At 42.5% G+C, this 70766-nt stretch overlaps 4 protein-coding genes across 4 annotated transcripts; 2 read left to right on the top strand and 2 right to left on the bottom strand.

The window, feature by feature from the left end:
* Positions 1–16299: 16299 nt before the first annotated feature.
* Positions 16300–42653, top strand: rftn2 (raftlin family member 2). Its single transcript, XM_085383617.1, has 9 exons — positions 16300–16737; positions 30931–31111; positions 33250–33358; positions 33588–33762; positions 33958–34176; positions 37173–37279; positions 38481–38584; positions 38672–38753; positions 39661–42653. Exons 1-9 carry the CDS (start codon positions 16599–16601, stop codon positions 39844–39846), a joined length of 1302 nt encoding a protein of 433 aa, XP_085239743.1. The 5' UTR covers positions 16300–16598; the 3' UTR covers positions 39847–42653.
* A 67-nt stretch (positions 42654–42720) lies between these two features.
* mob4 (MOB family member 4, phocein) lies at positions 42721–51231 on the bottom strand. The gene is made up of 8 exons (XM_085383618.1): positions 51097–51231; positions 50361–50423; positions 48607–48707; positions 48109–48151; positions 47725–47811; positions 47549–47628; positions 46768–46879; positions 42721–44512 (listed from the first exon to the last, which is right to left on the bottom strand). Exons 1-8 carry the CDS (start codon positions 51154–51156, stop codon positions 44378–44380), a joined length of 681 nt encoding a protein of 226 aa, XP_085239744.1. The 5' UTR covers positions 51157–51231; the 3' UTR covers positions 42721–44377.
* A 1292-nt stretch (positions 51232–52523) lies between these two features.
* Positions 52524–56258, bottom strand: hspe1 (heat shock 10 protein 1). The gene is made up of 4 exons (XM_085383669.1): positions 56104–56258; positions 54049–54204; positions 52802–52891; positions 52524–52720 (listed from the first exon to the last, which is right to left on the bottom strand). The coding sequence occupies exons 1-4, from the start codon at positions 56221–56223 to the stop codon at positions 52670–52672; spliced, it is 417 nt and encodes a 138-aa protein (XP_085239795.1). The 5' UTR covers positions 56224–56258; the 3' UTR covers positions 52524–52669.
* Positions 56259–56652: 394 nt separating this feature from the next.
* On the top strand, positions 56653–65635 carry hspd1 (heat shock 60 protein 1). Its single transcript, XM_085383668.1, has 11 exons — positions 56653–56794; positions 58441–58616; positions 60335–60670; positions 60750–60845; positions 60957–61050; positions 62859–63027; positions 63150–63249; positions 63336–63581; positions 63660–63834; positions 63927–64105; positions 64225–65635. The coding sequence occupies exons 2-11, from the start codon at positions 58443–58445 to the stop codon at positions 64381–64383; spliced, it is 1728 nt and encodes a 575-aa protein (XP_085239794.1). The 5' UTR covers positions 56653–56794; positions 58441–58442; the 3' UTR covers positions 64384–65635.
* The last annotated feature ends 5131 nt before the right edge of the window (positions 65636–70766 follow it).

Here is a 70766-nt window from a genome sequence, read left to right as displayed (position 1 = left end):
CACTGAAACAGGAGAAACCATCGACCGTGAGAGAGGTGAGAAAGTTGATGGGTTTCCTCAGCTACTACAGACCCTACATACAGGACTTCTCAAGGACAGCCAAACCCCTCTATGAACTCTTAGCAAAGCCTAAGTCTGAACACAAGCAGCGTGGGAAGAGTAAGGAGTGCCACCGCAAATCTGCCCAGCTGCCACCATCCCATCCAATCCAGTGGATGACAGTTCACCAAGAGACATTGGACAAAATGGTAAACCAGCTGACAAACCCACCAATCATGGCATATCCAGATCTAGAGAAGCCATTTGTTCTTCATGTAGATGCCTCTGAGGATGGTTTGGGTGCAGTCTTGTACCAGCGTCAAGGGACTGCCCTGAGAGTCATAGGCTATGGATCACGGACACTGACAGCTGCAGAAAAAAACTACAAGCTACATTCAGGCAAGCTGGAATTCCTGGCACTGAAATGGGCCATAACAGAACGCTTTCGTGATTATCTGTTTCATGCGCCTCATTTTACTGTGTACAGTGACAATAACCCGCTGACATACGTCATGAGGTCAGCGAAACTGAATGAAGCTGGACACCGCTGGGTGGCGGAGTTGGCAGATTATCAGTTCACTCCTAAGTACAGGCCAGGGGCAGCGAATCGAGATGCAGATTTCTTATCAAGAAGAGGAAAGCCCATTGAAGATATCATGCAGGAATGCACAGAGGAGTGTCAGCAAGATGACATTGAATGTGTTGGGAAAGCCCTAGAGAGAGAGAAAACAGGGGAAGTGAACTGGATCTCAGCTGTCACCTGTAATGTCAACGCGCTGCCAGAGGGATGCATCGTCTCAGAACCAATTCAGCCGTTTGCAGTTGACGACATCAGGGACGCCCAGGATGCAGACATAACCATAAACAGAGTTTTGTCCCTGAAAAGAACACACACCTACCTGAAGCATAAAGAAAAGATGGCGGAGAGTGAGGCAGTTAGGTACCTTCTTCGGCAGTGGCCCCATTTGCAGATCGATGGAGATGGCATTCTGAGGCGTGAGACCACCAGGAGAAAACAGTTTGTTGTTCCTGACTCATTAAAGCCCATGGTCTATAAACATCTACATGAGGAGATGGGACATTTAGGAGCAGACAGGATGGTTGCTCTCGCCAGGGAGCGCTTCTTCTGGCCTAAAATGAGGCAGGAAATGGAGCACTATGTCACTCAGGTGTGTCGCTGTATAAAGAAGAAGAAGCCTAACAGAATAACCAGAACACCAATTCAGAGCATTGAAACCTCTGCGCCGTTTGAGATGATATCCATTGACTATCTGCATTTGGACAAGTGCACAGGAGGTGAAGAATACATACTCGTAGTTGTGGATCATTTCACCAAATGTGCCCAGGCATATGCGACAAGGGACAAGTCTGGGAAGACTGCGGCAAGAAAGCTCTTTGATGACTTTATCATGCGCTTCGGTTTCCCATCCAAAATACACCATGACCAGGGGAAAGAATTTGAGAACAGCCTTTTCCGCAAGCTTCAAGGCTACTGCGGTATCAGCCATTCTCGTACCTCCCCGTACCACCCACAGGCCAATCCTGCAGAGCGCTTCAATAGGACACTCCTAGGTATGCTCCGGACACTTGAGGAATCTCAGAAGTCAAGATGGAAAGACTATCTGAACAAAGTAGTTCACGCCTACAACTCGACTGTGCACGAAGCAACAGGATTTTCTCCATTCTTCCTTCTCTTTGGCCGTGAACCAACATTGCCTATCGACCTGCTCTTCCCAAAAAGAGAAGAAGAGAAGAGTCAGTCACACAGTGGCTATGCAGAGAAATGGAGAGGAGTTATGCAAGAGGCATATACAATTGCGAGGCAGAACATGAGAAAGAGTGCAAGAAGGGGACAGAAAAACTACAATCGACGTGCATGGAGCTCTGTGCTTCAGCCAGGTGACCATGTCTTGGTGAGAAATCTCACACCCAGAGGAGGTCCTGGGAAACTGCGCAGCTATTGGGAGGATATGATTCATGTCATCACCGAGAGGAAAGGTCCTGATAGTCCAGTGTATGTGGTTGAGCCATTGCAGGGAACAGGAAGAAGACGAGTGTTACACTGTAACCTACTGTTGCCGTGTCCTTACCTGGTTGAAGAGTCTGGGGTGTGTGAAAGCAGCCTGAAAGAGAAAAGCCGTGGAAACAAACAGAGACAGTCAGCAAGAAGACATCAGACCAAGCCCGATACTGACCAAACAGACACAGGCAGTTCTAGTGAAGACGACTGTCACATGTGGACAGCACTCAGATATGCTGATCCACCCCTCAATCCAGAAACAGAGGATTTCTGCCCCCGGAGTGACGCACTCGGAGAGAAGTCTGAGCCTGCTTTCAGAGCAGAGGGGCATCCTGAAGAGGAACAGGTGGAGGAGAGACACAGTTTGGAGGAGGAGGTTGAAGTTCCAGCTGTCGGACCCGAGAGTGAGCAGAGCGATGCTGAGACATGGAGGCACAAGCCAAAGAGAATGAGACAGCCCCGGCGTGTCTACACATATGAAAAACTAGGCCAGCCAACCATCCAGCAATGGAGCACATGCCCTGTCAGTGTGAACAGCCCTTCAAGTGGCATCCATCATTCCTCTGTCCCACCATCATTCATGTATCCTTCACAGTATGAATAGATATAACAGAAAAACACAGAGTCAACTTCACAAGAGAGTTTAATCTAAGCGTAACATTACAGTTGTAGTTCATGTTGATGTGGTATTGACACATGTTACAGTTAAAAGAGAAACAGGTACTCTGAGCATTATTACTATAATAAATAGAGGGAAGGTTTATCATTCTAGCGTCAGAGAGTTAAGACAGTGGTAAGTGCAATATGGGTTTAATGAACTCATGGTTTTGAAGTGTGTAATCACATGATGTTGGGGTGTAAATGGTATTTTCCTTGTCCCACTGCGAAGATTTGGCGGGCCCACCAATGCTTCGAGGGACAACCCACCCTTCAGTACAAAAGGACTATGAACATTTAGTTTTGTATCGTGACCATGAGAGACTTGTCCTGAGATACTAAGAGATGGTATAGCCTCTCACCCAGTAATGTGTAATATGTGGGGAAATACTTGTTTGCTCACTCATCTTTGGTTAAATGTTCTATTTTTGGTAAATTGTCAGAGATTAGAAAGAAAATGTGTGGCAACATTTTTTTTTGTGGGGGAGGGTGTTGCGCTCTAAAAGTAGTTATAAAACTTAAATTTTTCTGAACTGTTGGGAAAATCTTTAAAGACTATTCTTATTTAATTGTGTTTTGTTTTTGGACACATTTCTAGTTATTTTTTGTAGTTTACTGGCTCCAGGAGGTCAGAGGTCAGATGTGTGATGTCATCAGTGAGCGCAGAAAAAAAGTAAACAGTGTCTGAGACGTGAGGGAGCGATGTTTTGCTGATGATACGCTCTCCTGCCTGTAAACTCCAAACCTGAACTGAGGGGAATAAAGTTGCAAGAAAAAGGAGAATTGAGTCATGTCTCTCTGAGGGTGCAACAAGTGCAGTGGTGTTTTTAACCCAGTCCAGTTTATTATCTACATATAATCCGAGGTATTTATGGTCCTCCACAAAATCCACATTGACCCCCTGGGTTGAAACAGGGGTCAAAGTTTTCCTGGTGTTCCTAAAGTCCACAATCCAAACTTTGTTCTGTGCCACGTTGAGCTTCAGATGATTCTGCTCGCACTACATGATTTTCAGACTTTAAATAAGTTTGTTTTGCAGCAGGTTTCATGATATGAAAAAAAAAACATAATGTCACGTGTACAGACCTGATATCTGGTTTCAAACATGAGGACTTACATGTAAGCTTTAAATATACAGTTTATCAAACCCCACTGAGCGGTCCTTTAAATCTAACCTCTCTTCTTCCTCTCCTGTCCTGTCTTTCTTATCTTTCTCCATGTCACGGCTGCCGAGGCGAGCCGTGTGGATTTAGAAGGAGGACCCAAGATGCAGGCAGTGGATGAGATACCGGTGGTTTTATTTACAGAGGTGTAGTGGCAAACAAACAGTGGGGCATAACAAACAACTAAAGAAACCTAAACTGGGAGAACTAAAAATAACAGACCTGGGAGCATATGACAACGGATGATGAATAGCAGAGAGACGCAGACGAGGAACACAGGGTAACAGACTGACACGGAGGAACACAGACTGACACGGAGTTACACAGACGAACCGGCAACAGGCAGGAGAACACACAGGGCTTAAATACACACACCAGTAATCAGGGGATGAGAGACAGGAGGGCAACACAGCTGGGAGGAATCTGGGCTGACGGGACAGGGGAAACGTAAACTGATCACACTCACATATGACACGGACCTTCACAATAAAACAGGAAACTCAGATACATGGAACCAGACAAGACATTGAACTAAACAGACAGATTCACAAACAGATGGGGAGACACCATAGACAGACAGATACAGACGCAGACTCAGAGGCAGATCGAAAATAACACAGAACTTAAACAATCATCTAGAAAATGATAACAAACTAAAAGCGCTGGGTCACCGACCCAGGACCATGACACTCCATCTCTGAGTGAAGTTAGCTCTCTGAACCTTGAGCTAGCAACACACTCTGCAACAAACTGAACACAAACAGTTTGTGTGTTGCTGATGTTTGTTGAACTCATAGAAATGCTGCATTTGAAATGACCTGAAACAACATGTTATTCCCTTTAACATGTTGTTTCAGGTCACTTCAAAGCATAAATGCTCACTCGTCTTCTGTACAGCTAGCTAGATGCTGAAGTAGCCTAACCATACATACCTGCAGTCGTTCCAGTGTTGCAGAGACGAGGAATAATAGCTCCCACTTAAACCAAAAGTAATTAAAGTAAGTAAGTAAAAGAAAATTTAAGGAGTAGAAAGTTCAGATACTTGTTTGAAATGTAGGAACTAAAAGTAAAAAGTAGTCAGAAAAAAACTACTCAAGTAAATTAGTGTTTGTACTTTGTTACTTCCCACCTCTGCTGATTAAACAGCTTTGTTAGTGGTAGCACTGATAGTTCCTTTCTTTATTTTAGTTCATGTTTTCTCTTTTGTCACAGCTCTGAAACACCGATGGAAGCCATCACTGTCTGCCTGTTCCATCATCAGCCCAGCTGCCCTTGCTCTGTGAGCCCCATCACCAAACCCTTCACACTTTCTGTAGATAAACCTGTTAAACGTGTCCCAACTCCAAGTTCACTTCTGAGTCAACCAAACTTCTTCTGATCATGGCAATTATTTCTCAGAATGTTAAGGTGATAGTAGGCTAAATGTCAGTCTTTCTGTGACTGGTAAAATTCAGGTTTTCACCCACGTCTACAAGATTTCTGGCTCGGTTAGTGGTCATTCATTTTAGAGTAAACCTGGGAACTGAACTTTAAGCATTCTCTCTGATTCTCAAAAATAACTACCGTAATTGTCGGGCTATAAGCCGCTACTTTTTGCACCAGCTTTGAACCCTGCGGCTTTTAGTCAGGTGCGGCTTTTCTATGGGTTGTCCATGATTGTTGTCATATCGTAAGAGGATTTGTTTTGTTTGTTCTGCTGTTGTACGGCACTACGTTGCCTGGCGGAAGGATCGGGGTTCAAGAGTGGTATGTTGGTCACGTGTCCGTCCGCCAGGCAACGTAGTGCCGTACGAAGTAGCGCGAAAAACAAACTTCAAAGTAGCGCTACGCGTTCAGCGGGAGGCGTGGATGATGAGCGGCGATAAACTTGCGAAAAGCAAGTTATGCCCAACTCCACCGGTGGATTCTGACAGCGTGGAAAAGTGTGAAAACATCCACGATCACCAACGGATTTCTAAGGGCTGGACTGCTGCATGATGGAGAGGAGGACACCGCCACGGCCCTTCTGAGGGTGTTCGACTCTGACAACGAGGATTTCTTTGGTTTTGAAAGTGACAACGAAGGAGAGAAGCGGAGAGTGGATGACGAAGCCATCCTGAGTCCAAAAAGACCCAGATGGTCAAGTTCAGGAGGCCGACCATGCGAATGGCAACGGGGTAGGTCCGGATGCCGGCCACGCAGTAGGCAGTGGCGTGGAAACAGTTCTGGGGGCCGACCGTGCGGACGGCAACGGCGGCGTGGAAACAGTTCTGGGGGCCGACCGTGCGGACGGCAACGGTGGCGTGGAAACAAGTCCGGAGGCCGGCCACGCGGAAGGCAGTGGCGGCGTTCAGGAGGGCGTCCACGGTGGCGGAGATGCCCAACAAGCGGCCTGGCAGATGACCGACGATGTGGAGGTGGTAGTAGGGGACCTGAAGGCTGCGTGGCCCCTGCAACCCCAGGCGAAGCGGAGGCTGGACCAGACGGGGCGGAAGCGGAGGCTGGACCAGACGGGGCGGAAGCGGAGGCTGGACCAGACGAAGCTGATGAGGACGCTGAAGCGGAAGCTGGACCAGGCGACGCTGATGAGGATGAAGACAAGGAGGCTTGACCAGACGAGGCTGAAGCAGAAGGGGAGGCCGGACCAGGCGAAGCGGCTGATGAGGAAGCTGAAGCGGAGGCCGGACCAGGCGAAGCGGCTGAGGATGCTGGAGCCGGACCAGGCGATGCTGAAGCAGGAACCGGACCAGGCGAGGCCGAAGACTCTGAGGCCGCAGCAAGCGAGGATGATGAAGCTGCAGCAGGCGAGGATAATGAAGCGACTGCAGCAGGCGAGGGTGAAGAGACTGCAGCAGGCGAGGGTGAAGAGACTGCAGCAGGCGAGGGCGAAGAGACTGCAGCAGGCGAGGGCGAAGAGACTGCAGCAGGCGAGGGCGAAGAGACTGCAGCAGGCGAGGGCGAAGAGACTGCAGCAGGCGAGGGCGAAGAGACTGCAGCAGGCGAGGGCGAAGAGACTGCAGCAGGCGAGGGCGAAGAGACTGCAGCAGGCGAGGGCGAAGAGACTGCAGCAGGCGATGAGACTGCAGCTGGCGATGAGACTGCAGCTGGCGATGAGACTGCAGCTGGCGATGAGACTGCAGCTGATGGCTGGACGGGCTCCTCGGGCCCCCCAGCTGACGAGGCAGATGGCTGGACGGGCTCCTCGGGCCCCCCAGCAAAAACAGTCTCAGAACCAGTGGGCACTGGAGCCCCTGGCACACACAGAACAGAACCAGCAGGTGCGGAGACCTCTGGCAGGAACGCAACAGAACCAGCAGGCACACGGGCCTCTGGCAGGAACGCAACAGAACCAGCAGGCACACGGGCCTCTGGCAAACACATAGCGGCCTGCAGCTGCGCAGAGCATTGACCCTGCTCAGGCAGCGACAGCTGGGTGCAGTCCTCAGCTGGCTTCTTAAACTCCAGGGGTCCAGAGTCTGATGGGGGCTGAAACCCAGCCTCTGGGGAGGCCCTGGAGTGCATCTCAGTCTCAGAACTGGCCAGCCTTTGAGGAATGTCGACATTGTTCTTGGGTTTGTCTCTCTGCTTAGAGTACGGAGTTGTTGAACTGTCCGTTATGGGTTGGACTGACATGGCTTGCTGTACAGGAGGAGTAGGTGAAGGTGATGGCTGAACAGATGGTGGAGCAACTGACACAGGATGCAGGGCTGGTGACTGCTGAACAGGAGGCTGAACTGAGGATAAAGCTAATGATTCTTCTGCTAACCGGGCTACTGACTGGGCCATGGATTGTAACAGGGTTTGTAATAAGTCTGGCTGTGACTAATCGAGCTATGGATTGTGAGGCTGAATGTGGCGGAGGTGGCGACTGGGCTTCTGGCCGGGCGGCTAACTGAGCTTCTGGCCGGGCGGCTAACTGAGCTTCTGGCCGGGCGGCTAACTGAGCTTCTGGCGATAAACAGTTTTTGTCCTGTGCCGTACAGAACATCACCCCTGAGTAAACGGTCCCACAGTTCAGACCAATAATACTGTCCTGTCCACTCACCACAGCTGGCTGCTCAGAAATCCCCAGGTCCGACTGTGGCGAGGAGCGTCGGCAGCGTGAGCGCCGTTTCCCCCTCGAAGGCTGGGTTGATGGGCCGGGCAGAACATCCTCTGTCGGACTGGGCAGTGAAGCATGAGCTGCAGGGTGGGTGGTAGCAGCCGGGGGGTGAAGACGGAGTCCATTCAGAATGAAATTCTGTGCGAGCGGGTGAAGTGAGCTGAGCAGCCAGGGGAGACCAGAAACCAAGCGCTGTAGCCGATTAGCCACGGCTTGGCGAAATTCTCTCCCCTCGTGCTCCAGCCACGCGTTGATTAATTTGTCCACGGAGTAAACAATGTCTTCCCGGAGCTCCTTGGGCGGGTTGAATGCTGCTGGGTCCATAGTGGCCGGTTCGTACTGTCACGGCTGCCGAGGCGAGCCGTGTGGATTTAGAAGGAGGACCCAAGATGCAGGCAGTGGATGAGATACCGGTGGTTTTATTTACAGAGGTGTAGTGGCAAACAAACAGTGGGGCATAACAAACAACTAAAGAAACCTAAACTGGGAGAACTAAAAATAACAGACCTGGGAGCATATGACAACGGATGATGAATAGCAGAGAGACGCAGACGAGGAACACAGGGTAACAGACTGACACGGAGGAACACAGACGAACCGGCAACAGGCAGGAGAACACACAGGGCTTAAATACACACACCAGTAATCAGGGGATGAGAGACAGGAGGGCAACACAGCTGGGAGGAATCTGGGCTGACGGGACAGGGGAAACGTAAACTGATCACACTCACATATGACACGGACCTTCACAATAAAACAGGAAACTCAGATACATGGAACCAGACAAGACATTGAACTAAACAGACAGATTCACAAACAGATGGGGAGACACCATAGACAGACAGATACAGACGCAGACTCAGAGGCAGATCGAAAATAACACAGAACTTAAACAATCATCTAGAAAATGATAACAAACTAAAAGCGCTGGGTCACCGACCCAGGACCATGACACTCCATCTCTGAGTGAAGTTAGCTCTCTGAACCTTGAGCTAGCAACACACTCTGCAACAAACTGAACACAAACAGTTTGTGTGTTGCTGATGTTTGTTGAACTCATAGAAATGCTGCATTTGAAATGACCTGAAACAACATGTTATTCCCTTTAACATGTTGTTTCAGGTCACTTCAAAGCATAAATGCTCACTCGTCTTCTGTACAGCTAGCTAGATGCTGAAGTAGCCTAACCATACATACCTGCAGTCGTTCCAGTGTTGCAGAGACGAGGAATAATAGCTCCCACTTAAACCAAAAGTAATTAAAGTAAGTAAGTAAAAGAAAATTTAAGGAGTAGAAAGTTCAGATACTTGTTTGAAATGTAGGAACTAAAAGTAAAAAGTAGTCAGAAAAAAACTACTCAAGTAAATTAGTGTTTGTACTTTGTTACTTCCCACCTCTGCTGATTAAACAGCTTTGTTAGTGGTAGCACTGATAGTTCCTTTCTTTATTTTAGTTCATGTTTTCTCTTTTGTCACAGCTCTGAAACACCGATGGAAGCCATCACTGTCTGCCTGTTCCATCATCAGCCCAGCTGCCCTTGCTCTGTGAGCCCCATCACCAAACCCTTCACACTTTCTGTAGATAAACCTGTTAAACGTGTCCCAACTCCAAGTTCACTTCTGAGTCAACCAAACTTCTTCTGATCATGGCAATTATTTCTCAGAATGTTAAGGTGATAGTAGGCTAAATGTCAGTCTTTCTGTGACTGGTAAAATTCAGGTTTTCACCCACGTCTACAAGATTTCTGGCTCGGTTAGTGGTCATTCATTTTAGAGTAAACCTGGGAACTGAACTTTAAGCATTCTCTCTGATTCTCAAAAATAACTACCGTAATTGTCGGGCTATAAGCCGCTACTTTTTGCACCAGCTTTGAACCCTGCGGCTTTTAGTCAGGTGCGGCTTTTCTATGGGTTGTCCATGATTGTTGTCATATCGTAAGAGGATTTGTTTTGTTTGTTCTGCTGTTGTACGGCACTACGTTGCCTGGCGGAAGGATCGGGGTTCAAGAGTGGTATGTTGGTCACGTGTCCGTCCGCCAGGCAACGTAGTGCCGTACGAAGTAGCGCGAAAAACAAACTTCAAAGTAGCGCTACGCGTTCAGCGGGAGGCGTGGATGATGAGCGGCGATAAACTTGCGAAAAGCAAGTTATGCCCAACTCCACCGGTGGATTCTGACAGCGTGGAAAAGTGTGAAAACATCCACGATCACCAACGGATTTCTAAGGGCTGGACTGCTGCATGATGGAGAGGAGGACACCGCCACGGCCCTTCTGAGGGTGTTCGACTCTGACAACGAGGATTTCTTTGGTTTTGAAAGTGACAACGAAGGAGAGAAGCGGAGAGTGGATGACGAAGCCATCCTGAGCCTGTTCGTATCCGACACTGGAGAAGAGGACTTTGGTGGTTTTAGTGGGCAGGAAGAAGAGAAAGATGGTGAATGACTGACTTTTCTTCTTGTTAAAGCTGTGTCACTGCACCTGAGCCTAAAAGGTAGGCTGAATCTATTGTTCTGGTGTGCTGTAGGTTACTGTTATGTACTACATGTGCAAATATGTACCCATAACTTGTTTTTCAAAATATTAATAAAAGGGGTGTGTCTCCAAACAGCCATCTCTTTCCTGACAATTCCCTTTGTGCATATTCTCTTACATATGATGAGTCAACATTGAAACACCTGCGGCCTTTAGTCAGGTGCGGCTAATGTATGTACAAAACAGGATTTTCCCCTGATTTTAGCTTGTGCGGCTAATATTCAGGTGCGCTTTGTAGTCCGGGAAATACGGTACTTCAGTTTTATTTAGTAGGAAAAACAGGCCAAAATACAAGGTACACAAAATAGCAGACAAAAGTTAATGACATGCAATAGTGACATGTAAATTCACAAGTTAAAGAAGACTCCAGCAGCTTGACCTTATAGCAGGATAACCACAAGGTTCAGGGTCACCTGATCCAGCCCTAACTATAAAGTTTACTGCCTATTCTTAAAAGTAAAGACAGTGTCTGTCTCCCGAAACCAGGGTGGATCTAGATGAGAGGGGTCTAAAACTTGAAGGCACTGCCTCCCATTATAATGCTAAATACTACAGGAAACACAAGTAAGCTGGCAGTGTGATGGCGAAGCTCTCTACTGGGACTAACGACAAGGTCTTTTAGATCATTTGGGATTAAATTCACTGTTGGATTTAAGAGGGCAGCTAATATGAAGAGAAGCTGAAGGCTTTCATGGGCCTTTTAGAACAACTTGGTAATATCCAGTCTAGACATAACAAATGTATGAACTCATTTTTCAGCATCACGCTGAGACCGAATGTTTTTCTTTAAACAATAATGCACAGACAACAGGAAGCTGTCCTGGACGTCTGCTCATTGTGCAGCCTGTCAGAAGTTAGTAAGGTAATACTTTACACCACCACCAACTGCTTTTATTTACACAAACAGCACTTCCATTCTGAGCATCCCTGTCCATCTGAGGAGATGTTGCTGCACACCTTACACACACAATTTTCCTTGCTCTGCGTTGTGTTGTACCCTCATACTTGGCTGTGTGTTCTGTCTGCCTGTTAAGCCTTGTCATGATTCCCAGTCTAGTTAGTTTTCTGTTCTTTTTGGCGTCCACCAAATAAAGCTGTTCTGAGTTTAGTTTTGCCATCTTGAGTCCTGCACTTGGGTCCTCCGTTCCTGCCTGCTGCACACAGACCATGACAATATATGATGCATGATGTCTTATGATCTGTCACTTTGTGTTTGATGGCAGGAGTTAGGGCAGGGATTACAAAGGAATAAAAAAGTAGTGTGAAACTAAAGAAATAAAATAAAGAAAACATTTTCTTAAATGATGGTGAGAAGTAAAGTTTATCAAGAATACAGAGAGGCTGTACACCTGCCTCTTCTTCTTCTTCTGAAAAGTTAGGAAGTAAAATAATCAGATAAATATGTAAATAAACAAATAAATATAGCTGAAAAAGCCCACAGAAATACAGAAGTCCACTGGTCTCTAAAATAAGCTAAAGCAACACATGATCAGCAGTTTAAAATGCATATGTGTGTGTTTTTAACACTAGATGGCGCCATCAACCCAACCATCAGCTCTGAGCGACTCAGCCTCTTCATCTTTAGGGCAATGATACAAAATTCAATTATTTGTACCTTGACAGTATACTTTGTGGCATCTGTTGCTTTACTGTAAATCTCAAGAAACCCTGTTTAAAAAAAAAGATTGCAATGAGTTATACGCTAAATATATTTTCATTTTAAGTCTGATAGAATTAAAAAATTTCAAATTAAATGTTTAAAAAAGGCAGAGAAAAGAATTAAAGATACATAGATATGGGGCAGGGGATGCCTCTGAATCTGGAACTGAGTACTTTTACATTAGTACTTTAAGTGCATTTTGATGCTATACCTGTACTGTATCACTGAAGTAAAGAAGCCCGTTTCATAAAATTGTTATTCTATACAAAACCATATTACTAATAAGCCACATAGCATTCATTTGTGTGCTGTTTTTTCACTACATAAAAATAATGTCTGTAGTAATTATGGGATTATTAGGAGGAAGACATTAATGCCATAAACGTTTAATGTACTGCCGTATAAACTGTCTCCTTCCTTCCTGTATTCCAGTCTGTGTTTAGTGGAGGAGGCCCCGGGTTTCCTTCTCAGCACATCCTGACTGGGTGGAGCTCCTGGATGACAGTGGTTTTCCTGCTTGAGGCTCAGACAGGCCTAAACTATTCAGAGTTATTTTAGAAGTTTCATCCCAAATCCCTGTGGGTTTGGTCATCATGTGTCTGGCAGGGTTTTTTCTGTGCTCACATTATTTTCATGTCATTCTGGTACATTTCCCTTTAACGGAGAGGCTGAGGTGGTAGTCATTTGCAAGCTGTTTGTTTTAATTTTGAACATAAAGCCAGGTAACACTGAACTTGACCCCTAATTGAGTCAAGCATTCTAATTAATCAGTATTATGCAGCTCTATGTATGCAGTGCATTGGGTAAAAATGAAAAAAAAAAAAAACCCCACATGGAGCAAGCGTGACCCAAAAATAAGATCACACAGACAGTTGGAGGACAATTATAACAAACATATTTTTACACACAGTTTATAAATGTCAAATATCTGTGTATATTTGTGATTTCTGCAGCTGTCTTCCTTTCCTCTCATAATGCCCTTCATCCATCAAGCTGCTTCCTTCCTTTGTCTCCTTCCTTTCGTTCCTTCAGACCAAACAATAGTTAACATGAGTGAAAACATCATTAACGAAGCAAAAACAGGCACGATATCAATTCAACCTCCTAGGACCCTGTGTCCACATATGTGGACATCACATTTTGGGTTATTTAGACTAAAATACTCAATTTTGCTCTACATGGGCCTGATATCCACTTACGAGGACATTATACTGCTACTGTTCTATGAAAATTTTAATATCCTCATATGTGGCTCTTATTTTTCTTAAAAACAAAAATATGGTAAAAAAAAAAATCTGGTAATTCTTTGTTTTTACATTCATCAGGCCCCAATATGCCCAAATATCAAAGAGAAATTAAAAATGCATGCTGTGGAAGAGTTCGGGGCTTAGTAGGTTAAATTACACCATAATTATTTTATATATTAATAGGTGCCTGCTAATATAATCTTACTGTGGTCTGTAGTCACTTTAATAAACATTTTATAGAAAACTAAGATTTCCAAATTATGTCAGTTTGTATTATGGCTGTCTCAAAAAAAAGCATCTCCTACACTGCACAGCCTTTCCACAGTGTCTACTCTTTCATATACATATGGTGAAAACTCTCTTCTAGAGTCCTCTGCATTGATTGTTGCCAATGATACACTTAAGGAGGTACCCGAAATGTAAAACACCTACTTGAGACACAGATAAAAAAATAACACTTTATTCATGTGTTAGAAGATCATATTGCATGGGGTGGTGGGGGTTGGAGAGTTAACTTAGGAACAGAGTTGGGGTCCCAGACTCAGGAGATATAAGTTGGGGTTTTTCTTACAGCTGCGCCAGAGCTCTGAGGAAGTGGCACTAATATGAAAACTATTACCAAGCTTTTAACACAGACTAAAAGGCCAGCTGTCTCACAGTCTGTCTGGCAACAGTTTAGGGTTTCAGTGCACCAAACTCTCAATAATCAGTCAACATTAACAGAGGAAACATCGAGTGAGGGAAATACTCCACATCACCTGCTCTTCACTAATGTATCCAAGACACTGTGTAGTTCCCAGAGCCACACGCACAATCACTGAACAGTTTGTCGCACCTCCGCCTCCCTGTCCCGCTGTCAGCCATCTGCCCATCTGCTTTCACTGACATAGCTGCCAGTGCGTAATTTAATCAGAGCCCTTTTTACCAGCATGCTCGTGTCACACTGTATGGATTCACACTCTTTAAGCTATCTGGAACTGAGAGGCTGACTGCTGTCGCTTCATCTTTGGGTGCTAATTAAAAACATCTGGAGCAGAGCTGGAGGGCAGCAGAACATGTGGCATCAAACTGCAAGACTGAGCCAGTGACCCCTGCACACACCTTCACAATGCTGACCTTAGACCTCTGTCACTCTGTGATTTCCACTGAAGACTATTAGGAGTCAGAACAGCAGGCTGATGCACAGGAGGCGCCCTCATTAGTGACGGAACGACACACATGACATTTTTCCAAAGAACTGCTCCTTAATAATGTGTTCGACAGTTTAAGCTGGGTCACACGTCTCCAACACCTGAATTTCTCTCTGGTTTCCGCTCTACTTGTTATTATTTTTATGACGACAAAAACTTCTAACTCAGACTCTCTTTAGTTATTTTGCTGTCGTTTCATTATTTAGAAAGGATGAGTGTCTTTGAGTACTAAAAGTTACCCAACAATTCTTTTTTTAAGTATCTTTAGTCAATATCTCCGAGTCAGAATAACTATCATAAGGGGCTCAAAATGCTGTAAACATGCTTTCATCGTTATGGCCAAAGGAGGGAGGAAAAACATGTTTCAGTGTAACATTTGTCACTGCAGTGCAACAAGTTATTGTACTGAAGTCAGTAATCACTTTATGGTTACAATTATCTTGTTGCTTGCATCACAAAGGTTGTTGAGTTGTCTACACACCAGCATCGAATGTGTCCTTTTCTTCCTGCTCAGTTATGCTACAGTCAGCTGATTGTGGTTTGTGTGCAGTGAGGAGGACAGTGGTGGAGCGGTATCTAACTTTTGAGAAGCAGAGATTTGCAGATTTTTATATCAGCAAAGGACAAAATGCAACGGTAAAGTGCAAAATGCATCAAAGTATTATACTGCTAACACAACATCGACTGTTTGCAAACATCTGCTGAGGGACGAGGAGTCAGGCTTGTAGCATTGTAGACTTCATTTCTACCTTTACATGTCTCTACGGTGGAATCACCGTGGGGACACTGAAGTCTCTTTGGACTGGCTTTAAACCACTTTTTGCTTTATGTTAGCAGCATTGTGTTCAAACTTAAACAATAAAAGAAAGAGTGTATGCGTTGGCGTGGAAGACTGTAATGGTATGTGACTGCACACTTCAGGTTATGTTAGTGAGTAAAACAATCGTGACGTAATGAGTAGTGTAATAAATTACTTTCTTCGGAGAGTAAGAAAGTAATGCATTGCGTGACTTTTAAGAAAAGTAAAGTGTAATGCTTTATATTTTCGACTACGGACCCCAACAGTGAAAACGACAACAAACAGAAAGAAAACCTTCAATAAAAACGTGCAGAACAACACAGAGAGACACATAATGGCCTCCATGAAGCAAACAGACCAAAGTAAACTAAAAAGAGGCTTTAACACCCGCACAGTCTTTGAAAGCAACACAACAGCAAAACAGAAAACACAAGAAAGCAGGAAACATACCCTTTTAGTCATGGTCGTCGGTTCTTGGGTGCTTGGGTCTAGGTTTTTGTTCTGTTTGGTTCTGAGAAGTAATTGGTTCATTTAGTTTTCTTATAATAGTATAGCATATAATAGTAATATTTTGCATTTCCTTGTGCTTTTAAGTTTTGATATTTACTAATGTTATGATCTCAGACGACACATGAGCAACAAGTATAAGTTTTTATGGCAGCTTTTATATTGATACTTTTTATAATTTAAATATTTTATTGTTTTTTTTATTCACCAAAAATGGCGACGGTATGAAAGTGAACCACTTAATAAAGCAAAGCAGTAGTGTTTGTAGAATCCTCAAACCCCAGCGTGCATTCAAATGTAATTGAAATGAGCCGTTTCCTGTTTTTCTTATTTTATTTTGAAATCTTAGCGGAAGTTGTGTTCTTGGTGCCTTTTTGCTAACTTGTTTGTAGAGGGAAACTTTTCTCCAAGGTTCGCGCTCCTCCTCTTCACGCTCCTGACGTGCAGCCACTTCAGCGGCGTACTCTTTAAGCATTAGCCGCTTTACGAAGTCATCTCTCGGGCTTTTTTCACTTCTTTTCTTAAAACCACCGAGCAAAAGCCTTTCCTGCTATTTTTCAGTGGAAATTCAAAATAAATTCCAAGGAATCAACAACGTGGACCGAGGCGGGATGGGGCGGTCCAGTTGAAGTTGCGAGCTAAAGACAGGCTGAGTCTCCTCCGGTGCTCCCACCACAGTAACGCCAGTCCCCGCCTTGGAGGCCATGGGCTGCGGCTTGCGAAAACTAGAAGACCCGGAGGATAGCAGCCCCGGGAAAATCTACTCCACCTTGAAGAGACCGCAGGTGGAGACCAAAACAGACACCGTGTACGAGTATGTACTGCTAGACTTCAGCTTGGAAGGTAGGCGTGTGGCATATTTAATCCATCAATCGATTAGCTGACAGAAAATGTCTTGTTTGAAGATGTCCCATCAGTGTTTTAGAGCTGCACATATTTCTTATAACGATGATATTCATCCTCTGTTGCTTCACACTCTGAATACAAACTACAGCAAAGATAAACGGACTGACAGAAAATGACCCACTAACAGTTTCTGATAGTCCGTCGCTTTTTGTGTTGCAACATCATATTCATGAGCACATAGCAGGTTTTCTTTGTCTTATCAGAAATCTATTTGCGTAATCTTATTGTTTATACTGATATTGGAACATGTTTACTGTTTTATACAGCAAATGATTCATGAGAAAAATTTTACATTTAACTTTTAACATTTTCCAAGTGCTTCAAAGTTAAAACGATTAGTTGATTAATCAATTGATTGACAGCAAATGGATGGCAACAGTTTTGGTGGATTCTTAACCTGATGCTCAGAACAAATGAAGCAACTTAAAAACAAACAAAAATATAATTGTATTATTATTGTTTTTTATTATTATTATTATTATTATTATTATTATTAGTAGTAGTAGTAGTATTAGTGTCTGCTCGGTGATTGACTTTTCCTCCTGTCACCATGTCACAGGCTGGACAGGGCAGAGTCATGTGACAAGATACAATGGGGAAGTATTAACAGAATTTAAAACCAATAACAGCAATCAACACGGGCAGATTATATCGGTTAGAGGATCTGAAGAGGTTAATTTTTAGCTAATCTCCCAGCCTTACAATCAAGTATGCTGTGAGATGTTCTGAGGCAGTGATTTGATTATTCAAAATGTTGATTGAACATTTTTGGTCAGCTGTTGTAGCTGTAGGCTTGTTGTCAGTTTTTCAAATTAAAAGGACTAAACATTTGGCTGTTTTTTGTATTCTCCTCTGTTTTATAAATGTATAAAGTGCATATTTTTGGGGCTGTTGCTTAGATAAGACAAGTGCACCTAATTCAGTTGCAGTTGCATCTCTAGTTTACTTCTGGTACCTCTTACACTGGCCTCAAAGTAAACCATTGTTGCTAATTTTAATGGACCCTTCAGCTGAACAAATAGTTCAGGTTCTTTCCCGTTTCCTCTTAACAAAAGCCTGAAAGTGTTCCTTTTTCTAATTCAAGCATTCCTCTTGTTTATTTGGCCCTAAAATAACCATAAATAGCAAACGTTATGATACTGTAGTTTGTTATTCCCCGGGGAAAAGTGTAATAAAAGCACCTTACAGCCAGACAGGAAGCATCTGATGTCCAGATCACTGTTTTAGAAAAAAAGGAAATGACCTGTTAGTTTACTTTCAAGTGTTTAGCATACATGTAATGAGTTAGCATCTAACTCTTGGTTTCTCCTGGTAACAGGGCTGTTTGCCTTGCCTATCATGAAATAGGTCACCAAAGGTTTTTTGTTTTTGTGCCCTCCTCCCTGCCTTTGCTAGTCACTTGTTACCTCAGCAAACACACGGACACACAGATTGACGTACCTTCTTATGCAGTTAAATGCAGCATCCTTCCAGAGTAAACAACACCACCTGCTCTGATGTGGAGTTTCATTTGAACATATGCGAAGGTTGCTGTTTTTCAAGGCTAATCCCTTCATCTGGTCTCCCGACTGGCTGTTTTCACTGTGACCTATTTGGAAGGAAATGGTGATTAAGTTCTGAATGGGAGCTGAGCACGTTAACGTCAGGCCAGCACAATGATGAATTGGGGGAGAAGTACTGCGGCCAAAGTTAGAGGAGGTCAGGGGAGCAAAGTGCTCCTGTTGTGCTGTCTGCAAGAAGGTAGCAGTAGAAGCTACCATTGTCTGAGCTGTCATTATTGACTGATAAAGCTGCAGATTTCTCTGCACTATTATAGTTACTATTATAATCTTTGTTATTTTTGTAGTAGTAGTAACAGTAGTAGTTTTGGTGAAATGTATTATAAAATTAGTGGCTAAGTATAGGATTTTTTTTGTTTTGTTTTTTGCTAATATGCCACCTTAATGTTTCATTAAGATTTTAACTCCTGCCTTAGATAGTGACAGTTAACCATAATATCTGAACACAGCCTTAAACATCTGCAGCAGTAATATTGATCCGTATAACACTGATTGAACATTTGTTCATCAGAATCATTACTTTTACTTTAACCCTTTAAGACCTACCATAGAACCAAGTCTGCCAGAGCTTATATTATATTTTTACATGCTGTGGAGCCATTTTTGGGATCATTTCAAGTTGCTATACATCAATACAACCATTATAGCCCGAATTTTAATAATATGCATGCATTAAGTGCATAGTAATCACATAAATTGCAAAAAAGTGCAATAAACTACAAAAAAATGTAAAATCGTTTTTGTTTTTTTAACATATATTTCTAGTTAGAGAAATTTAAGAGGCTTATCCCTCAAAACTGTAAATACAAAAAAGTTGCACAAACTAGTTTCCCACCACAGGAAATTTATTTTAAGTGTCTTCATAGTTTTATTTTTGAAATATACCAATTTTCATATACTGCAGGAAAAACGAAAATAAATATTATACTGCAAATTTGCAAAATAACAGCATATGCATCAAAATAAACTATTTCCAGCTGTGCAATATGAGTCCTAAGCATCCCAGAAACGACACAGAAAGTCATAAAGTCAAACATAACTCTTAAAAACACAAGTATAGGCTCATGAGGCCCCGATGGTAAAAAAAAACTACCGTACATTTCCGCAAAATGACATCACTTCCGGTTTCGGGCAGGTAATGGCGGACATGCGATAGTTCACGCTGATGGACGTAGGAAGTGTTATGAACAGCTGATCGGATCGGCAAAGCGTGTTTCTGGAATATTATGTTTTTGTTGCTGCAAGTGCTTTTTATGCAGTTTTTGCAAAGCTATATGTGGAAGGAAACTGTGACCTAGGACAAGCTGATGGCATAAGATGTAAGTACAACTCCTCCGGTTTCATATGCAAAAAAAATTATTGCGCTAGCTTACGTGGCTGCAGTACTACCGGGATTTAAAAATAGTTACGCAAAATGGAGCGTGTCCGCTCTGACCGGCTTTAAAGGGTTAACTGCACTTTACTAATAATACACAGTCTGACTTGTAGTGAGGTGTTTTCGTAGCATGTTATTGGTACTTGTATTTAAGGAACGGTTCTAAAAAGTAGTTCAGATGGTGATTAACTTTATTAGTATACTTTAGATACTACATAACATATGGGTGAATAAAAGTAACAGGTTCGTTGGATTGTTCTATATGTTCTGTGGAATCTTTAATGTTGCCATGGGAATTTTTCTTGTTGACAGCTCTGTGTATGACCCACCAGCAGTGGGTTCATGACCCACTGTGGAAAATTATTTTAAATCTTCTGGTTCTCTGAGCCAGTCATGAGCGGGCAGTCATGGGTTTTGCCCTCAGACACACTTATAAATACAGTATTTTAGACAGAGTGTGTGTGAGTCATAGATCTACTTTAGACAAACTCTGGTTCACACGAGTTACAACAATAATGAGCTTTGTGAGGAGTCCTTGCTTCACAGCGGATTCATTTCTGTAACACAAAATTAATTTGTGCTCAGCAGCAAAGTGATGGATCACACCAGGGCTAGTGGGCTTAAATGACAATAAGAGTATTAATAAACAATCTGAAGTTATCCTGTAAATCTCGGTCACTTATATCTCTATCAAACCTCGACACGAGGCTCAGAAGCGCTGCATGTTTATGACTGTTTGTCTGAAGGGGGCTTCTTTTCTTTTGTGAGTTAAGTGTGAGAATAGCACATTAATGTTCAGGCTTCCTGTATTCTTGGATCCGTGTCATGGAATCTCACTTGAAATGTGCAAATATCTCTTGCTGAGTGTGAAGCTCCATAATTGGCACAGCTAAAGATAAACTGGAATGATTCCAGTCTGTGAAGGTCTAGTACAGACTGTTAATCTCCCCATTTTATGATTTTGTGTATTAAAAAAAGGGGGGGGGGGGTGTGGGGGGTCTGTAGTGGTTTAGTCAGTTGGATTTTTTCTTGCCAAATGAGCCACGAAAATGATCCTCAAAAAGCCAATCTGTGCCACCAAATGTGCACCACATTTACTGGCTGGTGATCAGATTTCAGTTGGATTGTTTTTAAGGACAGATTTTATGTAGGTTTAATGTTTGAGAGCATGACTAACATTCCTGATGAGCACCTGGCCTGCAGATGTCTTACAGCCACCAGAGGTCAGGTTGAACTGTATGCCTGTGCATATTTATTTATGAAACACATCAAATCAAATCACTTCTATTGTCACAAGAATTTCACTCACATGTGCTGTCCCAGTGTACCAGCACATGTGAGTGAAATTCTTGTGTGCAAGCTTCACAAGCAACAGAGGTGTGCAAAATACAATAAGAATCTGAGAATTATGAGGATAAATATATGTACAAATATAAGAATGTATGCGCTTTACTGAATATGTATACCAAATATGTGTGTATATATATACGTGTGTGTGTGTGTGTGTGTGTGTGTGTGTGTGTGTGTGTGTGTGTGTGTGTGTGTGTGTGTGTGTGTGTGTGTGTGTGCATATATATAAAATAAAATACACAATATACAGAGGTAAGCAGTTGAATCGCTGGGTATCTTTATGTTTGTTTAATATTTAGGTAGATTTTTGTTAGTACCTCTAAAAATTGTGTTGTTTGTCCAGTATTATGCCAAATGTTGGGAAATGTAATATGCAAACATAGGAAACATCCCACAGTGAAGTGCACTAGTGAGATTGTGGGGCAGTGAGCAAGTCGGCTCTCATCCAGTTATAAAAATATTTAAATGTAACATTTCTCATTTTGCCCAGAATACTGTTTATTCATTTAATTAGTTTGTCAGTAATTTGGCTCATCCTGAATAAGGATGAGTTACACTGGACATTGGTGTCTCACTGGCAAACAGGAAGTGACACATTACAAAGCTGTATGGTGGAGGCGGGTAGTTGGGTCCTTACTATGTAAAATCACCTTGACACAGCTGTTGTCCTGAACTGGTGCTATATAAGTAAAACTGAACTGACTCAACAGTACTCTGAACAACCCAAATGTCACATTTTGGGTTTAAGAGCTTTGCTCGTTGTTGTTAGCTCAGCCTCACTGCTTTCTCACTGAACAGAGCAGAGAGGGTGAGTGTGGTGCCTGTGCTGGGAAAACAAGACCTCATTGTTAAAGGGTCCTGTCCTTAGCTCAGAGGGCCTTTTTGAGGGAAACAAAATCCACTAAATATGTATGAAAATCTTTAGATTATTATTTTTTTAAGTAGGATCACAACTGGATTTCATAAATTCAATTCAATTTTATTTATATAGCGCCAAATCACAACAAAAGTCGCCTCAAGGCGCTTCATAGATACAGAGAAAAACCCAACAATCATATGACCCCCTATGAGCAAGCACTTTGGCGACAGTGGGAAGGAAAAACTCCCTTTTAACAGGAAGAAACCTCCGGCAGAACCAGGCTCAGGGAGGGGCGGGGCCATCTGCTGCGACCGGTTGGGGTGAGAGAAGGAAGACAGGATAAAAGACATGCTGTGGACGAGAGACAGAGGTTAATAACAGATATGATTCAATGCAGAGAGGTCTATTAATACATAGTGAGTGAGAAAGGTGACTGGAAAGGAAAAACTCAATGCATCATGGGAATCCCCCGGCAGCCTACGTCTATTGCAGCATAACTAAGGGAGGATTCAGGGTCACCTGGTCCAGCCCTAACTATATGCTTTAGCAAAAAGGAAAGTTTTAAGCCTAATCTTAAAAGTAGAGATAGTGTCTGTCTCCTGAATCCAAACTGGAAGCTGGTTCCACAGAAGAGGGGCCTGAAAACTGAAGGCTCTCCCTCCCATTCTACTTTTAAATACTCTAGGAACAACAAGTAAGCCTGCAGTGTGAGAGCGAAGTGCTCTAATAGGGTGATATGGTACTACAAGGTCATTAAGATAAGATGGGGCCTGATTATTTAAGACCTTGTATGTGAGGAGCAGGATTTTGAATTCAATTCTGGATTTAACAGGAAGCCAATGAAGGGAAGCCAAAACAGGAGAAATCTGCTCTCTCTTTCTAGTCCCTGTCAGCACTCTTGCTGCAGCATTTTGGATTAGCTGAAGGCTTTTCAGTGAGTTTTTTGGACATCCTGATAATAATGAATTACAGTAGTCCAGCCTGGAAGTAATAAATGCATGAACTAGTTTTTCAGCGTCACTCTGAGACAGGATATTTCTAATTTTAGAGATGTTGCGCAAATGGAAGAAAGCAGTCTTACATATTTGTTTAATATGTGCGTTGAAGGACATGTCCTGGTCAAAAATGACTCCAAGGTTCCTCACAGCGTTACTGGAGGCCAAGGTAATGCCATCCAGATTAAGAATCTGCTTAGATACCATATTTCTAAGATTTTCAGGGCCGAGTACAATAACCTCAGTTTTATCTGAATTAAGAAGCAGAAAGTTAGCGGCCATCCAGGTCTTTATGTCTTTAAGACATTCCTGCACTTTAACTAATTGGTGTGTGTTAAATAAATAAATGAAATTCTACCCCTTGTTCAAGGACATCATCACCTCTCCTTGAAGCAGTGAAGCATTTCTGGGACACGTAGTGGCGATCACACACTCACACACCCATCATGTATCTCCCAGTGCTCCCAGTCAGCTTGGCCTGATTCCACTTTGAGAGGAGACTGGACTTGGGGCCTGGAGCCCGAGGCAGTACATCAAAGTGCCTAATGGCTAATGCTTCCTGAGGTTATCACTAGCGGAGGGATATATATATATATATATCTCATATATGGTATGCATATTCTGTTTCTGTAGGGGAAAGAAAGCATGTCGAGCTGAGTCTTTGTAGTTATTGATCTTTTCATAGCAAACTGCTCACAGTGCATCTTACATCCGGACAGCGCTGAGCATCCCGATCATGTTATGCCAACAAACTTGCAGCATCTCCCGTCTGTTTTTGGTAGCTTTCACACTAAAATGCAGAATTTCCATCTGTAAATGAAACTTTCTAAAAACGTTTTAAATGATGGCTAAATCATCTCTAAATGATTCCTCTTTGTTTAGGCATGTGTTTACACTTTGTCCATGGGTCATCTTTCCTTTGCACTGTTTACCTCAGCTGTAGAGATTCTGCGAATCAAGAAGGTGCACAGAAAAATAATAATAATTAAAAATAATAATAATTACAAAAATTATATATAGCTCTTTATTTTAAAAAAATCAACATATTCTTAAGACCTGAGAGCTTGTTTACGACTTCCTGAATAAAGAGAAAATTATTAGTCTTCCAGAAACAGAGCGTCATTAAGCTTAACTCAGCCTGTCACATAAAGTGATGGATGATGTAGCCTGTTGTAATAGTGGACTTAAATGGGCTCATATCAGCTACACGGTAAACGTCCCAACAGATTGCTGGTGTTACCTTCGCTTTTTGAAGCAGTTTTCCGCGCAGTTTGTTTTCTTATGTTTGTTTGTCTCATATAAAAATGCCAGGTAGCTTTATAGGTTCCTGTGTAGCATGCTCCTTCAAACTCCTGTTTGTTCTTGTAACAAGTGAGTTACTCCTGTACAGGCTAGAAGCAGTGTTGACAGAAGAATAGCCTTGTCCTGTATTTCCCTGCTCATGGACTAGCTTTGTGCAACAACTGAACAGGACTGAGGGAAATCAGGGAGTAGATGGTGATGTAAGGTGACGTGAGGACCACATCAATAAACTGGAGGATGGTTGGAGTGATGTTTATTCATGACTGACGGTGATTTCAATCGCCTTCCTCTGAGAGAGGATTGGGTTGTGAAGTGGTTTGACTGACCTCAGCCTTAGATGACTGTCCCAGTTGTGATGAGGCGTTTACTGTTTCTGCCTGCCAGGTCTATTTATTATCTCCAGAGGGTAGCGCAGTTGTCTGTAATCTCAGTCTAATCCTAGTATTTAAAGGTCCACGACAGATCCTTTCAGATTAAAGTTTGTGTTTTAGGTATTAAATTTGAAGGAGATTTCAAGGACACTGAAAGGTAATGCAGACCTAAAAATGTAACCATGAATGACATGAATAATCTGAAATGATACATATTGAAAGTACATGTGTTGTTGGTGTTTTTTGTTTTTGTTTGTTTGGGGGGGGGGTTGATGTTAGGAAAGCTAACATTAGCATTGAGCACGTTAACAGCCAACAGTCAGCAGTCATGCTTACTGGTCAACTGAGAAACAGAAAGCTGCTTTTCTAGTATTCAGATCTGCCCCTGACTCAAAAAGCTGGAGATGATGACAGGAAACCATCTGTGGGCCTCATTTTATTACATGATGTGTTTGAAGCAGTGGACTGGTCTCTCCAGCGGGAGACATTACATGGTGTAGGAAGCTGACATCAAATGCTCAGCAGTTTGGAGGTATTTGTTTCCTATAATTGATGAAGCGAGTTAACAACTAAAGAGCTCATTCAAGCTGTTTTGGCTTTTCCTCATTTTTATCCAGATCTGATTTTAGGCAAACAGTGATCATGTCAGGACTTGTGCAGCACCCACTGATTTCAGACACGCCCTGGATCGCTTTTTTTCTGGTATGAGGTCTGCTGCAGGAGACTGCAGACACGCACGCACGCACGCACGCACGCACGCACACGCACACACACACACACACACACACACACACACACACACACACACTGTTTGTACCATAATCACAGCTTAGAGGTTTGCATTCACCTCTTGATCCTGCTGATCAGTTACTGTTCCTCACCAGCAGCATTCGTATTTGAAGCAGATGAGCTGATAGTGGCTTTGAAAACTAAAATGTGTCAATTAATATTGTTTGCGTTAATAATTAATTAATAAACATGTAGCGATAGAGACTTCTGTGCATGTGTGTTTTACTATTACTGTTTTGTAATAGCATCCTTTTTTGGGGCCGACATTTCTACACAGATTAATTGTGAGACTATGCTGGTATTTAAAAAAAAAAAAGAAAAAAGATACGTTAAAGATAATGACTCTATCTACGATCCATTTAAAAGAGGGAATCACCAGACAAGCCAAGATACCATTTGACAATACTTTGCTCACAATATGATATTGTTGTGATTTTTAGTATCTTTCAATAACACGTGCAATTTATCATCTTTAAAAAAAAATAAAAAAAAAAAGGTTAATAATGTCCTGAAAGTTAAACTGTCAGTATCAGTTTTATTCAATAATAAGTTATGACATTTCTTTTTCTTTTTTTTTTCTATTTCTTTTTTTTGGGGGGTTCAAAGTAAGATCAATCAATCACACCAACATTGTTACTAAAACCTGCCATAACTTGGAGTCAGTCTGCTATCAGTCTGCAACTGGATGGGGTCAAGTTAACATGCAATCTGTTTTTGGAAATACATCAATTAACTGTGATAAATCATTAAAAATCACACAGCAGTCGTCTGTCTACAAAGAAATTCATGTTAAACTATTATTCAAGTCCAAACCTTCAACAATCTCTCTGAGCGACTGCAGTTAACCTAAAGGTTGCTCTCCTTTCTTCACTTGTGTGAAGTCATGAGGTAGTTTTGTCAGCTAAGTGTGCCCAGTGTTGGCTGGGCTCAGCTCATGATGAGCCCTGAGCATGAGGTGACCCTCTCGTTTGTAGTGCCCCAGAGTATTTTAAGTATTTTGGTATCCCTATTTGCCATATTGTGATGCTATGCTGGGTCTTTTTTATTCCCTCCAACCCTGTTTAATAGAGGACAATAACTTCACATAAGAATAAAGTTCAAAACATACTAGTCCCTGTTCTCCCTGTGTGGTATTTATGTGCCAAAAGCATTAATGTGGTGGTCCTCGGTGTCATTCACTGTCTCCTCTGGGAGTGTCTCAGTCAGACAGACTCCCCACTGACATGGACATCAGACAATGGTCTGAGAAAGAAACTTCATCCACGGGGTGGACGACTCACCGCAGAGGCAGCTGATTTTGTTGAATTGTTGCATACCATTAAATGGGCATTTTAATAAAGGAACAAACTCTTTGTTAATCCCCATCACACGCACACAGTCTTCAAGTGACCTTAATTTGTTGCTTTTACAGTATTATAGATTTCTCTAAAATTAATGCAGAAAGTGTAACTTGCTTTGGCTCTGTAATTCCAGAACCTTAGATTTTCTCCCTGCTGATCGTTTTTATTCCTCGACTACAAACGATACAAGGACTTGAAAAAACAGACGTGTTGAGGTTCGTAGTGTGGATGTCGCTCTTCATTTATTTGCTCCTCGTTGCTAGGCAGCTTTCCCTTTTTCACACCTTCACACATGGGTTTGTGAAATCCGTCTTGTAACCCGCTCCCCCCTCCATCTCCCTTTGGCTTTACCTCCCTTTCTCTCAGCTCTGTCACCCCTCTGTGTGCCCTCCTGTTATTCAACTCCTCTTGAACGGCTTCTACATTTTTACCACGTCCTTTCTAAGCTTCCCTTCTTCATCCCCTCCACCACCTCCTCCTTTTTCTCCCATACCCCACTGAACAGAGGCCTCAGTGTGCGGGTCCATGGGCCAAGTGGCAGCAGAATGGGAGGGGGTGTGAGGATTGAAACGGGGGAGGAGACGAGCAAAAGGCTGTCACAAAAGCCTTGTTTAGAGGTGTATTTGGATGCTAACACAGACGTCCTGGGAGCACTGAACTCCAGTTGTGGTGGTCTGTTTTTCTGATGTGGCCACTCTATATCACAGGCCTCATTTCATGATACAGTAGCTGCGTCATTAGCCTAAACAAACTATGTAAACCACTATGTTCCGCTACACAAGCTAACATAAGATGTGACATGATCCTAAACAAGCTAAAATTAGCTTAAACAAGACACATTCCTAGCTTAAAATAAAGGCACTAATATAAAGTACTACATTATGTTAAACAAGATAACATTAGCTGCTATGTTAGCCTAAACAATTTAACAGCATGTAAAACAAGTTAATTTTAGCTGATATACTAGCCTAATCCTTTGAACATTAGCTGCTACATTAGCCTAAAGAACCGAAGATAAATTGCTACCTTTAAATAAAAGCATTAACAAAAGCTGCTACAATTTCATATTTGTCTAAAAAAACAAACAAACCACGAGCTAATAAAAACAGTAGTATAGGAAGATAACTGGTGTAGGAGTCATTTTTCTTGTGCCCCTATCTTTATCACCACTAGGGGGTTGTATTTCATTTTATGCACTTGTTATGACAGGCAGGTATGAGGTTATGTAGGGTCAAGGTTAATTCTGTTCAGGTCTTGCTGATGAGACGGGGCAAACGGTTTTCTGCTGTGCTCAGTCTGGTTAAATATTGTCTTTGTTTAAATGGAAAGATAAACGGGCATTGCAAAGGAAATAAATAGGGCTGGGTATCGTCACTGATTTCTAGAATCAATTCGATTCCGATCACAAGGTCCCGAATCGATTCGATCCACGATTCAATTCGATTAGATTCGATTCAATTTGATTTAAATCTGGAGAATTTTGCCTCAGTCAGAAATATTATAATTCAGATCAGTACATTAACATATTTTTCTATCTATAAAAAGGAAGCTGACACTCGCAAGACTTTATCAAAGGTGTGAGCGTCACAGCAGATGCCTTTGTGTCAAAGTAACTGAAGATAAAACACAGAAAAACATGAAGGTGATTTTCCTGGCCTGGGATTTTATAAAAATATTCTGCAGTACATCAAAAACGAAAGAAAACCATTAATCAACATATGAACATTACCTCTGACGTTACAGCTGTTTTATTAGAGACACAGCTGAGCGTTTTGCATTTTGCATAATTTTAAAAAGTTGACATTTGTTCAGAAGCCTGTTGAACAGCAGAAATTAGGTTTTCTTTTCAGAAGTAAGAAAAAGGAAAAAAAAAAACAGCGGCCGACAGCGCTGTAAACAACGGTAGACTTGTGCGTAACAAGCAAGCGAATAATGTAGAAAACAGATTTTTAGACGGGAAACTGTTCTTGAAGTACAGAGAGAGAGAGAGAGAGAGCTGTGTATGAAGTGTGGTGGAAGCAAAACAGCAAAAGTCGGAGGGAATTCATGACGATGTTTATGTGAAGCGTAGTTTGGATCTTCTTTTGCTGCTGGTTCGGTCAATATTGTTTGGAGAGAGATCAAACTAACAGCTTTAGAATCAGCGCAAAAAGGGCGTAAACACAAAGCGCGGACCTGCCGACAGATCAGAATCAGCGAGCTGTCGGCATTCAGCCCCGACCGTGTCGTGCCATCGGGTGAGAGAAAGGCGACATCTCACTGATTCTGATCCATCGGCGGGTCCACGCTTTGTGTTTACGTCTTTGTGCAGAATCCGTGTTTCTGCTCTCATTTACTGTTTTAGCTGTTTGCTGGTTGTTGAACTGTTGTGAGGTTTAACCTGAGATTCTGGCGTTTCGGGCAAAATAAATTTATATTAAAAAATCGATTCAGGATTTTAATGAATCAATATCACGTTATCCAAGCCAGAATCGATTTTAATTGATAAATCAATTATCAAAACCCACCCCTAGAAATAAATGACTGAATATAAATATCGTGAATATAAATGAAAACAAAGATTTGGCACGGTGAACTGTGACTGAGTGCACGTAAAAGCAACGCCTACTAACAAACAAGTAGCAACCAGTAGCATCAAAATATAGGATTTACTTGCTACAACAGCGATATTTAACTTTTATCATGTACGTCTGATTTTTTTCTTTCTTTTTTTTTATATTTTAAAGTTCAAAAAGTTTTCAAAAAAAAAAAAAGTTCATAAATTCCAGGAAAACTACCACTTTTTATGGGACTTTCTCTGTGTTGAGGTACTTGGATTCACTTCATTTCATGACTGCTGTCCTGTGCACAAGTTCTCTTTAGAGCTGCATCACTGTTTTCCAGCAGCTGCAACATGTGTTAAATTTAAATTCACCTCAAGCATTGAAAGCGGGGTTTAAGCCCACAGGAATGCCTGTAAACTGTTGCAGCAGTCGCCCGACCCTGGTGTTTACTGGTTTTATTGAGGTTCTGGTGGTCTTCATTCTCATGAAGGGAGCCAGCCAGACAGCTCATTCAGAGGCTGCAGTGATGTCAGCTGCATGCTGGTCTCCCAGGTCTCTTGGGTGTTTGTTCACGAGAATGTGGGGTGAATGCTTTTTTTGCCATCTTTTATACACACACACACACACACACACACACACACACACACACACACACACACACACACACACACACACACACACACACACACAGTCTTGTTTTCATCGCTTCACAGGCTGCTGTACAGTCTTTCACTCTGTTCCCTAAATTTAAGTCTTATCCAGAGTTTGTCCCAGTAAGGGAGACGGGAATTCCCCACATTGTTTGTGTAAACTTGTATCTCGCAAGATTAGTAATACTGTTACACACAAGATGAGTTGACATCAGGAGACTGTAACCACATTAATTTTCTACCTAAACATCAGTACCCACCCACAACATGAGTTGTGCACAGAATAATGAGAAGAACACACAAAGCTGTGTTGATGCTGACATGCCCTAACCCTCAGTCAAGCTCAATTAGTGGAAGTTTTGTCAGAACAAACAATGAATCTCCACAATGTGACTGTATAAACAGGAGTAAGGCTCTGAAGGCTCTTGCTCTTTATCATTTGTGTCCTTTTTCTTTCCTTGTTTTTAATCATCCTTTGTCCAAAATGTGCAAATTGTTCTTTAAAGTCTTGGAATGCAGTGTGTGTGTGTGTGTGTGTGTGTGTGTGTGTGTGTGTGTGTGTGTGTGCGCGCACAAACGGCGTGTAGCCAAACCCCTCTGAACAGTTGCTCTTTGTGGACACAGGAAGTATGGTGATAGCCGCATGGATTTCCAGCCAGGACTTTAGGAAAAATGGCACAAGACTCCGCCATTCACAAACTCTCCAGCTCTCTCTGCTCACTTCACACCTCTGATGGCTCACAAATGGATAAAATGAAAACAGAAAGGATCTCTTCCCCTTAAGGCTTTAGAGTCGTAAGGGGAAAGGTGTTTATTTGATGGTAGATCATGGAAGGTGATTGATGGAGCCGGTGGTCACATGTCATTTTCAGACGTCATAAAAGTTGGATTGATTTATGAATAATCAATAAATGGTTTGTGTGTCAAAGTCTTCGGATGTGTCATTCAACTCTGAGCGCAGGTTTGAAAACTGAGCAGATGATGTCTGTGTGTGCAGGTAGCCGTCCGACAGTCCAGTATGTGTCCTCGCTGTCTGAGTTGCCTCAGGCCCTACAGCCATACTACACCCAAGGCTACCTCTTGGCTGCACTTCACCCCATCATCCTGTCTGTGGGTCGGACTCGCTCGCTTCCCTTCAGCCTGCTCTACCGCGCCATCCTGGCCCGTCCTAGACCCAGGTACGCCAGTCCTAGTCCAACGTCATCAAATTTATCTTAAAACTGGCCTATTATTGATTTTTTTTTTTCTTGTATGTCATGGTCAAAGAAAGCTTTTGCCATGATGTTGTCTAGTAGGTATATGAAAGATAAATGAAGTCAGCTGCATATTTAATGCAGATTGCTGATAGGAGGTCTGACTTGCGTGCTAGCAGAGAGAGGAGACGGTGTTTTGGTTTGACTACTGTTCAGTTTCTGTTGGCTAAAATTCACCTGACAACAGGGATCTCTCAGCAGCCAATGAGGATGGAGTATGTCTGATCTCTCAAACCTACTGGGCTCTGCTGAGGGACCCAAGGGGGCGACAAAACCACCACAAAGAGATATAAAACCCACTGCCAGGAAGGTCAAAACCACAATACCCACACAACAGTCGCAAAGGGACCCAGAATCACCATACACAGCTGAAACAACCGCAAACAGAATAAACATGACTTGACTACAAAGAGAAATAAAACCTCCAAGACTAAACACGACTACCATTCGGAAAAAAACTACAAAGAAACTAAACATGAAACCGAGAAACATAAAACAGCCACCAAGGAAGCCAAACTAACCAGAAGAGTCTGAAAATGATTACCAGCAACACAAAACAACCACGAACAGACTAAATACCAGGAGACTAAAATCAACCACAGAGGAAATAAACATGATTATTAGCAACATGACGGTAAAGTTGCACAAATCAACCAATACGAGGCACGAACATTTTCACACTTTTCTCTCTTGTTTAAACACTCTCAAAGTTCAAACCTTCGTAGAAAAATAAGTCCAGTATTATAGAATGAAACCAAAGATCAAACCCTGTTTTCAGGTCCACAACATGGGAATAGAGCAGCTGCCAGAGAATTCAACATTAATGAATCAATGGTACGGAAGTGGAGGAAGCAAGTAGAATGGTAACTTCTACCTTCCTTTGGCATGTCCAGAAGTCCCAGTTTATGTGCAATGGTTAGCATCTTCTTCTGCCTTTTAGGTGCTACCGCAGGAGCCTTTGACGGTGCAAAACGCTTCATCGACATTGTTGTTTGTTGGAGAGAAAACTTAAAAAGTGCAGCACTTCAGAGTCACACTGTAGCGATCTAAGATTTATGTAAATTTGACAAGCTGAACGCATTCTGTACTGTACAGGAGACACAGCACGAGGTTAATTGACAATGGTCTACAGCTGATCGGGACACAGAACACAATGTGCTGTAAAACAAAACAAAACAAAATGCAAAATTGCACCAAAAAAATCTGCGAATCAGTGAGGCCGCAAAAGGTGAACCACATTATAGCGAGGGACCACTGTATTGCCGTGTTTTCCGCACTATAAGACACACTTAAAATCCTTTAATTTTGTCAAAAATTGACAGTGCGCCTTATAATCCGGTGCACCTATGTATGAATTCTGGTTGTGCTTACTGACCTCGAACCGATTTTATGTGGTACACAGCGCTCAAAAATCTGTCAAAAATGTTTTAGTCCGTTACTGAAGTTGGGCTAGCTGGTATATAAGGATGTGCTACGTGATCGTAGCGACAAAGCTATGTTAGCATAACATTAGCACAGTGAAGCTGGAGGATGAACGCTAACTTTTTTCCACTCGAGAACAACTGAGATAATCCATCCACAATACGAGGTTAGTCATTAATATACTGCAACAACATGGGAATAGAGCAGCTGGAGAGAATTCAACATTAATGAATCAATGGTACGGAAGTGGAGGAAGCAAGAAGAATGAGTTGAGTAAAGTTTGACTTATCTGACTGCTTTGTTTCACTTAATGTGCCTTATGGTCCGAAAAATACATAGGTTTGTGGAGCGTTGTGTTGTTTTTTTCTGTTAGTTGTGTGGGGGGATTTTTTCCTGCAGACTGTGGTGTTATGCTCGTATCGAGTCGCTGTCTCCTCATACTGATGAGAACAAAGTGAAACGTTTACCTTCATGTTGAAACGGTGCTACAACGGTCTGTGCGTACTCTTATCACTACAGTAGCAGCAGCCTGCTGAGCATGTAAATGATTTATTTGTTTGTGTCTGCAGCTCTGTGACAGCTGGACTCTGCTGAACAAGTCTCCCTGGGGTCTAACACTTATCTTTGTTATGTGATTTCAGTAAGCAGACAGCATCCATGTATCACAGCGTGCCGGTGCTGAGGGTGGAGGAGTGGCCTTTACCTGGAGACTCGCTGACGGCTGACACTGTCAGAGCACTCATCGATAGGGTCAGCCATCTTTACCGGTGCATTAGTCAGATCAAAGTATCAAAGAAGGGATTTTTAGTATATATGTTACGATCAAGACATCCTCAATGGATTCAAGATAAATGAGTGGTCAATGTATGATAAAAGCAATAAATAAATACTTTTAATGGCTGAAAAATGTTTGAAAGCAATGTTGGAAAATGCATTCACCTCATCTAAACTTCTTAATCTGTATTTATCTTTGCTGTAGGTGAACAGCAGTGCACGGGGAGGGGTTCGATTCATTGGCTCCGTCCTCCAGCAGGTGAGTGGGATCACCAATGGCCGGGTGCACAGTCCAAAGAGGGCCTGTCGCTCGCCTCCACGTACACCTCCTGAAACACTGCCTGGAGACAGAGAGCTGGATGACAACACCTACAGTCCCGGTAAGACAAGATATTCATGTGGGGACTTTCTGACTGGTTGTGTGACCTCAGGTTCACATCCATGGTGACAATAATGGTGTTATGTGTTAGACTGTCAAATGGTCGAGAAGATTTCACCCTTGAACCTTGTATTTTATGTTATTTTTTTAAGAAAAATGGTAAAATGAGTCATACTTTTGCTCCTTCTCCTTCCAGATTTGAGGTTGCTGGTCTTCTTCCACTCATGGGCTCCTGGCTGTGCTCCTCTGGACTCTCTGGGCTGTCAGTACCACCAGGGGGCACTCTCCATGCGTGTTTCCAGGAAAGGCCACGTGGTCAGTGCTCTGGAGGCTGATTGGTTGGAGCTGACTGCCGCCTACTATCGCAAAGGCTGGTCTCTGGTAGACTCCTTTGTTTACTGGGACACACCTAAAGGTTGGTCTGATGGTGGATGTTAAACAAGCACGGAGCGGTGCATGTATGTTTGTCCTCTGCAGGCTTGAGCACTTAAAAACATTAGTCATGATTCCAAAACTAAAAGACTGAAGAAACCTCAGCTGTCCGGTGACAACAGGTATTGTTCAAACAGTTTGAAAATGGTCTAAAACCCATTCAGATTCAGAACCAACACCAACTTTCAAAGTCATTGCAAAATCTCATCCAGACCAAAGCCAAGTTTGAAACAAGCCAAAAGTCAGGTTCAAAACCAAGTTTCAAACCATTCTACTATGCCCCAAACTAGGGCTGGGCGATATACCGAGTTTTTAAAAAATATCGATATATTTTCATACAAGATATAAGATGTGACAATATCCTTGATATAGTCTATGTTACGTTATAATTATACTTGTGGAGCCACAAGTTTGCCTCTCTTTCGTCCACTTTTGTCTCTACGCAACGTTACTCGGCCTCGCCTCTCCTTCACTGAATACAACTCCCCCTCGCCCATAGCTTCACCTGCAGGCAGCGACCAGATGGACACGGCAAATCTCCGTTAGCGAGTTGTGGGGCTGGACGGCGTCAACGTGTTAGCGAGCTAACCACGCTAACGACATGCAGCCCACAAGGGCTGCACGGCCTAAAATCCTTTCATTTTCTCAAAAATCGACAGTGCGCCTTATGTATGAATTCTGGTTGTGCTTACTGACCGCGAACCGATTTTAGGTGACGGCAATCTGTCAAAAATGTTTTACGACTTTGGTAAGCTACGGAGCTGCAGCGCTTGATGGATTGTCGGAGCATTACGGCTACTGTAGTCTGGACCCTCGCGGAGTGATACGTACTGTGCTTCGACGTAATATTACCGTATTGTGTGTGTATAAGGGCCATAAATGGCACATGTTCGGAGACATGGTTACAAAGAGGATTTCAAACTCAAGGCTGTCAGTCATGCAGTAGAAGTTGGGAACAGAGCAGCTGTGAAATCTGTCTTTGTTATTACGCTCAGCGTCTGTTAGTTTACATTTTGACTGCACAATTATGAGCTTTTTGTTATGCACAAAAACAACATCGTTTTCTTTTATTTATGGAGCATGATTGTTTAATAAATGCTGATAATTTATTTTTGAGTAATTTCTTCATGTAAATCTATGCTGTATGTAAATAAAAATGCCCGTGTGACATCTGGGACACAGTGTGACTAAGAACTCTTTTTGTTCTTAACTTATGGCTTTAAAAAAATATCGAGATATATATCTTATATCGCCACCCAGCTAAAAAATATCGAGATATGAATTTTGGGTCAAATCGCCCAGCCCTACCCCAAACCAGAGCCACAGCTAGAAGCCAATCCAAGTCTAAACCAAGTCAAAGATTAGGTATAAAAACATTCCACATCCTTGTCCAAAACAAGTGTAGCAATTTGTTTAACATCACAGCCCAATACAAGTTATAAGATGGTCCAAAACCAAGTTCAGACCCAATCTTAAACTTTACACAGCTTTGTGTATGTATACACAATACACACACACACACACGTGTGTGTGTGTGTGTGTGTGTGTGTGTGTGTGTGTGTGTGTGTTGTGTACTTATTGTTGTGATTGACATTGCTGTGCTTGAGAGTCACCATCTAACGTAACTTGTATGTGTCTGCGCGTTTGCATGGCCAATAAACACGATTGTGATTCTAACGTCCAGCCCAACAACACTGTAAAATGGGCCCAAAGTCAGAACCTGTTCCAAATGTTTAACTAGTCTGACGTCAGCTTGAAATCCACAAATGAAACCAGAGTTGTCAAAAAAATGTTAAAAAGACTAAAACAAGTTTGAAATGTGTCACACTGATCTAAAGCCACCTGTGTCACGTTGTAAGTGGACTGATTCTTGTATAGAGCTTTTCTGCTCTCCCAGAGTACTCAAAGCTTTCTGTACAACATGCCACAGGCATCCATTCTTCTATGCTTTTAAGTGCTTACTAACCACATTCACACACATTCATACTCCGATGGATGCATCGGAGAGCAACTTGGGGTTATGCAGACTAGGAAGAGCACAGGATCGAACCACCAACCTTCCGATCAGTAGATGACCTGCTCTACCCCCCGTTGTCCAAAACGCTGGAACAACGAGCCTCCCAATAACCTTGAATAAGTCCAAGTGAAGCTGCAGAGCACGAACAGGAAGCGAGGTCGCCAAAGTCGGGAAGACTGCTCCAAATATAGATGCAGTGGGAGAAAGGAACCAAAACAGGAAGTGACTTTTTTGTGTTTATGTCAGTCTTTGGTTTTTGGGTTTTTTATGAGATAGAAATGGATCGCATATGTTTTTCATGTGTTTCATTTTGGCCACAGTTTATTTTGTGCAAACTCGAGTCATACTTTCTAGTCTTTTATGAATTTATTTTAAGTCGTTTTACTGCGTGCATAGAATCAGATAACTTGGGTTTGTTATCCTTCTTCCTAATGAATCGGGGAGCATTAGGCAGCTCGCTGATGGTGCAGGGTGATGGAGAGGTTTGTACAGACGGACTACAACACGAACCCTCCGCGCTGCTGTCCTCTCACACATGAACACGTGGGAACTCTCAACCTATTTCTAATAACTGGGTCATTATCAACCCAGCGACGCTCTCATTTCCCCAGCAGCTGAAACTTGGCTAGCTGCAGCGGTGTGAATCATGTATGTGCTGCCAGACAAGGTCAAGAATCTGGTAAATGTTTGATTGTTGTTCTGTACGTTTTCATAGCAGCATTTAGTTGTTTGCTCTTTTTAGCTGTGAAACTGCACAGTTAGACCACTTGATTCACAAAGCTGACTTGCGTAATGTCATCCAGCGCCCTCTGAGCAGTTTGAGTTCCACAACTGTGACTTTATCAATAAGAACCATGCCACACAAAAATATGAAGATGAATTTTTCTGTTTTCACCACAAAAACGTGACCGTGTGTCTTCCAAACAGACGTTTGTGTCACTGCCACTGTTTGTGTGTTTCAGGCGAGCCGGTGCCTCGATCGCTGGAGGGATTGTTCGTGTACGAGGAGAGAAGCACGTCTCCTCCTGCCAATGACACAATTGTTGTCGAGCAGTGGACCGTCATCGAGGTCAGTGAGATTTTTGGAGAGATGTTTGTGGAACAGAGATGTTTTATCCACTCTTTAAGAGCAAGCTTAGGTTAAACTGTGAGGCTTAAACAAGACAAAAAAAAGTTCTTTTTGAACATTAGTAGCTTTTAACACAGTTTGAGATAAAAAATGACCCGTATGTGTACGTGTGGTTAACATTGTGAGCACCTGGGACAGAATTAGAAAGTCAAATAGACGGTTTGAAGAGTTTGAAGCTGGTCGGCTGGTGAGGCATCTGTTTTTTTTTTATACCTTCATACCTCCTCACATTATACACCATATGACAGTATTTATCTAATCAATAGAAATCATTGTAGTGATGGATTGGCTGACTCGATAATTCCACGTTGTTACTTTTGCTGTCTGTCTTTACAAATATTCGTTTGGTAAACTTATAATGCCATTAATGCACAACTCACCGTGTAGTTACACCAGGGATCGGTTAAGAGCAAAGCACAGAGCCACAAAACATATTTAGGCATGAAAGTGAAGAAAAAGCATCACAGCAAATCCGGTCTGGAAACTGAAATCAACTTTTGTTAAATTCTGTAGTTTCTTCCACTGATTTCATTTTTATTCCATAGGTTAGTAACTGGTTAAATAAAATAGTTTCAGGAGCCACAGGTTTGAGACCTTTGCTGTGCTTATTGGTTGAGGACCCTGACATGACACCTTAGAGCAGAGCTGAGGTCCAGTGTGAAGTGTTATACACTTAGGATGTGACTAGAGGCAAAGAATTGTGCAGCTTCTTCCATGTTTGTTGGCTCTAAAATACTCCCAAACACTCTTTGTTTACTAAGCACAATCCAGTCGTTCTTTCACAGCTCTCTGAGCTCAGCTGTCCACTTTATCAGTGTCTCCATGGAGAGAGAAAACCCCCACAGCATTTCTAAACAATATCATTGCCAGCTTTTCATTCCTCAGTATAGACCAATCATCATAACTACATCGCATTTCCAAGGAACTCCTGAGAGACCAGATCCTGGCCCCCTAAAGCAGGTGTGCTTTGGAGCAACCGGCTCTCAAAGGCTCCCCTTAATGACCGGCTCTAAAATAATCAAATGTTAACATGGAATCAAGCCAGAAGTGGTGTTTACTGAGACTCACGGCTGGCTCTTAGCCAGAGAGGTTGCTTTTTCTGAGCCCTTCTGTTATATCTGGACACGTTGCTCTCCTGCAGGACTCCAATGTGAAAACAGATTACGGGCCACTCCTCCACACTCTGGCTGAGTTTGGCTGGCTGCTCACGTGCGTGCTGCCCACACCCATCATCCGGCACGACAGGTAGAAGAAGATGCTTTGAAGATGTTTTCTCTCCTGAAACATGTTTTTCAGTTTCATTTCTGACCATGCTCCCGTTGATGTGTGCAGTGACGGGAATCTGGCCACAAAGCATGTTGTATTCCTCCAGAGGCCGGTCAGAGGTGAGACAGCCGGACAGCCGAGAAACCAGGTGAGACCTTTTCCACATTCGCTGTGGCCAAGAAACATGATGAGGCAGCTGAACGTTAAGCAAATGTTTAAATGGTCTTTAATCTGCATCTGGCATCAGCGTTCTCTGTTGGATAGACCTACAAAAGCCTTGTGCAGCAGTGAAAGAGGCGAGCTGGTGAACACGTTGGGATGTTAAGCAACTTCAGTTGCTAATAAGTCTCTCAGGTGCAGGTGGAGACCCGAAACAGAGCTAGAATAGACATCACTGCACTCAGCGATGTCAGTGTTGTGCTCCTGCTTTCCCAAAGTCAGTTTGGTTTACAGTGTGTGTGAGGAGGTTGTAAATTCAGACGCCAGCAGGGATGCAAATTTCCCTTTAATTTCCTTACCCATGCCAACATTTCATAATTCCACCTCTCAGCGTAGCTTCCTCACATTAAGCTGAAGAGTTTTTTCTTTGGGATTTTCAAGAAAGCACTTCTAAACATGCTAGTTTTCTTTAGAAAGTATACATTGCTTTTATTTAATGTTGTGACTGGAGAACAGCAGCAGTGTTTAGTGGAAGTAAAGAGCTGACCTGTATTACCAGCATCACCCCGATGAAGATGAATGAAAAATGGCTCTGTTGGATAAGCAGGAATATCCTCTGTGTGGCTAAAGTCCCCCCTGGTGGAGAAAGTCGGTACTACTCGGAGTTCACTGCAGTAGTACTGCAAACTCGTAGGAGGGCAGAAAAACAAAACAGCAGTTACCTGCAAACTATTCCAGGTGTAGTTTTCATGAAGCTGCTTTATTTATTCCAGTCGCCAGTCTGCAGAGCCGCCCTCAAGAAAATCTGTCTTTAGATTTTTATTTTAAATCGTAGTCCATCTGTGTCATTTCATGGTCTGTTATGGGTTCTGACTGGTGTCCCTCTCTGTCTCCAGTCTGTGTCCAGTCACTCTGTGAGTCGGGCAGCCAGCAGCCCCGACCCTCCAGACACCCTTGCTCTGCCTGCGGGAGGCATCGGGGGATTCCCAGTGTTCGGAGGAGGGTACCCCAGCTCCCTATCCCACATGGAGGAAGGTGGCTTTGAGCAGGACGAGGGGAAAGCTGAGGTCACCTGTATGTAAGCAGGTGGAAGTACCCAAGCAAAGAGATATGAACTGTGGAAGGTTCAGACTATTCACCATCTGACAGAGACTTTAATGTAGAGGAGCTCTGCACTTTGAAAATGTTGTTAACGAAGCCATAACGAGAAAACGGTTGGACTTAGATGTGCAGAGTGATGCACGCCTAATAACAGGTGCTCCCAGTATTATAAAGCACAGGAAATATGTTAATGTTATTGTGAGAACTTGAAGGAGCGGGGCTCTGCTTTCTGCTTACAGTCTGGAGTTATGCTCCTTCACAGCTCAGAAACATACTGAAGCAGGAAGAAATCTAGTTTAGTTTATAGTTATTTAGAAAGAGTACAAAAAGTGATGTGGAACTATAACTAAACATAATAGGAAAAAGTCACAGGCAGTTTGGGTTAAAAGGGCCTACTTGTTCTTACTTCAGCCCTCTAAAATCCATGTTTCCTGAGAAAGTTCATGAATGTCAGCTTTAGATTTATATATCAGTGAGACAACATCCTTCAGTCAAGTAATCAGTTGTCAGTAATAAATGTATTCCAGAAACTGTGGAAGGAAAAAGAAAGTAGCACATTCCAGACTTTGACATATGACCGGTGACCTCAGCTTGAAGTGTGTGGATGTAGCTGCTCGGTGCGGCTGCCATCGTCCTGTGTGATCACTGTGTGGTGTCAGTGGCTCTATTAGGTTTAATATCGTACACGATGGAGCTCGATCAGTAAAAATTTGACTTGTTCTTTCATAACTGGTTTAAAGCCCCAGCTGTGTGCGCTTTCTGCTGGCGTGTGTGTATAACTGACTTTCAGTCAGAAAAGCAGCAGAAGTTCAGCGTCTGGACTCGGAGTTCTTTTCTCTCTTTGCTAATGTGCTGCTCATAAAAATCGACGAGGAAGACTCCTGGAGCCTCGAGGAAGATGCCGGGGTGGTGGAGGTGTTGCGCTAAAACGTGGCGATGCAGGGCAGCAGCTCTGACGTGTGAAAGGAGGAGATGGGAGCATTTGGAGTTTAAAGGTGAACTGGAAGTGTCTGTCAGGTGTGTGACGTGAGGAGAGTGAGGGATGTTGGTGTGCGTGACACAGGGCAACTGGAGCACCACTTCAGTGTGTAGCTCTTACGCTGTGATGAAGGCTCTGTGCTGAAAACATACCAGGTATAAATGGTGGGCGTGGCTTCTTTGTCTGAAAAGTGAAGCAGACACACAAGTGCCTTAAACCTGCACTCTTTCTAATGGCCACCAGGGGGTGATACCAAAGGTTGCAGGTCCTATACAAGTCTATGAGGAAACAGCCCCCTGCTTGGACCTCTATAAACACCAGTTCAGTGACGTATTTTGGATCATACTGATGAAAACGCTCCGCTTTGTAAAGTTTGGTCACTCCAAGTGTCAGAGAGGACGACTCATACAGTCGGTGAGCACATGGTCTGAGTCAGAGCTACACCCACAGCTCATTACATCCAAGTTCTGATGATGAGATCATCACACAGTTTACATGTTTTGGAATACATTTATCTGATATTTAGCTCTCCACTGAAGTTTTGTTTCTATTGTCACATATGATGTTTCACAATTGTTTTGTGGTTTCACCAGGTAACCACACAAAAAGAGAAAAGTCACTGAACTACTTGAGCCACCGTACGGATATGTAGTTAACCTATATACCTCCCCAGTACATGATGAAAGCGAGGTGCCTGAAACAGTATATTTGTATAGAAAAGCCTATTTCTCTGAGATGTTACAGCTTTTTCAGCTATTACTCTGGAAGTCATTCATACAGCTCATCGTGTTTAAAAGTATTATTTTTCCTCCTTCATTTTAAAGGTACTGCTAATATTCCTGCTGCTTTCCAGACATTCAGTGTTACACACATCCTAAATGGATGGAGGGCTCTTTTTCTGCTGTTGTGCATGTGTGTGTGTATAAGTATATTAGATGATAAGTGTATTTGTCTCATTTATATAAAACATTTCTAAAGCTGAGCTTTGAAATAGAAGCGATCGATGTCGTTTGCAGTCTGTGATGCACAAATACAAGAAATGTGAGTTAAATGCCACAAACATGAATTTCTAACAGGTGCCATGTTGTGTGAATAGTATCAAAATGTTTTTTAAAAAAAGACCCTGGAAACTAATTTTTCGAAGGGAGATTTGAGATTTCAGGATGAGGGAGAGCTTCCATGCCAATTCCTGATTAAACTATTGTTTGTTCTGGGATTTTATAAAGGGAAGTTACTTTATAATAGGACACAATTGGGACAAAAATATGGAGTGACCTTATGAATCAGGAATGACTTTTAAGCGGACCTGTTCTTCTCATTTTCAGATTTGATCTTGGACTGGTTTCAACAGTCACATTGCACTATTCCCAGTGAACCATTCTTATTAGCGCTGATCTTCAGTTCATCCCGTCTGAAGCCACTTTTAGCTTCCTTTAAGCCAACTTTATTACGATTGGCTGCCCTTCGTTAAGCGTTTACAGGTGGGTGGGGCTTCTGTGTTTTCAGCCTGAGGGGGCTTTATTAGAGCAAACAGTAGAAATGGCCAACGTGTACATACCCTGAACTCATTATGTTAATGTTTGCTTTGTTTAATGAGCTCGATGATCAGAACAGTGCGTCAGGAAATGAGGAAAGCAGAGCAGGTCTCCTTAAAGATCAACTTTCAGGTTAATCTGAGGACTTTTATAAATAAGGTGCTGTTTTAGTTTGAATGGAAATGTATTAAATGGGTGTTCACTGTCAGTATTAATATTCTAGCTTTTCCCTTTTCCGAGAGTTGTACATTTCCCTTCCTTTATCGTGGCTGTTATTTTTTATTAAACAGTATTTCCCATGTCTGACTCACTGATTAACCACACGACCACACACGTCTGAATAATAGTCTTTTTGTTTTTATTAACAGACATGAAAATGTCAACAGTAACAAAAAATTTTTTTAGTCCAATAAAAAAAAATAAAGTGGGTTGGATCAGGCTCCTCCCACAAAATAACTTAATGAGGGAGAGGGTAAAAGAAGGTTGTGCTCCGACATGTAAATGTGGCCGATGTTCTCTCCTTCCTGGATGACTTATTGAATGCTTAAAGCAGCCAAACGTTGCCCACTGCTGCAGGAGATGAGAACATCAGGCACACTGGACACAGTATTATGAAGTGGGGACATGTCACGATGCAGGATCAGAGTTAGCCAAACAGCCTTCCTATACACGTCAAAGGCCGAAGAGACTATCTGACTGCTAGTACACATACAGAGCTAAGAGATTACGGTTTTCTTTGTTCACTACCACACGAACCGCACACCTACATTGTGTTTTAATAGCATTATTAAGTCAGCAGGCTAATTTAGTGATCCATCTCATGGGACACCCCCAAATCAGACTGGTAGGCAATACAAGCAAAAAGAACAGAAGCAGTCAGGAGAAAAGTGCACAGAAAACATGAGTGAATTTAAACGGGGAGGAGTGGCAGAGGGTTTATATACACAGAAGGAGGGAGAGCTGTCAGTGTGGGCCTTTCTCAACAATACAGGTCACCATAGTTACAGAGGCTTTCTGCAAATCCAGCTGCCTGAGGAAGATTAGCCTGCGATGTCCAGAGCGAGAGGCAGCGTGGTGTCACGGCTCCATCGCTGCTGAGGATGGATGAATACCTGCAAGAACTGCTTCGTGTTCTATGCTCAGTACAAGGTGTTATAACGTAGACAGTCAAAGTGTGTGGGAACTAAAAAGGGCTCCAAACGTTAAAACGTTAGCCAACCATACAAAACACTGACTGCAAGCTTTAAAGCTGCTGCATATTTCCTTCAAATCTGAAGAATGCTCCTCTAATCAGGAACTGCTGGAGGGTAAAACCTTTCACACTGCAGTTCCCCCATCAGTATTTAAGCTTTCATGGTTAATGCTGTTAAAGTTGTCCTTATTTACACGGTATTTATGATTCCTTTATTTCTTATCTAAAATAAGATTATAGGTGCTCATGTGTGCTAAAAAACAAAAAATTTATCCCTTTATTCTAAATATAGTGAAGATAAATCTGAGATGGGCTATACTGGTGGGCGAGTGAAGTAAAGAGGCACAGAGGGTCATTAAATTCAAGTACAGCCACAATTGATCTAAATGAGTGTTTTCATCTGCTGGAAAACTAAATGCCTCCAGCGTGCTGGGAAGCAGCCACGGAGCCGTGAGCACACAAGCTGGATCCTGTGGACATGCGGGATTATGAACAGGGTTTCCCTACAGGAGAAGTGAGAGCAGGGCTGTACCCCCAACCTCTGAGTGGAAATAGAAAAAATAATTGTGTCCTGCAGGCATGACTGAACTCTGCTCCTGGTCATCTTTACCCTTACATCCTTTTAGAGATACAGGTGACTGGGGAGGAGGGACATGGACAGTGTTACTAGACGGGAGCCTCAATACACTGGTGTGTGTGTGTGTGTGTGTGTGTGTGTGTGTGTGTGTAATGAATGAGTCTCCTCTGTAATGTAGAAATGTGTTTACATGTGTCTCCCTTATGGTGGCAGCAGCAGGAGCTGTCTCTTAGGCTTCGCTCTCCCCAGCTGAAGAGGTGTTCTGCACTTCCTCCTCCAGGATGGGAACGATCAGGTTGTCCTTGGACATCAGGTTGTACTTCATCACGAAGCGTGTGAACCGGTGACACAGGAACGTTTCATTCTGCACACAGACATATGTAGCAATGATCACAGTAGCCAGTGTGTTACCAGTTCAGTGTTCTATAAGAGGCTGGAAACAGACCACGAGACTCCACTGCTGGAAATGTTTTATTCTAAAGCTGAACGGTGAGAGGCATTTGTGTGTTTCTACTTTATGGATTCAGAACACACTCCTGTCCTATGATCACGTTCCTCTTACTTTCTGAGAAATAAGCATATATGAACCTTAATCCTCATGATGGCAGAGAACAAAGCATGCTGCCATTTAGGGCTGGGCGGTATAAACTGTACACGGTAGAAGTTTGGTCCGTTTACAGCATCCTGCCATGCAATTGCATTTGTCCCTAACCATCAGGAACCCTCACGTTAACTTTTATTGAGTGGAAAAAAGTTAGCGTTCATCCTCCAGCTTCACTGTGCTAATGCTATGCTAACATAGCTCTGACGCTACGATCACGTAGCACATCATTATATACCAGCTAGCCCAACTTCAGTAACCCTACAAATGTCACTGCTGTTTAGTTTTCTGTCTTCATTTATGTTGGAAGTGATAGCAGAGCTGTACATTTGAAATTTTTCAGAAATCTCTGTCAGAACATGCCATATCATGTTTAGGTGGAAGCTAGAGAGCTAACTTCCTGATAACTTTTAACTCTTCTCTAACTAAATTTAATAAATCCTGTTTTCATGGACGTCTGGATGTTAAACTTAATTGTTGCACCTGGTAAAGCAGCAATGCTGATCATTTTATTAAAGATGAAAGAAACAGTTTTTAACTCTCAGTGATGCCGCAGTGTTCGTTTGACTTTGGGACCTGAAGTAGACGTAGTTTTGGACCCAGATTACTCCGAGAGGCTCCTGACTACGGTAGCCGTAATGCTCCACCAATCCATCAAGCTGTGTGGCTTCATAGCTTACCAAAGTCAGACTAAAACATTTTTGACAGATTTCTGCACGCCATGTACCACATAAAATCGGTTTGCGGTCAGTAAGCACAACCAGAATTCATACATAAGGTGCACTGTCGATTTTTGAGGAAATTAAAGGATTTGTAACTGCGCCTTATAGTGTGTAAAATACTTTATACAGAAGACTATATCGCGATATGTTGTTACCACACATGCTTCAAAGTATACCATGATATGGATTTTAGGCCATATCGCCCAGCCCTACTGCCATTGCTGCTGAATTCACTTCAAACACTTCATAAATAAATAAAGAATAATCAAACAGCTTATCACAAGTGATTTCTTTCTCTTTTTCTTTTTTTAACGACACTTGAACCTAACATTAGCTAGCATAATGTTAGCTTATAACCAGCTGTTCAGCTGGCTACAGCAGGGTCTCATGTTTCATCTTCTGACAAAAACTGTAACAATATTGTAATAAATAGACATGTTTATGTACATTTTCTTATGTTGGAGCCGTGACTTGAGTTCAGGAGATAAGGTGGAAATAAGGGAGGACACAGCAGTGGTGGGTGAGGCAGATGAAGTAGGAGGAGAACTGTGATTAAAAAAAGACAAATGTGCAAATCTTAAATCTTCACTTACAGTTTCAGAGTTGTGATTTGGACATGTCGACAAATAATTGAAAAGAAAAACTCAAAATAACCCTCCTTGGATGGGATGCCCTGCTGATGGTAACTAGTTGACACATCATTCAAATTCCTCTTTCCTTAGACATTATGGACTTGTATAAATAGTCTTTTGTTAAGCTATTGTGAACAAACTGCTTATATCCCACGCAGCAGCTAGCTGGCTAACGTTAACGTGCTTGCTCACCAGTGTCACCATTAAAAGGCTAAAAGTTTGATTTGATGCACTGACGTGGAGTCTGTGTGTAGTTTGCTGCCACCGAGCACAGTGGAGGTAAAGCACTGTGATTGTTCGTAAGCATCATTTAGATTTCTGCAGAGAACTGATCCACAGTTTATTGTGTGAAGTCACTCAAAGATGGGGAATGCCTCACTTTTTCTATGTTTTGTTACAATCAATTTAGCAATTGAAATGGAAATGAAATGGGGAAAAATTAACTTGAACAGAGCACATTTACTTAAAACCAATGATGAACACACTAAAAATACAAGAGAGACTATAACAGTCTTTATGACCTCTTCAAGTTTGATTTCTGTAACAGCAAAAAGAAAAAACAAATCCATATACCAGGAAGGAACAAATAAAATCACATTTTAGAATTTCTAGCTTGACAGCAACAACCAGAGAGCGATGGGAAGCAAAGGTTGTAAACGCCTACCTCATACTTGTCAAATATCTGGCGATGATGGAAGTAAGCATGAGAGAATATCCTATAGATGCGACGACAAACAGAGCCCAGCTTGGCCACTGATGACTCCTTGATGCTCACCCTGTAGACACAAACCAGTGGTGATTTAGCTTGTGCACTGGGAGCATCACAGCATGGGTTTCCATAGCTGAGCAGCTGCTGGTGAAATGTATAGGTGCCCCATTACTTTCTCCATACAAATCCAACCTCATCTAAGGCACTGTAATAAATGTGCTTTAGCCTGTCTACAGTGTGCGCACATGAAAGCCACTTTACAACCCACTACCACCCCACCTCCAACACTTTATTCCGTCTCTCATGTAATCAAGTCATGTCTGTGGTGGCTGATGCCTGTCAAACAGCAATTTAAAGTAATACAGTTGTGCATAACTTTTAATAAAATACACACCTGTGGTATGAATTTGAAAAATCCTACATCCCCCCCTCGTTCTCAAGTTGTCACATTCACAAGGGTTTTTAGAGAACTTGACCTCTGACCTTTAGATCGAGGTCACATTTTTTAAATCATCTGAGATTTTTTAGTAGAAGCACCTATTGGAGTCAATTTGAAGCTTGAAGAGTACTTTTGGAGCTTGGATACTGAAATCGGATGCCTGCTGAAAATGATGCCTCAAGAGTATTAAGAGTGAACAGAAACAGTCTGGTTATTCAGCTTAGCAGCTAAACAATGACCTGAAATTGATTTGATACTATTCTATAAATTATAGCTGCTTAATGGAAAACGACTGACCTGCTGGGGAAGTATTTGTTGCTATTAAGAAGGCAGGCAGCTCCGTCCAGCGTGTGCCTGGTGTAATCGATGGCAGGGCACTGTGGAAGCAGCAGCATCACAAAACAAACACAAACCCATCAATGTGAGAGCAGCTGCTTGAAAAGCTTGAGTGACAGCTGGAAGCTTTGACTCACTTCTTTGGGTGTCTTGTGGGCAGCACATAAAAAGATCCACTGCTCCGTGGCTGTCATCTGGGTGCAGGTGTCTGGATGGCACTCACTCTGCAGGCAGAAACACCAAAATCACTGCAGCTAACAGTCTCTTACTAAACCAACTACTTGATATTCCTGAACCGTTCTGCACTAGAGAGAAATATTCCTGGTTTACAAAGAGTAGCAAGCCTACATGCTGCTGACTTATGTGTCAATGACCATTTTTGCAGACTGCACTATTTTTTTTAAACCTTAAATGAGACCTGATTCGGGATCTATAGAGGATTAAGGCGAATTTCTAGGGGCGAAAGAATGCTCAAACCCCAAAATAACCAAAGGAAGTTTGTGGTAATTTAGTGTACTCACCTGCAGTTTCACAGCTAGCCCGTTGAGCTCCAGGCAGAACTGCCTACAAAAGGATCCAATGAAAGCAGAGTTAAAACAAAATATCCTCTGATCACATGATTTTTTCTTCTGCAGCCAGGTTTTAGCCCAACTGTGAGCACAAGATTTAAGCAAGTAGCGATCGCCTATACTTCACTTTCTTTTTATCTGAAAGCTCCTCATATCTGAACAAAGAACTGGTTCAAAGAATCTCTAGAAACGGCACTGGTCTACATATTCAACTTAATTTAATAATTTCTTCAGAGATGTTACTAAAAACTGATTGCACGCAGTAGAAATAAGCACAGGACTGAACACAGAACTAATGAAGCCTGCAAAACATTTCATGTTTTAGAAACAAAAAGTACAGTATATATTTGCTATACTGTGTAGGAGCTGCCAGAATATAAAAGGACATTTTATAAATGCTTGTCTGCAGCTCTGATCCTGTTTAGAAATATGTGCCCCAAGACTTCTTACCTGAGGTGCTCATACTTCCACACGCCCTCATCCTGACCCTCAGGAGGTTCCAGGATTTTGTCGATATTGGAGCAGTCCGATCGGATGTTCTGCTGAATATACTGACACAGAGAAAACACACACATTAGTACAGACTCTCACTTACAGTCCAGTCTGACTTTCATCACCTGACACATGATGAACACACAGTGAATGTGTTCATACATCACGAAAGGCCAATGACAATGCGAACAGTGCCGCACCAAACCAATAATGTGTTTGGAATAAAGTCAGAGCCGCACCAGGTAGGCTGACACACACAGCAGAGAGCAGCACATGTGTAAATGTTTGGGCTACTGTCAGCCACACCGGTACGTTAGGAGTGAGTCAGATGGAAAAAAAGAAAATAACAACAGAAATGTTGAGAAAAACTTGAGTGACAACATTATTAAAAACAAGATGTCACAACAAGCACAGCTCATAATCCAAAGCTCACAGTGCTAACCCTACTGCTTAAAAGAAGGCACAGAGGAATTTGGAGAGATTTTGGTTACTTAAAGTCAGAAAAAGCAGCAAACACTGCAAACTGTCTCAAAATCATGTTCCGACAAAGGCATGTAAAGACAACACATGATGCCTGCAAGCACAGTCAAAAATGTCAAATTTAACCGGCTGATTAAAGTCACTGACCCTCAGTTCAATGTTTTTCTGTGTCAGGACTTCATCCAGTTTCACCTAGAGAGCTCTTTGGTTAAAAGTTTGGTTTTAAATTCTACTATACATATAAACTCATTTCACTAGGTTGAGTGTGAAATCCCCCCACAGTTTTTTAAACCTTTAACAACATTTACACTGACCGAATATAGAGCTCAGGATTGTGCCATCACTAATGTAATGCATAATGGGATTGTTTTTCAAGCAAGTTCGAGTTGATAATGGAATATATAAACGTTTTAAAACATTTAAAACGTTTTAAAATGACAAAACAGCACATGTGACTAGAATGGAAACCCTTTTCCAGACAGGAAGCAGCAACAAGGAGCTTGGCTTGGGTAGCAGTTGGAAGAAGGAAACGTATCACCTTCAACAACATTTTGAAAAATATGTTAGTGTGATCACAGGAATTTCATACCACAAAGTTATAATTACACTATATTTAACTGTTGTGGTTACATGCTGTAGGGCTGTTGCTATGCTACACACCCTAGGTGTGTCAGTTATCTGGGTTGTAGCTACCTGGCAGCATAGCTGGAATCAAAGAAAGTCTTCATGCTTTGATTTTGAAAAACAGATTCTGCGATAGTGTGATCGTGGCCGGGCTACGAAAGTGAACACACAGAAGTCAAGGTGGTATCAATGACTGGTATCAGTGGAGAACAAAAAAAAGCTCCTGCAGCTGGTGCTACACCACAGCACAAAATGTTGCAATGACACGACCTGCCATAATAAAAGCCAAAACTGCTATGCATCTGAATGACTCATTCTTCAGACTCACAGTACAGTTTAGTTAAAGTACGTAGTAAACATAAGGTTGTTATTATTACAGTGCAACATTAAATTCATTAGCCCGTTTTCCTCCCTAATGCCTGCTAGGATCTAACTTTGTTTTGTTTATGTGAACAACATGGTGCCTATCAACATGCTTTGCGATTTCCGAGCTCTATGTAGTCAAATTCTTGTCTAATTTGAGCAACTTTAAGCTCAAGCGATAAGACAGCAGCACCAGACAGTCTAAAATTGAGTGGGGAACACACACACACGAAATGTCAACCCACCTGTTGGACAGCCAGGGTGCTGTCCATCTCCTCAAATGATTCATCTGGCCAGTTGTAGAAATCCTGCACAATGAAGAAGGACAGTATTAGTGTGCACTCAGTGTTTGGAATGTATCGCCAGTTATCCAAAAGCTAGTCTATATAATGTGACTGTCATCTGACGTAAAATGAAAAGAAATTGCCAATCCTGGCAGTTTATAAATCATATATGACACACACGGAGAGGGGGGGTAACGGGATGACAAACTGTCGGTGACAGGTGAAGTTTTTCGGAGGGTAAAACGTTAGTACCTAAGTTAACAGCCATAGTTTTCCTACATTACTCTGAGCTCCGAAGGCAGATAGCTAGCTACATAGTTATGTATCGTCTATTGGGATATGACTATTTCCTGCAAAGCTCCGGCGAAATTAACAATTTTTCTCGGACGCGTGGATCGAGGTATGTGTAAAAATGTATCATCAAACTGGCGAAGGAATTATTCAAGCCGAACACTTATTCAGAACAGGGAAAGCAGGACCAAGAGTCGCTAACATTACTCCAGGAACTAGACGGAGCAACCGCTAATCTTAGCTAGCTGGCTATTTCCAGGTCAGGCCCTTCCTATACGCTGTCTGCGACAAAGTTGTCGCGAAAATGAGGACGATAATGCTGTACAGCATCACAGACGCAGCTTCTCCCAGCCGCGGAGAGGGTTCTTGTACTCATGCTGGAGTGGTTCTACAGACCACAACTCACCTTCGCCTTGGTTCCAGGCCGATTCCTCCTGAGAACTGCAGTACCCTCCGCCATGACCATCTCGACAGAATACCCGGATGTTCGTCAGCCGCGGTGTTGTAGCTGCTGAGCGGATACGGTAACACAAAGAGGCTCAAACTTCATTCTTATGTAAGGAGACCCGTATCAGTGATAGGGCACTCTTCTTTAGCCAATATGCAGGGGGTTCGCATACCTGCAAAGTGCCAATGAGAAAGACACAGACCAACCTGACAAACACCAAAAACAGTGTTTAATGTTTTTACAGCTACGCATGAAATCTGGGTGCACTGCCTCAAAGTCTGAATTATAAGGAAACCCAGCTTACTCACTTTGTCTACAAAGAGAGGCGCTGTGATTTAGTTAGGAATCTGTAGTTTTTCGTTTTACTGTATGTTTTTCTGTGTCATGGGTCCCTTAGTTACAGGCTCAAGTGGGATTTGGCTGGTTGGGAAACCTTAAAATCGAATTTAGTAACGCTGAGAAAAGAATTCCTTAGAAATAAATAATTTGTTTTGATCAGCTGATCTGTGCTGCTCCTTCCACATGCACTGCTCGTTGTGGGTTTAGTCATATGCATTTAAGATATAAGCAGGTATTTCAGGGTGCATGTGGCTGATTTCCCAACCCAAACACACTTGAAAGTTAGAATAAAAGTGAGAATTTAGTGGGTGAATCTAATAGATAACCTTAAATATAGATTGATATCTGCTACCCTTGCTATAACCTAGTATTAACCATGAACAACTGGTCTGCTCTGTACCGGTCTAATATATACTTTACTACAAACTAACCAGTTTTGCCTGAAGTTCAAATGAGTCAAAAATGAATATACTTCTGGTTTGCATTATTTTCCACAAAACCACATTCATCAGTACATTATATATAAGTTCGATATTTGATTTAAAAACATTAATTAGAACAGTATGGTTCCACTTTAGCAGATGTAACTTATTGTGCAGTCCTTACTTTTGAACATAATTTCTCATTTCCCTTTCAGCTACGCAAATCTTTCTCCATCTCTCAGCGTCGCACATTGTTTCGTTTTTGTTTCTTCTCTGCTTTGAAAATACAGAAACTTTACATCATTCCTGGTTCCAGCCCACGTTAACCCTATGGTTACAAATGTTATACTACTAAATGCTGGGGTTTTACTGTGATTTCAAAGGTTTAAAGCAATCACTTGAAGTGCAGCAACACCATCTGAAACTACAACACCCTCTGCCAACCTAAAACTACAGCAAAACCAAAACAGCTAAAAGTTATAGCAGCACCTTTTGTGTTTAGCTTTTTCTGTGCTTGCATTTTTTTCTTTATGTGAACAAAAGCCTATTAAACTTTCCTTCTGCCAAGATTACACAAGTATCACACAGTTTCAGGTGGAGGTGTGTCAAAGGAAAAGCCCAACAATGAGTCTTCACTTTTATTATTGTAACAAAACATGATTAGAATTATTTACAGGAACAAAGAAGAAAAAAAAAAAAAAAGACAGACATGAATGAACTTAATTTCTTCTCTCCGGGGATGTCAGGGACTTTACATGAGGACTGGCGACTCATTCAACATATTTACCGAGGATATCTGCATCACGGAACAGGAAATAGTCCTATGGGAGAAAAGACAAGAAAAAAATGTAACTAATTTCAGCACAAAAGTGTGGACGGAGTCTGAGGAAACTGCACCGCACCTTGTCATCCAAAATGACTTTAGTCCCACCGTACTCTGGTAGAAGAACCTTCTCCCCAACCTTAACGCTCACTGGATGGATTTCTCCCTTCTGAAAGAAGGAGAAAAACATGTTAGGCATGAAGTAACACCACAGTTGTTACTGAGTCTTTTATATTTAAAAATCAATAAAAATCTGTATTTTTGTTTCACCCTATAATTTACAAGAAAATACAGTCATGCAGTGGATGGTCACATGACACGTAGCTTCCCTGATCCTAACAGCTTTTTAAAGGGCAGATGGCTGAGGATCTGTGCTTCAGCAGGAGTCCTGTTCACTGTGTATTTAGAGATACATTTTTACTGCAGTTTTCAAATGCATCATTGAGAGAAAAATCCTAGGTTAGGTTAGATCAGGTCTGAAGGTCAACCAGACACTGACTATGTTAGCAGTGCTAACCCAATTCTGTAACCAGGGTTCAGGAAATAGTAAAGTCCAGATTTTATTCTCTTAATGCATCATATTTAAAGGTGCAGCACCTTCAGAAAACTAAAACCAGAAATTGTAAAAACTATAACAGACTTTATTTTGAACAGTTTTGCTTTTCCAGGAGCAACTGTGTATACAGAAATAAGAGTCGTGCGCATAAAAAGAATTATGCTGCATCAGCCTAACCCTTTAAAGCAGGGGTGGGTTACTCCAGGGCTCAAGGATTGGGGTCCTGCAGGTTTTAGATGCGTCCTTGATCCAACGCAGCTGATTCAAATGGCTAAATGACCTCAACAATTCTCGTACTTCTCCAGAGGCCTGGTAATGAACTAATCATTTGACTCAGGTATGTTGACCCAGGGTGAGATCTAAAACCTGCAGGACACCAGCCCTCGAGGCCTGGAGTTGTCCACCCCTGCTTTAAACCCAATCAGGGACACTGAAGGATAAGCAATAACTATAATATTGGAATCTTTTCAAAGTAAAACCCATCTCAAGCATGATATACTGATTCATAACTGTCTTGTTTTGGAGGGGAATAAAGTTTCTGTTTTGTGTATTTTATGTTCAATATAGGTATTTGTTGTGCCTGAAAATGAATAAATAAATGAATGAATGAATGAAAAGAGTTCTTAATTTAATTATTGTTTTTATTAATGGTATTGTGAATTGTGAGATTTTCATGTAATTTAATACCAACTGCTAAAACAAGCTTTAGTTTATAAAATAAAACAAAAACCATACACTCTTCTTGTAGCAGCTATGCCATGTATGCTTACCTGGGTGACAGAGCCAGGTCCGACTGCCACCACTGTAGCCTGCAGCACTTTGCCTTGAGACTTCTCTGGCAGCATGATGCCCCCCTTTGTTACCGTCTCTGCTGTGAAGCGCTCCACAAGCACCCGGTCAAACAGAGGAAGGAATTTTCTGAAAGCCTGGAGACCACACAAAGACAGGACATATTAGCACGACTATCACACTATGTTTAGGTGAACTGGGCAGCTAATGATTCATCATTAGAAATAAAAGTTGGAGGAAAAGAAAAATCCTACAAATTTGACTCCAAACTTTTAAGTTGGCTCTCTTGTGTAACACGCCCCACTCCCCTGACTTATGTGTTATCTGTACACACACAGATTTGCTGCAAAGGTTTTAAAATGTGAACATTAACTAGATTCAGTGCTTCACATGCTTCACATGCTTACAGTTAAGTCAAGCTGTAAGTTAATACAGAAACGTGCTGGTTATAATGCATGAGTGAATAATAAACTGCTGGGTTTGAGTTAAAGAAAGCGGGTGGAGGTCAGCGACAGAGGCAGCCTTTGTCAATCAGTTTCCGCTAAACTGAAAATTAACTTTTCCTCACTTATCTACTTGAGTCTGAAATCACGAGGGAGGACAGCAGCTGTGCAGCCTTTCAAAGAGACACTGATCAACTTTTTTCTGTCACGACTTTAAGGACAACATTTGTTTAAAAGCAACTGCATGAGTGACCTTCAGTAAAGGTCATTTGTGACTGTGATGGAGGAGGGTGATGGAGTGGGACTGGTCCCAGTTTGATAAGTAGGGAAAGGAGGCGGAGCTTCCACACTATGTCTGAGGGGTCCAGGCCAAGGACTCTTCACCTCTCCACTGATAAAACAAACTAACCAACATCAATCAGCCCTGAGCCTGGATCAAACATCCTCCTGCTCACTGGTACCAGATAAAATCCAAGGCCAGACGAAGCAGTTTTCACAAAGTTCTTAACAAGTTGCATAAGCTCATTATGATTAGCCCCACATTTCTGTCAGATGCACCAACTTTTCTCCTTATACTTTAGCCACTGATAGTGTTTTGATTGGCTTATGACCTGACGAGAAAACCAGATGTATACTAGACATCTACATTTAAATTGAGTATCAAGCTAGTTGAGGATCTAGTTTTGGCAGACATGGTTTCTACTTAAACAAGGGTTCAAAAGAACTACCCACCTAAGTGTCTCATAACATTTCAAGATGGCTGACCAGTGGCAAGACTCAATTCTAGTAGTAACCTGTTCTATACAATGAGTACTTTTGATTTCGTACATTTTTAAATATTAGCATTACCTTTACTTGTGACAATGTTTCTACACAGGGGTGATGCAACTTTTCCAAAGCAAATGTGTACAGACAAGTATAACTCCCTCTACACTGATAAGCCTTTAAAGAGATTTACTGCAGTAAAAAGCACTCAATTTTCCTCAAATGCGGTGGATAAAGTACTTGAGTACCTCATTTGTCCTGAATGCAATCTGAGTGGATGCTGCTGTAAAAACTACTTTCAAGCAAACGAAACTTCCGCTGCTCCTGACTCAGAGGCCATGATGTCAGTAGTAGTTCAGCAGGAACAATGGGACTGCATGTCGCTCCTCACTAAATCTCATGCCTGGAGGTTTGTGACCTTGAGCTTGACGGTAAACGCAAACTTGCTGCACCTTGTGTGTGTGTGTGTGTGTGTGTGTGTGAATGAATGAATAAATGGCTACACTAAGTGCAATTACTTACCTTTTTACTTCAGCTAACAGTGCGCTCATAGCTGTACTTGTATACAGGTCTTATGATCCCTCATCTAGTTTTAGGCTTTGTGGCTTGCCATTAAGACAAACGTGCATTTGTTTAAGCTCATTCTTAGCTCCCTTGCAGCGTGACCTTGTCACTGATGTTCACTTTAGCTAACATGCGGCTAAGAATAACTAAAAGCTGGTCAGTTTATTTAAACCGTCTACTGACTGCGTCACCTATATCAAAGAACTCGGCGGTGATTGACGCTCGTTTTTTGTTCGCCTTTTTTAAATTAACCAGGCACCTTACCATTTCTGGACGTGTGTGAGGTCTGAGAGCCGGCGTGAATCTGCACCCCGAATCCTTGGTGAGCGTGAATATGGTACGCTGAAGGATAGCTCCACGTGAAGAAATATCCAGAATGCGCATGCGCACTAACCTGCCCTGAACTCGTCAGGCGCAAGGGAAAGTTCTAGTACACCCAAGGCCAACATCAAAATATTTTTTAAAAGCTCACACATTATTTAATAAAAGCAAAACATGTACGGGACATTTTCTAAAACTGCTTTAGTGACTTTTCGGTCTTTGAAACACTCCGAGCTGAGGCAATGTTGCACAATGTCAACTTTGACCCTTTTTTTTCCGCCAATGGCACGCCAGAAAATTCTGGAACCGTTTGCCCAGGAACGAGCATTAATTTATAATTCTACATATTTCTATCCTAATTAGCCTATTTTACACACTGTTTTGACTTTATTTTATCGAGAACTATAATTCAAGTAATCGTGTGCCCGCACGTCATTATGAATTTTAAAAGAAGAGCACTTTTATTAGGTAGTTATGGTTTATACACAGTCTGGGCGGGCCGGTACATAACCCGGATGTGCTAGGCCATGTGCAGTTCTGTCTCCGTTATTCCACACGACTGTTCTCTCCTCCAGTCGTTATAGCATTCCGTCTTGCAGACCGGCTAGCAGCAAGCCTTTACCTCAACTCACAGGTAAGTGTGGACACTGCTGCAAGTGTCTGAAGCTACTCAGTTTACGTTACAGCCCGAATACTCGCGAATAGCGCTAGCTTTTGTGTAGAGTACATTCTGCGCATGCTGCTCAGGAGGCTCGAGTTTGATAGCTCCGCGCTAACATATTTCTTCCCCTTCTAACTGCAAGGACACACGAGTGTGACTACAGACTTTAACCGACAGGCTAGCTGTCTCTGTGCTCTCCTCGTAAGTGTATTGTCTCGACTGTTAAATGTGCTTTGCTCGTGTGGAGTAAGAGGAAGATAGCGAATGATTAAAAGCAGTTAAAACCTCGCAGTGAGACCGTGTATGAGCTGAGCAGGGATGGAGAAAGCACTTCCACACGTGCTTTCACAAATTTGACCTTGTGACGCACGACCTGAAGAGCGCACGCGTGGGGTGGACGTTTCTTAATCCAGTCACGGTCAATGCGCATAGAATTAACAGTCAAGAGACTCAAGCATTTAGAACATCTTTTAGTCAACTATCACATATTTTGAAGTAGTTACACTTAATTGATTTTTTTATATTCATCTGCACTGAATTTACTATGGTTATTGGTCGCTCAGTAGCTTAAATACAGCTTAACCTCAAGTAATTACAACAAGAATGGGGATAAAGTCGCGGGGGTGGTGTTGTACACGACTTTTAAAAACATGGATTATCTGGGGTTACAATCCTGTGGTCCTTAGACCTTAATAACAATCCATGGTTGTAAACCCCATTTAAAAATCGCCGATAACCGACAAGGGGCTCTTGCATACTACTGCTGCACAGTTTAAACTCGTAATAGCTTGTTGTTCTTGCAGTACCCAATAATTTACAATTTCTACTTTTTGATAATTGATATGTTACTCAATGATTAAAATATGGTCATTATTCGCTAAGCCGGTGTGATCTGGCTGACTGAAGTCACTGACAGGTTTTCCTAACTGGTTTTAACAGGTTGGCTCTGGGGCTACCTTGTCATTTTTACTAACCCCTTAATGAATGTTAAAGAATGTTCCAGGCTCTTTCTTTGGTTTGTTCGTTTGTTACAAGGACATTACACTGCTACTGTTCTATCAAAATTTTAATCGAATATCCTCATGTGGCTGTCATTTTTCTTAGAAACAAAAATCAGGTGTTTAAAAAAAAACAAAACTAGTTATTCTTTGTTTTTACATTCATCGGGCCCCAATATGTCCAAATATCAAAGAGAAATTAAAAATGCATGCTGTGGAAGAGTTCAGGTCTTAGGAGGTTAATGAAATATCTTCCAGTTTCAACCACTTAATTGACACATTTTTCAGATATTCTGGCTGTCAGATTGTGTTGTTCAACTATTAATAAAATGTATTCAGCTGCACCTCTCTTTACTTTTAATATGTAGGTAGGCAGGCCAAAACCAGTATTGGTAACACTTAAAACCATTAAACTTGCAGATTAATGATAAGTCCAGGGGACTCTGCCCCCTTGTTGTTTAGTACAACTGGAGATGTTCCTTTATTCATTCATTCACAAGTCTCATGTCATGCCGTCTGCGGCCACTAGGGGTGTACGTATTACATATGCGAAGAAATGTAATTAAACTTTGGGATACTTGGAGTCATCATTATGGCCTAACCTGTGTTTTCCTCCCACAGACATGTTTCGTTTAGCCACAGTCATGAGGCAGGTGAGGCCTGTGAGCCGCGCGCTGGCTCCCCACCTCACACGAGCCTACGCCAAGGATGTGAAGTTTGGGGCTGACGCTCGTGCCCTCATGCTGCAGGGAGTGGACCTGCTGGCTGATGCCGTGGCTGTCACCATGGGCCCAAAGGTAACGCCCCCTTTGCTTTTTTTTTTTTTTTTTCTTGAATATTAGACCAGTTTTCTAGGAGACTGTACAGAAAGATCCTTAATATCTTACACTGAGTGTTGGTGTAGGCCAGGGGTCAGCAACCTTTAAGACCCTAAGAGCCATTTGGAGCCCGTTTCCACACAAAAGAAAACACTGGGAGCCGCTAATACGTTTTGACATCTAAAATGAAGATAACACTGTATATATTGTTTTTTACCTTGTGCTTTGTGTGAACAACTAAGGTGTGTTGCTTATGAAATCCACGAAGTGCTACAGAGAAAATCACATTTTATTAATGTAATTAACACATTTTTAACTCTTAAAGAAATATAACAAAAGGAAAGACACCCAGCTGAACTAAAATGATCCATGTAGCAAACAAAAACTGTTGTGAGCCACCAACCTTATATTGCCTTTGGGCTGTTGGAGCCTTGACCTGACTTTTAAAATCTAATTGGGGAAAAAAAGCATTATGCTGCTGAAAAATGAAAAATAGATATTTGCAAAATTCTGCCTAAATATGTATTTTACCTGGTTAATGTGTGTGGCGGGGCGTGGTCTGAAACGCCGCTGCAGCGGAGGCAGACGCACCTGAGCTGCACCCGCAATCACACCTTGCCACCTCAACGTCTGTGCTCGCTCTGCTGTTGTGTTGGTGTGTGTCGGGCTGTGAGCTGAAAAGCTACAGCCGGCTGTATGCGTACAGCAACCGTGTGTGAAAAGTGGTCAATAAAGAGATGCTGAAAAGCATGTTCACGGAAACATCGTCGGGTCTGCTGTGGTATGTTTACAATGGGACTTCTGCTCCTGAACCTCTGCACACAGAGTCTGCAAATCGGGGCTGTACGAAGTCACTTTCATCTTTACGCAGGACTGTAAGCTGTCATCTGTGAGGCATGAGCGGTTTTGTTTTTAACATAGTTCACGGTGGAGAACAGCTGCTGACATAATGTGGCTCCGAAGATCCGTAATTGGCCTACCTGGGGTTGAAAGTCTCGATAAATGCACAGCGTTTCGGCGGGTATACTGGCTTCCGCGAGTGTGACGCTTATTTTGAGCGATGAAAAAATAATAGAATATAATTTTATTTTTACATTTCAATATTACAATAATCTTCCACTTTAGAACTAAAAGTTAAAAAAAGAACTAACATAAATAAATAATAAATAATACACTTCAGCTAAATACTTCTAATTTATTTTCCCAAACCACGCGGAGCCGCAGTACAAGGACTAAAGAGCCGCAGGTTGCCGACCCCTGGTGTAGGCTTTCAGCTCCTGGTCTTGCATTGGGCCAACTTTACTGAGTGGTTGGCACTAATAAATACAGATATTTGAACAAAAGGTGGGCAGAACTGGGGCTCTTACAGCTAGATATTTGTACACTTTGACTTGATGCCACAAAGGGGTACCCTGCCCTCCACAGGCAGAGAAGGGAAATCACTGAATTTCTTGCCAAAAGCAGGTTTAATTTCAGCAAAGAATTGAGATGTATTTGGACTAATAAAGCAGATATGCTAGCCTAAGTCCTTCATCAGCCAAGTGTTAAACAAAATGCATTAATCATTATGCTAAATGCCTCTTGCAATGCAACAAATGGCATAGACTTAAGAAAATACTGGAGATGAAAGTGATTATTTGTCTTTGTGAAACATATGTGCAGAACTTTTCATCTCACAACTTTCTGGCTCATTTCAGGGTCGCACTGTCATCATCGAGCAGAGCTGGGGCAGTCCAAAGGTCACCAAGGATGGCGTGACGGTGGCAAAGAGCATTGATCTGAAGGACAAGTACAAGAACATTGGTGCCAAGCTGGTGCAGGATGTGGCCAACAACACCAACGAGGAGGCCGGCGACGGCACGACCACCGCCACTGTACTGGCTCGCGCCATCGCCAAGGAAGGTTTCGACAACATCAGCAAAGGTGCGAACCCCGTGGAGATTCGCCGAGGTGTCATGATGGCTGTAGAAACCATCATCAACGAGCTGAAGAACCTTTCAAAGCCCGTCACAACCCCCGAGGAGATCGCACAGGTATGGTAATGTTTCTGCTGTCTCCATGGGGCCTCGGGCATTTGGGATTTGAGTTTTAATTATGAGTCTGCTCTTTCAGGTTGCTACAATCTCAGCCAATGGAGATGTGGAGATTGGCAACATCATTTCTAATGCCATGAAGAAAGTTGGCCGCAAGGGAGTCATCACCGTGAAGGTTGGTTTCAGAGATTTCCTCCTGCTGGAGAAAACCTCATTTACTCGTCCAATGAACATTTACTGTCTGATTTTTGAGGACAGCTTGTAAATGTTTGGTTCAATTTGCCAGGATGGGAAGACTCTGCATGATGAGCTGGAGATCATTGAGGGTATGAAGTTTGACCGTGGGTACATCTCCCCTTACTTCATCAACACTGCCAAAGGTAAGGCTGCTGAACAGGTTTCAGCTGTGCATTACTACTCGCTAAAAGTTTTAACTGATAAACCGGTGCTGTGCACTCATTATAAAATGACCAGTTAGTGTGAAAGGCTTGTAAGAGTCCCACTGTCCTCCTACAGGAGCACAACAAACAAACCGTATCTAAACTATTTATCCTCTTTAGTTGTTGCCATTTATCTCTTTGTAGCTGCCTGACTAGAATGTCCAGCATAACATGTTAGTTTCTTAAATTTTTATTTTATAGGTTTTGTCTGAATCTGTGTTAGACACTTTGTAAATGTGTTATTTCATGTAATATTGGTTTGCACCACCAGGTGGGGCAGTGAGCCCAGACAAGGCATTTGTATTCAGTGGTGACTTGGAAAATAGGCAAAGTCCATTGAGGTAATGGGGTCTAAAGTTCAACAGCAGTGTGCTTCCAAAAACATCTCAACACACTGACTTGTTAAGTGCTGCCCCCTGCTGGAGAAAGTGTATGCTTTGCAGAAGGTATTTGGAAATAACGCATTGATAATCAGGGAAAGGGCAAGCACCCCAGAAGATCATCTGACAGTGTTTTAAACACAAGTCATTATCTGTGACTAGGTATGGGTATCGTTTAGGTTTTATCTGATACCGGTGCCAAACCGGTACTTTTGAAACGGTGCCAGTGCTTAACCGGTGCTTAAAGAATGGAGAACACAAAATTGGTCCAAAAACCTCTCATGTTCAGCTGTTTGTTTTTTTGTAAAAAGATAACAATGTTAGCCTTTTCTGCAGCTATGGGGCATATATGGTATCACTCTTGGCTGGAAGCAGTGCTTAAACAATGGAAAAAAACACAAACTTTGTCCAAAAACCTCTCATGTTTAACTGTTTTCCACAAGAAGACAGCATCATGTAGCTATGATGATGTTTGCTAGTTCACCTTACATGCATTCATGTAATAACGTGGTTAGCGTACTCAACGTAAATTGCACACGAACAACATTAAGCTACTCACGCAGAGAAGAACGGCTGCTGCTGCATCATCATCCGTCATCATTTCTGCTACACTGGCAGGGCTAGGGGCCAGGACTCTCCTCTTCGTGTTTTTGGGGGATGTTGCTAACTCCGGGTCTGATAACAGGCACCACACCCGCAGTAGATGCGCTCGGTGTGAGGTCTCGCAGCAAGCTATCAAATACGGCGCATTTTTTCGGCTTTTAAAAAAAACCGCTATGCGTCGCCAGGTGTTTCATCGGATTCTTGGTGTTACCTCCTTTGACAGTATCACAGTATCAGCTTAAAGCACTTGTTGCTGCTGAGTTTGCATATTTTGCTGTGAAGTACAGCCAGACTTTTGACCGCTTCAGCTTGGGCATTTTTAATCTGTAGCTCTGCTCTAAAAGAACGTACGTACCTGGCCCCGCCTACTATCCTCGGAAACGTAAAATGATTGGCTAGAATCTAAAGTGTATCACAGCTCAGGAAAATAAAGCACCGAAATGTGCGCTGCTTTTCGGTCTGGTTACTACCGTTTATGTCAGAACAGTACCCATCCCTATCTGTGACAGTGTTGAAACGGTTTGCTTTATTGAATTGTTAGTGTTTTCACTTGCATCAAAATATAATCTTTACAGACAAATTTGAAGTGTAAAAAAAAAAAAAAAAAAAAAAAAAAAAAAAGACAGAAGCATGCTTTCAAACTTATCCGTCTAACATCGATACTGTGTGCTGACTGGATTTAACAGTAAAACATGCAGGTTTTGTAACCATTAAACTGTGAATGGTTTTCATGTGCCAAGTCTTGTTTCTTCCTGTTTCTACCAGGCCAGAAGTGTGAGTTCCAGGATGCCTACCTGCTGCTGAGTGAGAAGAAGATCTCCAGTGTCCAGAGCATTGTGCCAGCTCTGGAAATTGCCAACCAGCACCGTAAACCTCTGGTTATCGTGGCAGAGGACGTGGATGGAGAAGCTCTGAGCACCTTGGTTCTCAACAGGTACATTGTTGTTGTGAAGTCGGGGACTGAGATGCATGTTAACTGCTTAAGGAAAAAAGAGAAAACTACACTGAGGGAACTTTGAATGTGTAGTAGCTATTTATTTATTTATTTATTTTCAGGCTGAAGGTTGGGCTTCAGGTGGTAGCAGTTAAAGCCCCAGGCTTTGGCGACAACAGGAAGAACCAGTTGAAGGATATGGCCATCGCCACCGGGGGGACTGTAGGTTCTCATCAGTCTTAAGTGTGGCAACTCTTTATAAATCTGAACTGCCATCTGATGGTATATCGTTCTTTGTGTATCTGTAGGTGTTTGGGGATGAGGCTCTGGGCCTGGCTCTTGAGGACATCCAGGCTCATGACTTCGGCAAGGTCGGCGAGGTGCAGATCACTAAAGACGACACCCTGCTGCTGAGGGGAGGAGGCAGCTCGGCTGAGATTGAGAAACGGGCGGCAGAGATCGCCGAGCAGCTGGAAAGCACCACCAGTGACTACGAGAAGGAGAAGCTCAACGAGAGGCTGGCAAAGCTTTCGGATGGAGTCGCCGTGCTCAAGGTTGGATTCGGCACCATTTGTGGATGAGTGGTTTTTCCTGTGGAGAGGCAAAGCTGTGACACCTTTGCTCTATTTCAGGTGGGAGGAACAAGTGATGTGGAAGTGAATGAGAAGAAGGACCGCGTGACAGATGCTCTGAATGCCACCAGGGCAGCTGTTGAGGAGGGCATTGTTCCTGGAGGAGGTTGTGCCCTGCTGCGCTGCATCCCCGCCCTCGACGCCCTCAAAACTGCCAACTCTGACCAGAAGATCGGTAAGATTGTGCTTTAGCCTCTTCTCGGTAACACCCATACTCCTAGGGTTACATACGAGCTTCGGTTTTAACCAGCGCCTCGATCTAAACAGGTGTGGACATCATCAGACGGGCGCTTCGTATTCCTGCCATGACCATTGCCAAAAACGCAGGTGTGGAGGGTTCACTCGTTGTGGAAAAGATCCTGCTGGGATCCCCTGGGACGGGCTACGATGCCATGCAGGGAGAGTACGTCAATATGGTGGAGAAGGGCATCATTGACCCCACAAAGGTACAGCTCAGCCAATCACATTCACTCGCAAGATGGATGCTATATAGCTTTTTGTTTTGGGTTTTTTTTTCATGGCAGATTATGGAGGAGCTTTAACTTTTTATTTCCTCCTCTTACAGGTGGTGAGGACAGCACTGATGGATGCTGCAGGAGTAGCATCTCTGCTCTCCACTGCTGAGGCTGTCGTCACAGAGCTCCCCAAGGAGGAGAAGGAAATGCCAGGGGGCATGGGAGGCATGGGCGGCATGGGGGGTATGGGGGGTGGAATGGGTTTCTGAGCCACTCCTCCTGATCTTTGTGTACAGACTCAATCAGGAGCTTAGTGGAGCTGGAGAACTGCCCCCACTGAGCTCTGCCCACAGTGATGGACGGACTGACGACGAATATGTCAGAGATGCAAATGTTTGATAAATGCTCAAAAGACTTGAGCCCACGAGTCCACCTGCTACACTAGAGTCCTCCTCAAACCTTTTCCATTAGCACTTAACTCCTCGTCAAATGCTCAACAGACTTAAACTAATACCAGTGAAGAAGGAAATTCAGCAGTGTTCATATTTGAGGATGGTTCCAGTTTATTTCTACCTGATGTATTTCCCGTGTGGGTCTTTAGATCATAAACATTGTACTCACTACATCTGTTGTAGGGAAACAAGGAGTAAAACTTCTAAACTCCAGAACATCTGGGTCTCCGTCCTCTTGTGTCTCTTCATCGGCTGTCTCTGAGTGAGAGCGGCCTTCTTCACGCCTTTGCTTTCCAGTGACCCAGCTGTACTCAGAAGCACAGCTCTCACCTGCTCATCGGGAGGCTGTGTTTCAGGTTTCATGTTGGGTTCACATGGGATTGCTTTCCATAAATGGAGGGTATGGGTTTTGCACAAGTCCAATGTTCTTTGAAAGGTAGACGGCCTGAATTTCTGCCCAGATTTAGTTTAGTGTGGCAACTCCTTGTTACCCTGAACCTCTACAACACAATCCAAAATGAGTTTGACAATGAGCTACAAAAGGGAAATAAGCAGGGTGGAATAAACTGTAACTATCCTTAAATGGACCACAGAGCCTCAGCATCTGTCCTTCACTCTTGTCTTTTTTCTTTTCTTTTTTTTTTAATTATTTGTATGTGTTGTCTGTGATTGACTTGAATTCATCTGTGATTGAATTAAAGCAGTTTTCGTACATACACGGAGCCTTTCTCCATCTTGTCTTGTTACAACTGGACAAAGAGTGCCTAAGTGACCAGAAGTGGAGCGTCGTCAGGAGCCCGTGTAGTCTGAATGTTTACCGAGTCGCGTTTCTGCATCGGAGTGTACAGCTGATTGTATGTGAGGGGCTCGGGATCCTTTGCTATGGAGTAGATGTGAAATCCTCGTTTCCTCCATCGTGGCACAGCACTCACAGAAAGCAACCGGAGAGTGATCTTTGTCTTGCTACTTTATTCCAAACAGCAGCGATGGTTCCACTACTCTTTCATGTAGATGTTAATTGTGGTTTCTTTTTTTAATTTTCATTAATAAACTCTTATTCTGATGTGCAGATTCATGTTTGTTTCTGCTATGTAGTCTCCACAAATCAGTCTGCTTCCTTTAGTAAAGCAGGTTGGGGTTAAGTTTGTCTTCTCAACCAAAGCTCACCTTTTGTTCAACCATCCAGGCAGAAGCTGAAGATGTCTTGCTAGTACAACCATGAAAACGATACAGATGAAACTTGTGCATAAACATTAGCAGATGGAGGATTAAGTACAGATTTCTGCATATACACAGTTTGTCCAGTCGCTCCCACCTGTTTCCAAACCATTCAGGCCTTATTGTTGCAGAGAGGTCACTGTACCCAGAGTGTTTTGCTACAGTAGTTCCTGTCAAAGTTGGCTTTAATGTTTAACCTCAGTAAACGGTTAATAATCGTCACACTAAATCAGGAATGGCTCTATCACTTTGGGACCAAAGTGAGCACACTTTGCCTCTATGAAGCTGTTAGGACCATTTAGAAACCCAGTATTCAAATTCAAATTCAAATTCAAATTTTATTTGTCACGTACACAGTCATACACAGTACGATATGTAGTGAAATGCTTGGACAACTGCTCGTGACCTAAAGAAAACAAAAAAGGAAAAGGCTATGAATAAGATAGGAAATAAATATGAAAAATTAAAAAGGGTAAATTTAACTAGGAAGGAATAGAATATAAATTAAGGTTAAAAATGAAATAACTGTACAACACAAATTAGAATGAAGGGTAAATTTAACTGGGAAAGAATAAGATAAAATATATAAATTAAAGTTGAAAATAAAATAACTGTACAACAAAATACACAATATAGAACTATATAAGAATGTATGAAGAAATATAAATATAAATAAATATATACACAATAACAGCAGCTGTACAAGTATTAACCGGAAATGAAGAATATAGTGACCAGTGTTGTGCAAAACCAAAGTCCAGAAAGTCCAGTGTGTGTGTAAGAACTGTATGTGTGGGTCAGTACTGTGTGGTGGTGTGATTGAGAGACCGTATCGCCTGCGGGAAGAAGCTCCTCCTCAGTCTCTCTGTGTTGGTCTTCAGGGAGCGGAATCGCTTTCCTGACCTCAGCAGAGAGAACAGTCTGTTGTTGGGATGGCTGAGGTCCTTCACGATCTTCCTGGCCTTGGTCCAGCACCGCCTGCTGTAGATTGAGTGCAGGTCAGGGAGCTCGGAGCGGATGGTGCGCTCAGCTGACCGCACAACCCTCTGTAGAGCTCGTCTGTCCTGCATGGTGCTGTTCCCGAACCAGGTTAAGATGTTTCCCGCCAGGATGCTCTCTATGGTGCACGAGTAAAAGTTCCTGAGCACCTTGGAGGGCAGTTGGAAGTCTCTCAAGCGTCTGAGGTGGTAGAGACGCTGTCGGGCCTTTTTCACCACGGTGTTGATGTGACAGGACCATGACAGGTCCTGCGTGATGTGAACTCCGAGGTATTTGAAGCTGTCCACTCTCTCCACTGGGCACTCGTTGATGACGGGGGTCTGGTAGTTCCTCTCCTGCTTAGTGCTGAAGTCCACTATCAGCTCCTTTGTCTTACTGACGTTTAGAAGGAGGTTGTTCCTCTGGCACCACCTTCTAAACGTCAGTCCCCATCACCAGGCCAGAGGACCTCAGAATACACTACAGGGCTTTTTTTTTTTTTGTCAGCTACTTATGCTTTGGCAAAATGACTCCGACCCACCGATGGCATTATGTACAGCAGGGGTGGGGAACTCCAGGCCTCGAGGGCCGGTGTCCTGCAGGTCTTAGATGTGTCCTTGATCCAACACAGCTGATTTAGATGGCTAAATGACCTCCTCAACATGTCTTGAAGTTCTCCAGAGGCCTGGTAATGAACTAATCATTTGATTCAGGTTTGTTGACCCAGGGTGAGATCTAAAACCTGCAGGACACCGGCCCTCGAGGCCTGGAATTGCCCACCCCTGAGGCACAGCTAGACTGGAGCTGTGTCACCCACATGTGATTAAAAGGTGTACTAGTTCAAATTCAAAATTCAAATTCAAATTCAAATTTTTATTTGTCACGTACACAGTCATACACAGTACGATATGTAGTGAAATGCTTGGACAACTGCTCGTGACCTAAAGAAAACAAAAAAGGAAAAGGCTATGAATAAGATAGGAAATAAATATGAAAAATTAAAAAGGGTAAATTTAACTAGGAAGGAATAAAATATAAATTAAGGTTAAAAATGAAATAACTGTACAACACAAATTAGAATGAAGGGTAAATTTAACTGGGAAGAATAAGATAAAATATATAAATTAAAGTTGAAAATAAAATAACTGTACAACAAAATACACAATATAGAACTATATAAGAATGTATGAAGAAATCTAAATATAAATAAATATATACACAATAACAGCAGCTGTACAAGTATTAACCGGAAATAAAGAATATAGTGACCAGTGTTGTGCAAAACCAAAGTCCAGAAAGTCCAGTGTGTGTGTAAGAACTGTATGTGTGGGTCAGTACTGTGTGGTGGTGTGATTGAGAGACCGTATCGCCTGCGGGAAGAAGCTCCTCCTCAGTCTCTCTGTGTTGGTCTTCAGGGAGCGGAATCGCTTTCCTGACCTCAACAGAGAGAACAGTCTGTTGTTGGGATGGCTGAGGTCCTTCACGATCTTCCTGGCCTTGGTCCAGCACCGCCTGCTGTAGATTGAGTGCAGGTCAGGGAGCTCGGAGCGGATGGTGCGCTCAGCTGACCGCACAACCCTCTGTAGAGCTCGTCTGTCCTGCATGGTGCTGTTCCCGAACCAGGTTAAGATGTTTCCCGCCAGGATGCTCTCTATGGTGCACGAGTAAAAGTTCCTGAGCACCTTGGAGGGCAGTTGGAAGTCTCTCAAGCGTCTGAGGTGGTAGAGACGCTGTCGGGCCTTTTTCACCACGGTGTTGATGTGACAGGACCATGACAGGTCCTGCGTGATGTGAACTCCGAGGTATTTGAAGCTGTCCACTCTCTCCACTGGGCACTCGTTGATGACGGGGGTCTGGTAGTTCCTCTCCTGCTTAGTGCTGAAGTTCAGCGGCCCCCGGGCCTCGGACCGGTACCGGGGCGCGAGAGTTGAGGCTCAGGTGTGAAATGTATGGTTTTCAGGGTTTTTATCGGTTTTCAGAGTTATTTTGTTATCGTTTTTATCGTTAACTCTGTTTTCCTGGGTCTTTTCACGTGTGTTATGAATAAATCTTATTTTTTTCAGTACCGGTACTAGTTTTATTTTGTTGTATTTACCCGCGACACCTTAAAGGCCGGTCCGTGAAAATATTGTCGGGCATAAACCGGTCCGTGGCGCAAAAAAAGTTGGAGACTGCTGTCCTAGTTTATGGCTGAACCATTTATTGTGTTAAAAACTCAGTTCATTGAATGTATAAGGATGAATATTCTTCCACGCCTATTATTCCTATTTCAGCACCTACTCATTTTGATCCCACAGTCTGCATTCAAATTATTAGAACGCATTACATCCAAATTTATCTGGCAGAATAAACGACCAAGGGTCAGACTCAAAATGTTAATGTCTGGAAAGGAAAAAAACTTCAGAATGTACTACTGGGCAGCTCAATTAAAATCAATGGCTGCCTGGATTATTCATGATTCAGAAATGCAGTGGGTATCTATGGAAGAGTATTCATTACCAGGTATCTCCCTTCGGAGTCTCCCATTTCTCAACCCCCAATCACGGAAAAAGATTAAAATAACTAACCCATGGGTCAAGCACACTGTAAATATTTGGAACCAAGTGTTAAAAATGCTAAAAGGGAATTTGACCATGTCTCGAGCTGTTCCCATAAATGGAAATGTTGAGTTCCTTCCATCGTTGTCAGATCGGAGTTTTGAGAGGTAGGCGGAGAAAGGATTGATTACAGTCAATCAGCTGTTTGAAAAGAATACTCTTAAAAGTTTTGCCCAGCTAAGGGCTAAATATGCTTTATCCCCAGGGACCACTATAGATACTTACAGTTAAGGGACTACATTACAAAGCATAAAGACTGGGACAATATTAGAAGAGAACCAATCGGGTTGGAAAACCATTTTATAAAACTGCTTGAAGAGTCAGGTACATTGAAAAACCAAGTGTCTTTGATTTACCAGAAGCTGCTGATTGACATGTCTGATAATGCCTATCATATAAAACAACAATGGGAAATGGAGCTCAATATAATGTTGGATGATGTCACATGGGAGAGTGTCTGTTGTGGCTGCCATAGAGGGGTGGGTAGTCAGATGTGGAAGGAATTTGACTGGAAGGTTAAATTAAGATTTTTTAGAACTCCACTGAAAACCTTTCTATCCAAAAGTAGTGTCAGTGATAAGTGTTGGAGAGGGTGTGGGTTTGTGGGGGACCAGACGCATATTTTTTGGGACTCTGTTTACATACAACAGTACTGGATGGATGTCAAGAACATTATACAAAACATATTGTCAGTCAACCTCCCAATGGATCCCCTGATCTTTTTGTTGGATATCTTTCGTGATGGTTTCTCCTATGAGCAGCACTTTCTCCTGCATCTCCTCCTTATGACTGCAAGAAAAATGATAACAATTCACTGGCTCAAACCAGAAACACCCACGGTTGCCCAGTGGCTTCTGAAAACTAGACATGTCTATACGATGGAACAGATAACAGCTCAACTACAACTAAAAGTGCCAACCTTTGAGAAAAAATGGAGACTAATTATAAAATATCTTGAAAGGACACTCAAGCCTTAACATTGTTAAATCTGTGCTTAGGTATTGGTATGTATGTATATGTATATGTATATGTGTATATATGTTTTTTCTTTTAAGTTTTTGAATAACCCCCACCATTATATGCAGCAGATTTGGTCTCAGGTCATGTTGTTGATGTGAATTGCCTTGTTATTTTTGGCAATAAAAGTAAAAACAAAACAAAAACAAAACTCAGTTCAATTCAAGCTTTTCTTTATATAACATTTGTATAGCACCAAATCACAACAACAGTTGCCTCAATGTGCTTTATATTGTAAGGTAAAGACTAGGGCTGGGCCATATTATACCGTTCACGGTAATACCGGTATAATGTTAGGCAACGATAGGAAAATGAAATATCGCGATAGAATATGAGTAAAACGCGCATGCGCAGTGCCTTTGTTTTCATACGTACATGGCCGATTGTTGA

This window comes from Rhamphochromis longiceps, linkage group LG16 (genome assembly GCF_057381845.1).
Source record: "Rhamphochromis longiceps isolate RC_006_pf linkage group LG16, R_longiceps_female_GT1.1, whole genome shotgun sequence".
In the NCBI taxonomy this organism is placed as follows: Eukaryota; Metazoa; Chordata; class Actinopteri; order Cichliformes; family Cichlidae; genus Rhamphochromis; species Rhamphochromis longiceps.
The sequence above is the reverse complement of the archived record's forward strand: the minus strand, read 5'-3'. Positions and strand labels throughout refer to the sequence as shown.

What these genes read in the sequence shown, in the direction of transcription:
- hspe1 (XM_085383669.1), bottom strand. Translation starts at nt 56,223, where the DNA reads ATGCGCATTCTGGATATTTCTTCACGTGGAGCTATCCTTCAGCGTACC. An exon ending in GACCTGGCTCTGTCACCCAG is followed by an intron (nt 52,892 to 54,048) that starts GTAAGCATACAT and finishes TCCTTCTTTCAG; the next exon opens with AAGGGAGAAATCCATCCAGT. An exon ending in AAGTCATTTTGGATGACAAG is followed by an intron (nt 52,721 to 52,801) that starts GTGCGGTGCAGT and finishes TTTCTCCCATAG; the next exon opens with GACTATTTCCTGTTCCGTGA.
- mob4 (XM_085383618.1), bottom strand. Translation starts at nt 51,156, where the DNA reads ATGGTCATGGCGGAGGGTACTGCAGTTCTCAGGAGGAATCGGCCTGGA. An exon ending in GCACCCTGGCTGTCCAACAG is followed by an intron (nt 48,708 to 50,360) that starts GTGGGTTGACAT and finishes TCTCTGTGTCAG; the next exon opens with TATATTCAGCAGAACATCCG. An exon ending in TGGAAGTATGAGCACCTCAG is followed by an intron (nt 48,152 to 48,606) that starts GTAAGAAGTCTT and finishes ATCCTTTTGTAG; the next exon opens with GCAGTTCTGCCTGGAGCTCA.
- hspd1 (XM_085383668.1), top strand. Translation starts at nt 58,443, where the DNA reads ATGTTTCGTTTAGCCACAGTCATGAGGCAGGTGAGGCCTGTGAGCCGC. An exon ending in CTGTCACCATGGGCCCAAAG is followed by an intron (nt 58,617 to 60,334) that starts GTAACGCCCCCT and finishes GGCTCATTTCAG; the next exon opens with GGTCGCACTGTCATCATCGA. An exon ending in AGGGAGTCATCACCGTGAAG is followed by an intron (nt 60,846 to 60,956) that starts GTTGGTTTCAGA and finishes TCAATTTGCCAG; the next exon opens with GATGGGAAGACTCTGCATGA.
- rftn2 (XM_085383617.1), top strand. Translation starts at nt 16,599, where the DNA reads ATGGGCTGCGGCTTGCGAAAACTAGAAGACCCGGAGGATAGCAGCCCC. An exon ending in AGCAGTGGACCGTCATCGAG is followed by an intron (nt 37,280 to 38,480) that starts GTCAGTGAGATT and finishes GCTCTCCTGCAG; the next exon opens with GACTCCAATGTGAAAACAGA. An exon ending in CCCATCATCCGGCACGACAG is followed by an intron (nt 38,585 to 38,671) that starts GTAGAAGAAGAT and finishes TGATGTGTGCAG; the next exon opens with TGACGGGAATCTGGCCACAA.